The sequence below is a fragment of the Cololabis saira genome, chromosome 9 (assembly GCF_033807715.1).
Source record: "Cololabis saira isolate AMF1-May2022 chromosome 9, fColSai1.1, whole genome shotgun sequence".
Taxonomy (NCBI): Eukaryota; Metazoa; Chordata; class Actinopteri; order Beloniformes; family Belonidae; genus Cololabis; species Cololabis saira.
In genome coordinates, this window is record NC_084595.1 from 7281349 (window position 1) to 7344795 (window position 63447).

Genomic DNA, 63447 nt, shown 5'->3' on the forward strand with positions numbered 1-63447 from the left:
CCCATGTAAATAGGGAAAAATAATCAAAAAGAGACCACCATGAAACGTACCAAGTTGAATATTTAGATCAGTACATAGCATGGTCAGTCCCATCACTGAGGACCCTTTGCCTGAGGTGAATTAACAGCAAAGAGGATGGTAACAGTTTCACACGCTTTGGTACCTATAGCCACCTGCAGCCACCTGCAGCCACCTGCAGCCACCTATAGTCACCTGCAGCCACCTATAGTCACCTGCAGCCACCTATAGCCACCTGCAGCCACTTATAGCCACCTGCAGCCACCTATAGCCACCTGCAGCCACCTGCAGCCACCTATAGCCACCTGCAGCCACCTATAGCCACCAGCAGCCACCTGCAGTCACCTATAGCCACCTGCAGCCACCTATAGTCACCTGCAGCCACCTATAGCCACCTGCAGCCACTTATAGCCACCTGCAGCCACCTATAGCCACCTGCAGCCACCTATAGCCACCTGCAGCCACCTATAGCCACCAGCAGCCACCTGCAGTCACCTATAGCCACCTGCAGCCACCTATAGTCACCTGCAGCCACCTATAGCCACCTGCAGCCACTTATAGCCACCTGCAGCCACCTATAGTCACCTGCAGCCACCTGCAGCCACCTGCAGCCACCTATAGCCACCTGCAGCCACCTATAGCCACCTGCAGCCACCTGCAGCCACCTATAGCCACCTGCAGCCACCTATAGCCACCTGCAGCCACCTATAGCCACCTGCAGCCACCTATAGCCACCTGCAGCCACCTATAGCCACCTATAGCCACCTGCAGCCACTTATAGCCACCTGCAGCCACCTATAGCCACCTGCAGCCACCTATAGCCACCAGCAGCCACCTGCAGTCACCTATAGCCACCTATAGCCACCTGCAGCCACCTATAGCCACCTGCAGCCACCTGCAGCCACCTATAGCCACCAGCAGCCACCTGCAGTCACCTATAGCCACCTATAGCCACCTGCAGCCACCTATAGCCACCTGCAGCCACCTATAGTCACCTGCAGCCACCTATAGCCACCTGCAGCCACTTATAGCCACCTGCAGCCACCTATAGTCACCTGCAGCCACCTATAGCCACCTGCAGCCACTTATAGCCACCTGCAGCCACCTATAGTCACCTGCAGCCACCTATAGTCACCTGCAGCCACCTATAGCCACCTGCAGCCACCTATAGACACCTGCAGCCACCTATAGCCACCTGCAGTCACCTATAGCCACCTGCAGTCACCTATAGCCACCTATAGCCACCTGCAGCCACCTATAGCCACCAGCAGCCACCTGCAGCCACCTATAGTCACCTGCAGCCACCTATAGCCACCTGCAGCCACTTATAGCCACCTGCAGCCACCTATAGCCACCTGCAGCCACCTGCAGCCACCTATAGCCACCTGCAACCACCTATAGTCACCTGCAGCCACCTATAGCCACCTGCAGCCACCTATAGCCACCTGCAGCCACCTATAGCCACCTGCAGCCACCTATAGCCACCTGCAGCCACCTATAGCCACCTGCAGCCACTTATAGCCACCTGCAGCCACCTATAGCCACCTGCAGCCACCTGCAGCCACCTATAGCCACCAGCAGCCACCTGCAGTCACCTATAGCCACCTATAGCCACCTGCAGCCACCTATAGCCACCTGCAGCCACCTATAGCCACCTGCAGCCACCTATAGCCACCTGCAGCCACCTATAGACACCTGCAGTCACCTATAGCCACCTATAGCCACCTATAGCCACCTGCAGCCACCTGCAGCCACCTGCAGTCACCTATAGCCACCTGCAGTCACCTATAGCCACCTATAGCCACCTGCAGCCACCTGCAGCCACCTGCAGCCACCTATAGTCACCTGCAGCCACCTACATCCACCTGCAGCCACCTATAGCCACCTGCAGCCACCTATAGCCACCTGCAGCCACCTACAGCCACCTATAGCCACCTACAACCACCTACAACCACCTACAGCCACCTATAGCCAAATGCCGAAAATCGGGGCTATTATGCACTGCAATGTGTACATTTCAGAGTTATGACCAATGTCCTTGTTTAAATGTGGAGTTGTAGTCCTCAAGCATACCAAGGCAATGGGTAACCAAAGAACTTGGAAAAGGACTGCAGAAAGAAATCCTAATCAAAATGAAATTCCAAAGACAAATGGCACACAAGCAAACTAGAAAGGTATAAAAACAATTTACCAAAACAAATGACCTATGGAACTTACAGAAGAAGAGAGATGAAAGCAAAGCAATTCAGCTAGAAACATGAAAGAAAATATACAGAAACAAGATCTGATCTGTAGAACTGTTCAAGGGAAGTTTCATGTTTTTTTTTCCCTATTCACTTAAATTTTTCGATTTTTGAATTAAGAGCATTATGCTTTGTTTGCATAAAAAAATGAATTCTCAGACAACTTGCAATGGTGTTTTTCTTAATTATTATGTAATATGGAATACATCACATATCATATACACACTGGTAACATTTAAGAGTGATATTGACAGAATATTTATGTCGGCCTTAAAAATGACACAAATAATGTTTAATTTCACCTTAAAAGTTGGTATTTTGCATATATATATACATAAAAAGGCACTGAGCCTCCACTATATCCTTGCTCTGACCCTAGACTATAGATCTAGACACTTAATTCATCATCTTTGAATGCCTACTTACAAAAAAACTTGGGGAAAATGGTCCAACGACTGAGCAAGACAGGCAGTTTGGCGGCCATTTTGATATGCAAATTAGAAGGTCAAAAACTCAAAATTTTGCTCGGGTACCGTTTTTTTTGGATTCAGCACCCTTGAAATATGTAAAGTAGGCCGGTTCCCGACTTGTACCCATAAATGCTCCTTACATTCACTTTTTGGTACATCCCGTCTAGTCTAATAATCCACCTTGGGTTGAATACGTTAGGCAATGTCAATTGATTCCCGTTTCATGATGGAATGTGTGCTGAAATAAATTGACCCTGCTAGACGATGAGTGAAATTGATGGAGCTTTTTATTGCTGGAGGGCTGTTCCACACTCAGCGGTAAAATGGATAGTGCACAGGAAAAAGTTATTGAGTCTTGAGAAAATTTAAGGCTGTACGTATTTGTTATACCCAAAGCTAGTCTGGTAAATAATACTTACAAGGGAAAAAAACACAATAAAAACCTATGTAGTCTCTTTGTATATCAAGTGCAGGGGGTTAAGTGGCTGTTGTTGACTAGATTATTAAGACTACAGGCACACAGTCCTAAAGTAAGGCCGGCCACAGACAGATGCTACCCGCAGAAAAAGAATATGGTTCAATTACCAGGAGCCTAAATTGAAAGTGATAGTGATTTAAGTCTTCCCAATACACCGGCCACATTCTGGCAAACAGTCTTTTCACAGAGCCATTTTAAAAAACCCTGCTGGAGTGTGTGAGACACAGGAGCGCCATTGATTTTCAATAACATCCTCTAATGACCTGGCCGTGGTTTGATCCACGCTATCATTACGGGGCTGCTACCAGGGGGATAGGCTTGGTGAGGCTCGCAGCACACAGCAGCGAGATGAGTAGTTGGCGCATTATCGGGATGAATTGGCCGTCTGTGGACGGGCGGCGAGCAACAGCCGAGGTCTGGTCAATAACAGGATGGTGAACCCCAGGACTCCCTCCGCGGCCCACTCCTGAGTGCCTTCCGGCCTCATTAGAGAAGCAGATGAGTGGTGGTGTGTGCCCGAAGGAGAGGAGCTGTAAAAGAAAAGAGAGTAGCCTCTTCTCCATCATCCGATAGCCACTGCTCCCCCTTAATGAGTCCAGACCGCGGGTCAATATGCCGCTGGGCTGCCCGGTCAATACCGGTTACCTGCAACACAAACACTCAAAACCTGCTTTCATACAAAATCAATCTTCTATTAGTCCGTCCCTGTATTGCCCTGGCCCGATCTCATCGATCCCCCTCTCCAGAGCTCTGCAGGCCCATGTTTGACAGATTAAGGCCAAATGACGGCCGGGGCTACTTGGCCCGCTAAGGCAAGTTGCCTTTTATGATTTCATCGTAATAGCTGGACGTCAGATACTGGACAAATACCGACTCTTAAGGCTGAAAACTGAGGCACAAGCCTTATTGGCAAATCTGTCAACCTCGTATAAAAACATAGCACTCAGTAAGTTTGGCTCACAGACTAGGGATGGGCGGTATGGACTAAAAAATGTATCACGATCATTTCTGGCATTTATCCTGATAACGATAAAAAAAATACCAATTCACCTTTTTAACTATAAATCTATCACCACATTCAGTCTTTGGAGCCAAAACACTGCTCTAAAAGATACTAAATACTAAACTACACCAATTAAATTGAATTAATTATGAAATGAGTTACACCTGTACTGCAAAACTGGAATGACTCAGATCCGCCATGTTTGTTACACAAACACGTCATCAATGGGAATTTATCCTTCCTTCCTTCCTTCCTTCCTTTCCTCCCTTCCTTCCTCCTTTTCTCCCTTCCTTACTTCTTTCTTTCCTTCTTTTCATTCTTCCTTCCTTCTTCCCATCCTCTTTTATTCCTTCCTTCCTCCCTCCCTTCTTTTCTCCCTTCCTTCCTTCTTTTCATTCTTCCTTCCTTCCATCCTCCTTCCTTCCATCCTCCTTCCTTCCATCCTCCTTCCTTCCTTCCTTCCTTCCTTCCTTCCTTCCTTCCTTCCTTCCTTCCTTCCTTCCTCCTTTTCTCCCTTCCTTACTTCTTTCCTTCTTTTCATTCTTCTTTCCTTCTTCCCATCCTCTTTTCTTCCTTCCTTCCTTCCTTCCTTCCTTCCTTCCTTCCTTCTTTTCATTCTTCCTTCCTTCCTTTCCTTCCTTCCTCCTTTTCTCCCTTCCTTCTTTCTTTCTTTCCTTCTTTTCATTCTTCCTTCCTTCCTTCCTTTCCTCCCTTCCTTCCTTCCTCCTTTTCTCCCTTCCTTACTTCTTTCTTTCCTTCTTTTCATTCTTCCTTCCTTCTTCCCATCCTCTTTTATTCCTTCCTTCCTCCCTCCCTTCTTTTCTCCCTTCCTTCCTTCTTTTCATTCTTCCTTCCTTCCATCCTCCTTCCTTCCATCCTCCTTCCTTCCTTCCTTCCTTCCTTCCTTCCTTCCTTCCTTCCTTCCTTCCTTCCTTCCTTCCTTCCTTCCTTCCTTCCTTCCTTCCTTCCTTCCTTCCTTCCTTCCTTCCTTCCTTCCTTCCTTCCTTCCTTCCTTCCTTCCTTCCTTCCTTCCTTCCTTCCTTCCTTCCTTCCTTCCTTCCTTCCTTCCTTCCTTCCTTCCTTCCTTCCATCCATAAATCATCTTTACACAAAAACATCATCAACGGGAATTTATCATTTTTACCGTGAGATACAAATTCTTACCGTGGGGAATTTTTTTGACGGTAAATCGTGAACGGTAAAATATCACCCATTCCTATCACAGACAGAGTTATAGGATGAAAGATAGGCAGGAAAAATTTGACATTAGGTCCAAACTTTATTCCGTACATTTTAAACCATGAATGTTCATTTTCCTTTTTTTTTTTCACGCCTAAAACTCTACTTGTTTTGTATACAAGAGTCTAAGAAAAACAACTGCACAACACCACAAGGTTGACAGAGAAAGTCCTTTTGCCGTCCACTCAAAAGTGTCCTCTTTTTCTGTCTGGGGCTGATCCAGTTCCAGTTTGTGACCTGGAAGTCTTTCATGAATCCAGTCATTAATTCATCGGTACATATAAACATGTGTTAATCCAAGTTTTTCTCTCAGTGCCACCAGTGTCGCCGGCTTCCTCCAGTTGTTTTTTTTTGTTTTTTCAGTAGGGTGCTGTGTGCTGCTTTGCATAGATTGCTGATGATCCATCTAGGCCACCATACAACACCCTCCATTCATCCGTCCCATCCATTGGCCCGACCTGTCCGTTTATCGTGATGCTCAAACAGGCAAGTGTTTCCACGTGTTTCATTTAATTTTGTTTTTCTAAAAATTGTTAAAAAGACTAATAAATTTACATTGTACTCTTGCAGCGAAGAATATCAACAGGTTATTTACATCAGTTTTCTTTATACAGAGACTCAACAAAGACCTCATAATATATATTTATCTGCATATCTCAAAGGCAAAACAAATGAACAGAACGAGTGGGTAATGTAGCAATGTACATTGTCATTGTTGAGGATATCCTGGTACCATGAGGTTAAATCACTGACGGCTGAAACCAAAGTCAAGTCTTTACATTATCATGAGGAAAATGTCTCACAATCAGTTTGGATAAATAGTGTAAAGGCAGGACTAATGCACAAAATACATAAAATCCATAGAAATAATATCTATACATGGAACAAGTATAGGAAATGTACAAACTCATCTCAAGACCTTTTCTTTTCATCACAAAGCAGAAAAAGGCGTTGGATTAATATATTAATAATTATCAAATATTTAAGTCGGGAACAAACATACACATATTTGTAGTTCTCTTTACCGACATTATTAAACCGCCAGTCCACTGAAAATTAAGTCATGGCATGTGCTTAAATCAGCTGTACACACCTTTTAATTTGTACAATCATACCCTTTCCCTTGGGGGAGTTTCACTCTTCTCTGGTGTAGGAGCAGCGCGTTTTATTCACAATGAGATTCCAGGTAAAAGGCGCAGGAAGGGGGTGTGAGGGCTCCCACTAACTAAGACTTTGTGCACTTTTTCCGAGAAGCTACCGAGCTTCTACTTCTTTGGGGTTGCGAGATGGGGAGTAATCCCGTGGGTCCTGGGTGGTGAGGGGGGTAGTCCTCCTTGGGGAGACTGGCCTTATGCCGCCGCCGGCCGGCACTAGAGGCGGGGGCGCGCTTAGCGCGGCGGTGGGCGGCGTTCTGTTCAGGGGGCCGTTGTGTCCCGTGGAAGGGCTGAGTCTCGGGTAGGGCATGCCGCCTAGGTGGGGCATGAAGGGGGGCATGTGAGGTAGATGGCCCTCCATGGGAGACTGGTGCAGGTGATGGAGGCGTGCTCGGTCCAGCTCCTCCCGCAGGTGGAGGCGCTCCCGCTCCTCAGCCTGCTGCCGCATCCGCTCGTGCTCCCGGCGCACCTGTTCAAGCCGAGAGAGTAAAACATGAGCTCAGGGGAACAGCAATGTTTGACACAACAGCAATAAGAACAAACACAAAGGGCAGATGTTAGGGCTGTGCGATTAATCGATTTTAAATCGAAATCGGATTTATTACAGGGTTTATACAGCAATCCTTATGTTAAATTTAATACCAATTTAATACCTTTTTCACTACCTTCAGATTTTTTTAAAAAACTGTCACAACATTAAGTGTTAATCACGGACCTTTTAACATTAATACATATTTTGAACTATAGAACACTATACAGAACAGATTTATAGACTCATTGATGTTGACCAGATGTTTCACATTTATTTCACTTTGTGAATGACAATAAAATAGACTGCTTAAAATGTAAAAGGTAAAAAATAATACCAATTTGAAAAAAAAAACCTCTGACAGTGAATTTAACACTTTTAATGGCCTTAAATTTGGCAATTTTAATTTATCACTTTTTAATACTTTTTAAAACCCCGCGGAAACCCTGTATTAATCAAGACGATTAAAAAAAAAAAAGGAAAATCGGAAAATCGATTTTCCTTTTTTGCAGCTGGCTGCATTACAGACAGAGCTCGTCTAGTCATCTTTGTTTGGTCAAGAAAATTGTAAATGTTGTCACTTTACTAAACTCAAGGAGGATTTACAGTATCTTTCAATTGCACTTCATTCCCAATAGGGAAATTTGTTTGCTATTTTTCTTTAAAAATAAAGATAAAATATTTGAAACAATTTATTCCATTGTATTTTGTAGTTTTACCAAAAAAATTGAAATCGAAATCGAAAATCGGGTTTTCAGAGAAAAAAATTGGGATTTTATTTTTGTCCAAAATCACCCAGCCCTAGCAGATGTATATCCGTTTTAGGACTAAAACTGTAGAACTCATTAGATAACGACCTTAAACTAGCAAACTCAATAAAAGCATACAAGATATTATTCAAAGCAAAGGTAATGGACACATATACCGTATTTTCCGCACTATAAGATGCACTGCATTATAAGGCTCCTTCAATGAATGGCGTATTTTAAAACTTTGCCATATATAAGGCGCACTGCATTATAAGGCGCACTAAATATCTGGTAAAATACTGTACTATAGTGTCTGGGGTTGAGTTACGTATCTACCTGATGGAGCTGCGCTACAGGAAATGCTACAAAATCCTACAGCAAATGCAAATGCAAAAAAAAAAAAAAAACAAGAAGAAAAATACCGTATGTCAAACTTTATTAACAAAATAAAAACCAGCTTTGCTCCGTCTCTTCAAAGTCTCCATGATGTGAGTCAGCGTCACTGCTGTTGTCTTGAACGTCTATGACGATTCCTGACGATTTTAGCGCCGTTACTTCGGCGACAACAACTACATTACCCACAATCCCCCTGACTACAGTAACAGAAATTACCGTAATGATCATATATAAGGCGCACTGCATTATAAGGCGCACTGCTGTTTTTTTTAGAAAATTAAAGGCTTTTAGGTGCGCATTATAGCGCGGAAAATACGGTATTGAAACACAATAAGCAAACAAAGAAGAATGCACACATGCATGAGATAAAATGACAACTTAAATTGGTTTTGTCGGTTTCTTTAGCATCTTTTCACTTTCTGTTTTCAGAGCTATCATTATTATTATTACCATTATTATTACTATTACTATTATTATTACTATTATTATTATCATCATCGTCATTATTGTTATTATTATTATTATTATTATTACTATTATTATTATTTTGTGTAGACTTATGATACTTCATTTGTTCTTCTTGTATATTCTATTCTGTTAAAAGGTGGCCAAGATAAGCTTTATGCTTCAAGCCCAGACCTTTCCGGTCAAAATAATCACAATGTTGACCAAAGAAAACCCTGTGTTATCTTGTTTGTTGATTTTTTGTGATTGACCGAAGTAAATATTAACTAACTAACTAACTAACTAACTAACTAACTAACTAACTAACTAACTAACTAACTAACTAACTAACTAACTAACTAACTAACTAACTAACTAACTAACTAACTAACTAACTAACTAACTAACCTCCAGCAGGTGCTCGTGGTGCGAGTAGTCGTGCGCCTCCCGTTCGCGGTAGGCCCGCTCCTGCTCGTACATGCTGGGGAATCGATGTCCCTGCTCGGCTCGGAGCTGGAAGTCCATGCGGCGCTGCAGGTCCAGGCTCCTATAGGCCTCTCTGAGCGGGTCCCAGGGGAATGCCGTATGGGGCATACGCTCCCTTCCCGCCAGCGGGCTCACTCCCATGAAAGGAGCCATACGAGCCCGGTCCAGCACGTTGAGGTTGCCCATTTGGGGCATGGCACTCATGGAAAGCGGCAGAGAGTGCGCCATGGGGACGCCGTGCATGTTCGGGGTTGGGATGTCGCTACACCGCGGTGATGGAAGAGGAGGCTGCTGGGACAACGGCGGGTGGTGGTGGTGTGGGTTTCCCGGTTGGCTGACCGGTCCAGAAAGGAGTTGGGGCTGCGGTTGGGAGGCCGGCTCTGAGCTCACCACCATCACTTCCTGCTCCTCCTTCCGCTCCTCCTTAATCTTCATGTCATTCTTCACTTTGTGGAGAAGGTCTACAGGGGGGAGGTCTTTCCTCTCGTTGTCCTTGAGCGTTGACGGAGGCCCGCCGCTCATCTTCATGCCTTGATCGTTGATCGCCGCCTTGGAGTAAGGGGAGGGAGAACGCTGGGCGGGTTTGATAGAGTCCTCCGACGGTCTCCGCTCCAGAATCTCCTTGCTCGGCGATCGGCTCTCCTTTACTTTCACGTCCGCTAGCGTGGAAGACTCTCGGTGGCGCTCCAGCAGCTCCTTCTCCGACTCCCGAATCCTGTCCACGCTGCCGCTGTGGTGACGACCCGAGTCGCTGGAGTTCTGGCTGCTGGAGCGGATCAGGCTGCTGATCTGGTAGCTGACGGGGGCCGAGGCCGGGGAGGACCGGTTGGAGTGGCGGTTCCGATCCACAGAATCCCTACAAGGAAATAATAAACATTTCAGTTAGTTCAGCAAAAACTCTAAATATCTTTATTGAAAATCTTAACCCTTGTGCTGTCAACGGGTCAAGGAAGGAGGAAGAGAAGAAGGGAGGAAAGAAGGAAGGAAGAATGAGAAGAAGGAAGGAAGGGAAGAAGGAAGGGAAGAAGGAAGGAAGGAAGGAAGGAAGGAAGGAAGGAAGGAAGGAAAGAAGGAAGAATGAAAAGAAGGAAGGGAGGTAGGAAGGAAGGAAGGAAAGAAGGGAGAAAAGAGGAAGGGAAGAAGGAAGGACGGAAGAAAAGAAGGAAGGGAGGAGGGAAGGAAGGAAGAAAAGAAGGAAGGGAGGAAGGAAGGAAGAAAAGATGAAGGGAAGAAGGAAGGAAGGAAGGAAGAAAAGAGGAAGGGAAGAAGGAAGGAAGGAAAGAAGGAAGGGAGAAAAGAGGAAGGGAAGAAGGAAGGAAGGAAGGAAGGAAAGAAGGAAGAATGAAAAGAAGGAAGGGAGGTAGGAAGGAAGGAAGGAAGGAAGGAAGAAAAGAAGGAAGGGAGGAAGGAAGGAAGAAAAGAGGAAGGGAAGAAGGAAGGAAGGGAGAAAAGAGGAAGGAAGGAAGGAAGGAAGGAAGGAAAGAAGGGAGAAAAGAGGAAAGGAAGAAGGAAGGTAGGAAGGAAGGAAGTAAGGAAGGGAGAAAAGAAGGAAGGGAGGAAAGTATGAAGGAAGGAAGGAAGGAAAGAAGGGAGAAAACAAGGAAAGAAGGAACGAAGGGAGAAAAGAGGAGGGGAAGAATGAAGGAGAGAGGAGGAAAGAAGGAAGGAAGGAAGGAAGGAAGGAAGGAAGGAAGGAAGGAAGGAAGGAAGGAAGGAAGGAAGGAAGGAAGGAAGGAAGGAAGGAAGGAAGGAAGGAAGGAAGGAAGGAAGGAAGGAAGAAGGAAGGAGAGAACAGGAGGAAAGAAGGAAGCAGAATCAGGTCATTTTGACCCAAACACAGTACCAGGTTAAGGATCTAATGCCGGGCTCACCTGTCCTTGTCCTTCTCCTCTTTCCCGATGGAAGAGTCTCTCTTCTCTCGTTCTCTTTCCCGCTCTCTGTCCCGTTCTCGTTCCCGCTCCCTCTCCCGCTCCCTCTCATGGCTGTTGGCGGAGCTGCTTCTCTCCGGGTCTGCGGTCTTGGGCCACTGCGGCGGCGTGGGGAAGGATGGCGGTGTGCGCCGGAGCCTGTTCCAGGTGTCGTGGTGGGGGCTGCCAAACCCGGGCAGCCCCCCCGGCCCCTCCTTGGAGCCGAACATGCTGTTGGACCCTGAGGGAGAGGAGCAGACAAGGCGTGGACCCACTGTAAGTTAATTGGGCACAAAACCTTTTTGTGGACAACGTAAGATGAGAAAGACTCAACAACAAAAGCCACTTTTGTCTTTGTCTCTGGAGGTTCTCTCACTGAAGCTGTTTAAAAGAGTAAGAGGTTAATGGCTCCCCCAACCACAGGAAAAAAATACTCATTTGCTTTTAGACTAAAAGGGCTTTTCTCCCACCTCCCTTTTTTCTGTACCGGATGAACAGGGGGAGAATTGCTTGCCCTCTGGAGCTTGAGAGCTGTGAAAAGCCAAGGGAGACCTTTGCATTCCACAGCACGTCTATTCAAATCACATCCATTTTCACAACAGGGTGACTGATTTGGCACACAAAAAGATAGGAGGGATGAATAAAAAGAGAGGAAGGCATAGAGAGAAGGATGCAGAGGGAAAAGAGAAGACCCTCCATGGTGATGCAGAATGGGCTTGTCAAATAATTAATAGATGAATTGCCACCAAAACAGCAGAGCTAAAAAGCGACTGTTGGCAGCAGCGCAATCAGATTAAAGCCAAACCGTTGGAGACGTCACTGGTGGATGAAGTGGAGGCAGGGAGGAGGCTTGCTGTGGTGCGTGCTGTATTGCTTTGTTGGGCGTCCCTGGACTTAGGGGGCTGTTTTGACACAGAAACTAGAGCTAAGCGTCTTTCGTATTTTTTTTCTCTACCCCTTCTGGCTCTCCCTGTGGTCTAATGCCTGCTCCTGCTCTGTTCTTGTTACTGGCCATAGGGGCCAGATTGAAGAGGGAGAGGGGGCAGTAGAGGAGGAGACAGGGCCAGCGCTTACCAAGCGAGGGGTTGCCTAATCCTCCGAAGGCACTGCTTGAAAGGTTGCCGAGGCCGCCAAAGGAACTGGAGCGACTGAAAGGATCTGCAAAATGCCAAACAGGGATTAGCAAAAAGGGAGGGAGGAGGGGTGTTGGTCAGCGGTGCTTTGCCCCGACACCAACCTGATCCACTCTGCTTTTCTCTTACAAGCGAGCCCTTCTTGTTTTTTTAGTGTTTTTTAGCACCCTAGCCCTGTTGTGCCGGTTAATCTCGTATGTGGCCGGGATGTTGGAGTCGCTGCTCTTGACTGGAGATGGCGGTGTCTCTCCCTGCCAGGGCAAACGTGGGATTTCCTGATGGGGAATACGCCCCGAAGGACCAGGGGGGAATTGAGGGGTTTTCAGATGAGTCTGATTGGACTGGAAACTCGTGGGACTCCACTGTTGCGCATTAAAGCCTCCGAATTTACTGGAACACCTCAACGGTTTTCCAACAACATTCATCAGCCCATTCACTTACTGTATGCCAGTTTGCATTAATATTCCACCAGATAATGCAGAACTCATTAAATGATTAGGGGAAGAGGATTTATTTTATTTATTTAGCTTTGGGGGCATTGTTTTTGGAAAGGGTAATGTTTCAGAAACACCCGCTGCCTCACACACAAATAACCATCCATCCATCCATCCATCGTCCGCCGCTTATCCGTTCCCTCCATCTCTTCCTCCAGCTCTTCCTCCAGCTCCTCCGAGGGGAGTCCGAGACGTTCCCAGGCCAGCCGAGAGACATAGTCTCTCCAGCGTGTCCTGGGTCTTCCCCGGGGTCTCCTCCCGGTGGGACATGCCTGGAACACCTCCCTAGGGAGGAGGGACATGCCTGGAACACCTCCCTAGGGAGGATCCAGGAGGATCCGGTACAGATGCCCAAGCCACCTCAGCTGACTCCTCTCAATGTGAAGGAGCAGCGGCTCGACTCCGAGCTCCTCCCGGGTGACCGAACTCCTCACCCTATCTCTAAGGGAGCGTCCAGCCACCCTGTGGAGGAAACTCATCTCGGCCGCTTGTATCCGCGATCTTGTCCTTTCGGTCACTACCCAAAGTTCATGACCATAGGTAAGGGTAGGTGCGTAGATTGACCGGTAAATCGAGACATAAATACCCAGTTGGGAAATTTTTTAGGCAAAATATTCCTTTCCGGGTTTAACGTGTAGTATTCACAAAGCACAAAAAGATACTTTTTTTTTATTTTGGTCCAAAGATCTCAACATGGACCCAAGCTGGGTCTCGTGACGTACAAGACGTAACAGAGCAGAACAAAAGAGACAAACGCACACTCATAGGAAATGGCATCATGTGCAACGTTTGCACAGTTGGCAGATTTCCCCCACGAACGGGGAACGACGTGTCGCTGTGGAAGCTGCACGTTTTCGTCTTGGATTGAGAAAGTTATGCAACGTTAGGCTATGACTCGTCCCATCTCCATCACCATAAACCTGCAGAGCTGCAGCCGGGCCACCCGGGTTTAACCTTGATATGAGCCTGAGTATGAAACAATTAATTTCTTCTTGTTTAAATTTATGTGACACCCTGGTGGCTTGTAGTGCATTTGAAAACATGGGTGCAAAGTGGAGAGAGGGAGTGTGGAATCCACAGAGAGAAAGAGAAGATAAATGTATTAAAAAAGTTGAAAAACATGGAGTTACTTACACTTACCTGCCAAATGGCTAGGAGGCAGGAAGCTGCTGTGATGCGGGGCGGGGCCGTACGGAGAGGGAGCCGGGTGTCCGGAGCCTATCGGAAATAAGAGGAAATTATAATTATCATAAAGCCAAATGGCAATTATCTCTCTGGGGAATCATGCTAAGGCAAACATAAATTACTCCCCGTTAAAATTAATTAACTACAATTGAAAATATGATCAAATATCAGCGAATATACGCTGACCACAGCGTTACAAACTCGTCCTTTTAATCATTCACGAATGAAGAGACGGGCGAGAAATACCACCGCCACGCCATTCCCGTAATCCTTTCATTGCAGCTCTTTTGTAATTCTGCTAACATTGTTACCATTAAGCATATCACATGGATTGTTAATAAAAGAGCCAATTACAGGAGGGTTCTCTGACAAAGCATGGCATAATTACCGGCTAAAGGCCGCTCTCCTTTCCGCTGCCCTTCGACACGGAGCAGATCAGCCAATTACCTCACGGGGAATCATACATATTCATACACAGACCTGACTCACTTTATAGGCAAAACATTTGTGGCCAAAGCCTTATAATTAAGTCGACATGACATGAAACATTGCTCGGCACCCAGACTCTGGAACTCCCTCCCCCCCACACAGAAAAACAGACAGAATCTATCAAAACATTCAAAACCCACCTGTTCAAACTCGCTCACTGTGCAGTACACTACACCAGTTTGTTCTATTTATTGGTCTATGTACTTTTTTATGCTGTCTGTTGCTGCTTTTTTGTATTAAGTGTATTATAAAATGTGTGTTTTTAACTGTATCTCTTGTAAGGTGACCTTGGGTACGGAAGAGTATTGGGGCCAGGCATGAGAAAAATAAAAATAATATTTTAGAGGAGGAAGATTTTCTTTTTTCATCATGCACTTTCGAGAAAAAAGTCGAAATGTTGAGAAAAAAGTCGAAATGTTGAGAATAAAGTCGAAATGTCGAGAAAAAAGTAGAAATGTTGAGAAAAAAGTCAAAATTTCGTGAATAAAGTCGAAATGTTGAGAAAAAAGTAGAAATGTCGAGAAAAAAGTCGAAATGTTGAGAAAAAAGTCGAAATTTTAAGAAAAAAGTAGAAATGTTGAGAAAAAAGTCAAAATTTCGTGAATAAAGTCGAAATGTTGAGAATAAAGTCGAAATGTCGAGAAAAAAGTAGAAATGTCGAGAAAAAAGTCGAAATGATGAGAAAAAAGTCAAAAGTTTAAGAAAAAAATCGAAATGTTGAGAAAAAAGGCGAAATTTCGACTTTATTCACGAAATTTCGACTTTTTTCTCGAAATTGTATTTCAACATTAATCTCGACATTCCGACTTTTTTCTCAACATTTCGTCTTTTTTCTCGAAGTGCACAATAAAAAAAAATCTTCCACTCTCAAATTTTTTTTCTCTTGCCTGGCCCTAATACTCCTCCGTACTTGGGTGACCTGAAAGGTGCCTCTAAATAAAATTAATTATTAGGGCCCGAGCACTTACAGTACAATTTTATCTGTAGTTTTTGTTTTTATCCTCCTTTTCTCGTTTTTCACCAAATTTTGCACGCAAGCCAGCCGAAACCTAACAGGAAGTCGGCCATTTTGAATTAATTGTGTAATTTTGGCGCAATTTATGCCATTCCTTCAGCCGTTTCTTCGCCCGAACCGTAACGTGCACCCAGGTGTGTTATACATCAAAATATGCATCTCGATCCTGCTGACGACGTGCATTACTTTTCTCAGTCAAAAGCGTTACCGTGGCGACAATACACGCCAAAAATCGTCCCCCCCCTTCATCTGATTGGTCCATATTTGATAGTTCCTACTTTCTGCTATAACTTTTGAATGGTTTGACATAAACAGTCGTGGGTGGTGTCATCGGACTCTGTATTGAGTAGTTGACCTTTATTGGTGAAAATTGCACGCGCGAGGGCCCGTTCATCGCTGCTTGCAGCTTTCATTATTTATTATTATTATGATAGGAGGAAAAAAAATGATGCTCTTTCATTTGTGTTTTTATGGCACGTGCTCAGAAATGTTCATTTGCATAAATGCAAACACTACAGTGTTTTTTATTTTTCTCTGAACATGACAGATGTGTGCAGGGTGTAACCGCGGGATCTGACTCACCTGTGGAGGAGAAGAGGGGCCGCGCGAGGTCGTGAGGATACGGGAACCCTGGGAAGACTCCTGGCGCCGGGGGGCGGCTGAACAGATCCAGCTTCCCGTTCATGTCTATTTTGTGGGGGTCAAGCTGCATTTGCTGTAGCCAAGAAAGATGTAGATGAGAAGAGGCAAACAATAACAAATTAACTCAGCACGTGACAGCTTTCAGGAGCGCTGAGCCTCGGCTACACTGAGTCAGTAATTGACAGCGACTCCCCGTTTTCACTTTTGCTCAGCTGTGTCATAAATCCATGGGTTTGAGAAGGACTGACACCACTGGTGTAACCAGAGACGTCTATAGACTCTACGGTACAGTCTATGTCAGGGGTCGGCAACCCAAAATGTTGAAAGAGCCATAGTGGACCAAAAACACAAAAAACAAAAATGTCTGGAGCCGCAAAAAATTAAGTCTTGTATAAACCTTAGAATGAAGGCAAATGGCGAAATGTCGAGAAAAAAGTCCAAAGTTCGAGAAAAAAGTCGAAATGTCGAGGAAAAAGTCGAAATGTCGAGAAAAAAGTCGAAATGTCGAGAGAAAAAAAGTCGAAATGTCGAGAGAAAAAAGTCGAAATGTCGAGGAAAAAGTCAAAATTTCGAGAAAAAAGTCAAAATTTCGAGATTAATGTTGAAGTACAATTTCAAGAAAAAAGTCGAAATGTCGAGAAAAAAGTCAAAATTTCGAGAAAAAAGTCGAAATGTCGAGGAAAAAGTCGAAATGTTGAGAAAAAGTCAAAATTTCAAGAAAAAAGTCAACATGTCGAGAATAAAGTCGAAATGGCGAGAAAAAAGTCAAAATTTCGAGATTAATGTTGAAGTACAATTTCAAGAAAAAAGTCGAAATGTCGAGAAAAAAGTCGAAATGCAAAGGAAAAAGAGAGAAAAAAAGAGAAAAAAGGAAGAAAAAAAAAAAAAAGAGAAAATGAATAGAAAAAAAAGAGGGAAGAAAAAACGAAAAAAAGGTCAAACATTTCTGAAAAAGCTCCAGGAGCCACTAGGGCGGCGCTAAAGAGCCGCATGCGGCTCTAGAGCCGCGGGTTGCCGACCCCTGGTCTATGTTCACATGCTGCATTTTGATCAGCGCCACTGTTAAATTAATAACCTTGTGATTGGCACGTACATATTTGATTTTGCTTGTTATCAAGTGAAGAGAGCCATGCAAACAGCCTGTGTTCATGCTTGGAAAGTTACATTCTTTCAAATTTGTGTTACTCAAACAAAATGCATCCATTTCAACCGTTTACCCAACAACGTGACTTTCTTTCATTATTAAAATCAGTAGCAAAATTGCAGATAAAGCACCAGTCAAAGATCCAACTATGACATGATGACAAGTCCTGCTGTGAATGGAGTTATTATTCCATAATGAACAGAATGCGTCTGGTGTTACATGACAACAAGATTGCTAGAAGACCCAGCTCACACACCTTCATTTTCTGCTGGTGGTGGTAGATCTGCCATGCGATCTGGACATGTACTGCGCACCACTTGCCAGGTTTCTAAAAATTTAGAGAGAAACTGACGTTAGCCTGCTGGCTTTAATATGGAGGAACTAAAAATTTATTTCTTGCACTGATATTTTCTGGCCAGACTACAAAGCGAGAACTTGTCAGAATGTTCAAAGAAGGCGACAGATTATGAACATGACTAACCCAAATACAGACCTGAAAGCATGATGGGTATGATTGGGAATTTTTGAGGATTTTTTCTTATTATTAATTTATTATTCTTTTAGGCTTTGTGGCCTGACCAGAGAGATGAAGTGCTTCATAAAAGAAGGAGAAAAAACAAAGACAATATCTGCTTACCCTAACGGAGGTCCTGAATGGATCACTTATCTGCAAGGAGAAACGGATGATCGTTAATATCAACATCATATTCAAACAGAAAAATAATTGTACGCTCTTATTTAGATTCCCACCGGGCACATGAGGACAAATGTCGGTCAGAATCTTGCATATACTTCACTCCGACACACATGTGCAAGGCAAGAGAGTGTGTGTGTAAGGCGAGAGAGTGTGTGTAACACCGTGTCCTAACTGCATGCGACGCGAGCGAGCGTCAGCGACAAAATCAATTCCATTGCTTTATTTTCTATTGGACTGTCCTAACTGGCTGCGAGCGACGCAGCGCGACGCAGCACGACGCAGCGCGCCGTTTTGAGCTGGACATTTATCGGACGCCCTGCTTCTATTTTCTTCCTGTCGCTCGCGTTGAAAGCCGGTTGAAAGCGCTGTAATATATAATAATAATAGGATAATATTTCTTTCTGCCACTTTATTGAGGTTTTTGTAGTGAAATGAGGAGGAATCATAGAGATAACTTCTCATTTCAACTAAATGGATCAGCCGTTCCTCATCCATGACTGTTTCCTATGCGCTTTCAACCGGCTTTCAACGCGAGCGATGGGAAGAAAATAGAAGAACATTTAAATATCACAATATCAAGCTTGTTTTCTGTTTAGAAACTGCAAACGTAGGAACATTACAAGTACTCACCCATCTTTTACTTGTCTCTTTACTCTTTCAGGAGCGCACGGGCAGGTAGTGCGGTGAATAAAGGCTGATTTATGGTTCCGCGTAAAATCGACGGTGTAGTCTACGGCGTAGGGTTCACGGCGACGCGCACTGTTCGGTGCATGCGCCGCGTAGCCTACGCCGCGTAGCCTACGTCGCGTAGCCTACGCCTCGTAGCCTACGCTGCGTAACCTACACCGCGTAGCCTTCGCCGCGTAGCCTACGCCGCGTAGCCTACGCCGCGTAGCCTACGCCTCGTAGCCTACGCCGCGTAGCCTACGCCTCGTAGCCTACGCCTCGTAGCCTACGCCTCGTAGCCTACGCCGCGTAGCCTACGCCTCGTAGCCTACGCCGCGTAGCCTACGCCTCGTAGCCTACGCCGCGTAGCCTACGCCGCGTAGCCTACGCCGTAGCGGAACCATAAATCAGCCTTTTAAAAAAGCGAGTTTCAGCTGTCAATCAAAATAACGTGGGGGCCCATAACGCGTTCAGTGTGGACAGAGAGCGTCCGATGCCACGCAGTGCGACGCGACAGTCGGACGCTTGCGTGCAGTTAGGACAGGCTGTAAGGTGGGAGAGTGTGTGTTAAGTGAGAGTGTGTGTTCAGGAGGAGCAGACGGGCAGAGAAGCTGTCGGCCCGATTCTTACCCGCGGATCCTTCTGCAGGAGTGTGTGAGGAACGGCTCCGGGACGAGCTGCCACATCGATGGGATTAGAAGCCTGACGGACACAACGAGAAAAAGAATAGCCATCAAACAACTATTTCTAGACTTCATAAAGACAAACAAAACAGACAAAAAACACATAACACCAATACACAGGAAGAAAGACGATTAACATCTTATTTGCACCAATGCGTCCTACGCGGCATGTACAGGACTGTCTCAGAAAATTAGAATATTGTGATAAAGTCCTTTATTTTCTGTAATGCAAAAATGTCACACATTCTGGATTCATTACAAATCAACTGAAATATTGCAAGCCTTTTATTATTTTAATATTGCTGATCATGGCTTCAGCTTAAGAAAACTCAAATATCCTATCTCAAAAAATTAGAATCTTAATCTTAAACTGTAAACCATAATCAGCAATATTAAAATAATAAAAGGCTTGCAATATTTCAGTTGATTTGTAATGAATCCAGAATGTACGACATTTTTTGTTTTTTTAATTGCATTACAGAAAATAAAGAACTTTATCACAATATTCTAATTTTCTGAGACAGTCCTGTATAAGATTTAAATGAATATTCACATATCTTTAAACATATCAAGTTACCAGACTGAATGAGAATGACTATTGTACTGCACTTTTTTTCTTTTCCAACTATAAAGTACTGATGAAAATGGTCCCAGACACACAATTAGATGGGAATAAATCTTATGACCTATGTGAGTGTTTTCAATGGACGGATATAGCATGGAAGCATGGGGGGAAAATAAAAAAAAGAAGTATTTATTTTTAAAACCACTAGAAGAATGGTTTTACCCTCCAGCCAGTGATCCTGGCATCAAATTCAAACGTTATCCTTCCTCAGTAGCATCACAGCTGACTAATCCCTGACTGCTGTCAGTATATAGCCGAGGTAGATAAAATGTAAACCCCCAGAGCCCCATCTCCAGGAATACTTAGCAGGGGCGATGGATGCATAAGAGTGTTCCTTCAACCATCTGGAGGGAACTTTGACAAAGGGGCCCCTGTGCGAGCGAGCCCGTTGGGAATAGGGCCAGCGGATTTAGGCCAGCTTTGATTGGTGGCTTACTGCAGGTCACAGCCCCGGAGCATCTGCCAGACAGTCTCTCCTCCCGCCACGTCCCTCGCGTCTTTTAAACATACACGCACACGCCGGGTTTATTTTTATTCAATATGCGTCACGGCTCGGTTCAGCACACGTCTCTTGTAGCTGGTTCAGGTCAGGGGGAGTATTGTAAAGGCTTTCAGAAGATACTGACAAATGGAACGACCTTTATTCATAAATGTACTCTGGTGTTTTAAGTTTAGAGACGTTTTTAACTCATCATTTCCTGTATGGAGATACTATTATGTTGGAAGGCTGTATTTATATGGTATGCTCTGTTTAGCAGGGATGTAGCTTTAACCTTTGTGCTGTCTTCAGGTCAAGGAAGGAGGAAGAGAAGAAGGAAGGAAGGAAGGAAGGAAGGAAGGAAGGGAGAAAAGAAGGAAGGGAGGAAGGAAGGAAGGGAGAAAAGAAGGAAGGGAGGAAGGAAGGATGGAAGGAAGGAAGGAAGGAAGGGAGAAAAGAAGGAAGGAAGGAAGGAAGGAAGGGAGAAAAGAAGGAAGGGAGGAACAAAAGAAGGAAAGAAAGAAGGGAGGAAGGGAGAAAAGAAGGAAGGAAGGAAGGGAGAAAAGAAGGAAGGGAGGAAGGAAGGAAGGAAGGAAGGAAGGAAGGGAGAAAAGAAGGAAGGGAGGAAGGAAGGAAGGGAGGAAGGAAGGAAGGGAGAAAAGAAGGAAGGAAGGAAGGAAGGAAGGAAGGAAGGAAGGAAGGGAGAAAAGAAGGAAGGAAGGAAGGAAGGAAGGAAGGAAGGAAGGAAGGAAGGGAGAAAAGAAGGAAGGGAGAAAAGAAGGAAGGGAGGAAGGAAGGAAGGAAGGAAGGAAGGAAGGAAGGAAGGAAGGAAGGAAGGAAGGAAGGAAGGAAGGAAGGAAGGAAGGAAGGAAGGAAGGGAGAAAAGAAGGAAGGGAGAAAAGAAGGAAGGGAGGAAGGAAGGAAGGAAGGAAGGAAGGAAGGAAGGAAGGAAGGAAGGAAGGAAGGAAGGAAGGAAGGAAGGAAGGAAGGAAGGAAGGAAGGAAGGAAGGAAGGGAGGGAGGGAGGGAGAAGGAAGGAGAATTAGGTTATTTTGACCCAAAGACAGTACAAGGGTTAAGACCAGAGATGATGTTTTTCTTCTTTTTGTTTTCTCAACTTAAATGAACCACATGGTTTGGAGGCGTCAACGCTCTCCCCAGCAGCTTTATTAGCTACACCAGCTGGGGCTGGACTGGTCTGGACCTCCTTCTGCCTTAACAACCGCCATCATTCCTTGTTGCACCTGTTCAAGGTGCTGGAAATATTCTCAGAAATCCTGGAAATCCAGGATCTCATGATCAGCAATATTAAAATAATAAAAGGCTTGCAATATTTCAGTTGATTTGTAATGAATCCAGAATGTATGACATTTTTGCATTACAGAAAATATCACAATATTCTAATTTTCTGAGACAGTCCTGTATATCCGGAGAACAAGATATTTTTCTTTTTTTTGCGAGAGATGGTGATCTATGCACAACCTGGTAGATCTGCGTTTTTTTTTTACGCTCAGACCAGCCTTTCAGGCACCAACGATGACGCCTCGTTCATTTAAAATCACTTTTCTGCTCCATTCTGATACTGGGTTTGAACCTCAGCCTTTCATCTTGAGCAGGTCTACGTGCCTGAATACACCGAACATGTCATGTAACTGGCTGATTTAAATCATTGAGCATCTGAACCTAATAAAGTGATTCTTCAATGTTCCTGTAGTTTAAAACAGCCATGTTGATTCAGGTAAAGCTGGGCATAGATTGTGCAATATTTTAAATCGTTTGATTCAGCCCCATCTCACACTGCACGACTAGATCGCAGAGTTCAAAAGTTCATAGCCCACGATGTATGGTCTCACACTGTACGACCTGATGCTCTGATGCTCCGTCTGCTCACACTATACGATCATAATCGTTGGACTTCTGTTACTGGAACTCGAGGCCGGTTTTAGGGGGGGGCAGGGGTGGGCTGTGTCCACCCAAACGTGCGTCCTGCCCACCCGATCAAAGTTATGGGGATCCTTTATTTTTTCATAATTTAATTTTTTTATATATATATTTTAAAAAAAAATCACAAAATATCTGTACTGTTTCTGATTGGGTCGGCACTGCGCATCATTTTTAGACACAACAATGAATGCATACCGCAAAAGTTGTGTCTCGGCGGAGGGAGGTGTTCAGAACACACACAGAGCACACACTAAAGATTGATTTTTGGTTCCGCGTTACACCAACGCAGAGCCTACGGCGTAGGGTACGCGGTGACGCGCCCCGTACGGTGCGTTGGTGTAACGCCGAACCATAAATCAGCCTTTAGCAATTTGTGCCGTTCTGTGTGGCGATAAATGAAAAAAGATTAGACAACGCCGTGATTGGACGAGGAATTGGCTGGGCAGACGTGGGAAATGCTGTCTTTTTTTCTGCTATTGAGACATGATTTGTAATGTGAATTTGCAACACTTTAAACTACAAATTAGGGCTGTGCGATTAATCGATTTTACATCGAAATCGGATTTATTAATCAAGACTCCAAGACAATGTTAAAAAAAGGAAAATGGATTTTCCTTTTTTGCAGCTGCATTACAGACAGAGCTCGTCTAGTCATCTTTGTTTGGTCAAGAAAATTGTAAATGTTGTCACTTTACTAAACTCAAGGAGGATTTACAGTATCTTTCAATTGCACTTCATTCCCAATAGGGAAATTTGTTTGCTATTTTTCTTTAAAAATAAAGATAAAATATTTGAAACTATTTATTCCATTGTCTTTTGTAGTTTTACCAAAAAAATCGAAATCGAAATTGAAAATCGGGTTTTCAGAGAAAAAAATCTGGATTTTATTTTTGTCCAAAATCGCCCAGCCCTACTACAAATAATAGTTTTTGACGTGACATCAGAGATTGCGCATGCTCTCTGCGAAAGGATGAGGCAAATCGGGTCGTAGCACGACCAGGATTTCAAAGGATTTTCTTGCGAGCACAAGATTTGTGATCGGGAGCTCGTCGTGAGGTGTTAATCTCTCGTCGTTACCCCACGTTTACTGCACGAGGACGACCAACGATTGGGTCGAAATCCGGCCCGATCCAAAAAATAGTCACACGACTGGAAAATCGTCTCAAAACGAGCCGACAATCGCTGCCCGGCTTAAGGCCACAGTTCTCTATACGCCGTATCACCCTGGAAATGTCCTTCTGTCTCAATGAAACTGGGTGTGAGGAGCAACAAACATTCTGGGTTTACTGTGTGCTGTCCTTTTTTTTTCTTCTTTTAAATAAATTCCCGTGTGTCTCCTGTCGCACACATGCTCCCTGATATTCCCGTGGTTGGAGGGTTAGGAATGTGGCTCTGACCTTGGGCTGGAAGGCTCCTTGCAGAGAGCTGAAGGGTCCTGAGTGTGGGAGCAGCGGGGGCATGCCTGGCATGGCTGGGGGATAGGAGGGGAAGAACTGGGGAGAGAAGAGGAAGATGGGAGACACAGAAAGACACGAAACAAAGTCATACAGGACTCAAGCGTGTGCACGAACAAAAGCCACAGCAACAGAAAAAAAAAAAAAAAAAGCTGTCACGGCAAACATTCAAATATGTGAAATATTTGATTTGCCAAATGCAAAAAAAAACATATTCACGTCAGAGAGAGAAATGAGACTCACATTTGAATGTCTGATGAATGGATTGTCCAGTTTGGGGGTGTATTTGTCGAACTGGGGGAGAAAAAGAGAGAGAAGGATTAGAAAAGAAAACCCCTTCATGTCCAAGCTTTCAATCAAATGTGTCATTACGTTTGCATTTTGGAAAAGTAAAACAATGATCAACATCTGTAAGTGGTCACGAGCAGAGAGAGCCAGGATAATGAGCTCTGGGCTAAGGCAGCTAGCTTGCACCGGTCACGGTTTTGGTTAGACAGCATGGTGAGACCGGCACGTATATAAATTACTCAGGACACGACGGTCCCGGCGGACCGCCGGGGTGAAGATAGCACACATGATTCTCCAATTGAGCGTGCATTCGTTGGGCGTGGGTGCCCCGGCTCAGGCACAACATCTTAAAACCAGACCAGTTGGTTCTGTTCATTGGCAAATTTGCAGAAAACTTGATTCTAATTACTTCTGACTTTTTTCTAAAACAAAACAAAACAAAAGAATAACAAAAAAACACCAAGCTGCAATTGTACAGACGGGGAGGGAAAACACGGAGGCACACAGCTCGTTTTCATAGTTAGAAAAACAGACTTTAAAATGAGATTTAAAAGCGTGGACAGAATATATGAACAGTGTGAGCGTGGCCTGTTTTATTGGACTGAAGCTGAAACCGAGGGCCTTTTTCACCAGGTTTGGGGGCTAATTTAGTACAGATCAGCGTGAAACTGACACCGCCTTCCCGCGGCGAGCCCGAGCTCTGTGGCAGGAGCTTTGTGCCTATCGGAGTGGCTCAAACTGGAATTTGTTATAAAAACTGTGTGGTTATATTAAAAATGTTTCCGATCCCGAGCCCCGAACGCATGTGAATTCAGTCGGCGAAGCAGAAGCAGAAGAGGGAGAGACGGAGCAGAAAAAAGTTGGCGAGCGCATGAATGGGGACTTTGTACGCATGTTTGCAAGCCAACACCGGCTCTCCCTTTTGGAAAAGTGCTAATTAAAAGTGACACCAGCTTATTGCTAGTCCACAAATACACAAACCATTTGCAGGTACTTTTTACAAGTGTTTTCACAAAGCTTTCTTGGCAGGCACAGATGTTTTGGGTTTACTTAAAAAATGGGAGAAGAGAAAAAAATGGATGTGTGTGAATCAGAATCTGTGTGCGAGCCGTGCGGCGTAGCGGGTGCAGGGCGGCGTAGCGGGTGCAGGGCGGCGTAGCGGGTGCGGCGCGGCGTAGCGGCCGGGCTCCTGCTGGAGCTCCTGCTGGAGCGGCATCGTTGGCGCTGGGGTCACGGGCCCCTCTCACATCCCCGCACAAAAAAACAGCCCCAGCAACAGCGGCGGCCCCGTCGGCCCCGTCGGTGGGCGATAATGGGCTCGTATAAAAGACAGACGGCCTGTTGAGAGGAAACGCCAAGCTGGCTTCCGAACTCATTAAACAGCTCTTCTGCATTTCTGAAGGCGCAGCCTGTTTAATGTCTGACACTGGGAAAAGGATTCCGGCTGCTTTACGACATTGTAAAAAGGTTTTTTTTTTTTTAAAAAAGGGGGAAAAAACACAAAGTCTTGCCTTCATAGTTTATAGTAGCTGTCACGGTTTTTATTGTGAACAGCTTTGACTAATTAAAGTTTAATATTTCATCTTATAACCGTTAAAAGATAGCCCCCTTGTCCAAAGACACGGCGAGGGGGCAAAGGTGCCGTCATTCACTGCTGCCATTTGGCGAGCCAGCTGCTTTGAGGGTGTAGAGCCATAAACAAATGTAGAGGCTTCATAATTTCATTAATTACAGCCATTAGCCGAGGGCTGTTACATAGCTGAAAATGACACAAGGTATCAAGAGAGCGGGAGAAAATAAAAAGTTAGAGAGAGCGGGAGAGAGAGGTAACACAGCGGGGAAATACTAGATCTGCCTTTTCATGTCAAAACAGTAAAAAAAACAACAACAACCACAGCATCATCATCATTATTACTCGTGTTTTTTAAGCAAAAGAAAGGCAGGATTGTCACTGAAGGGCAGGAGGGAGAGGATAAGGTGCAGGTTAAGTCAACAACAACAGAAACGACAGAGGAGGAAATTCACATTGGTCTCAAATCCGAACTGAAACAGCTGAACAAAAGACGGGGAGGGAGGGGGGTTTGGGAACATCACAGGCCAAAATCCTAATATGCCAGATTTGGAAGGAAAAAAAAACGTGGAAAATCGCTTTTTCATCTTCAAAGAGATGTCTATGTACTGTACATAATTCCTACCATGCCAGGAATGAACGGCAGAGCCGATAACGGCATATGTGTTGGCTCGCGAGCCGTTTCCATTCTCATCTGAGACCGTTTCATAAATACCACAGCTTTGATTTCTAATGTACAGGATGGGGGTAATCTTGGAGACGGGCCTTAATGGTACCACGGGCTCTTAAACAGAGGTCACGACATGATGGATTAGATCTATTAGACTAATGCCAAAAAGCTACAAATGGGGACCCCGTCTGAAACAACTGCCACAGATTGCTGTGCAATTGAAATGATGGATGAACGGTCATAATCTTTTTTTTTTTTTTTTTTCCTTACTGTGCTAATCTGAGAACTGTCGATCTCGGACAAACCCCTCACCCATTTGGACGGCAGTCAAAGCCCCGGAATGAATTAGAAACATTATGAAAACAGTTTTACAGTGATGTCATCCCCCACTTTTATCTGCAGTGAAGTCATTTTAAACGACTGCAAAAGCTTTGAATTTGTCATTGTAAAGGATGGTTGCAGTTAGGCCGTGTGCACGCACACACTCACACACAAAAGACACAAATATGTAATCTGCAGGAATGCACACACACACACTTGCACACAAAGATCTGTGTGATGGCTCCTTTGTTGTTTTCTTTTTTTGAATAGGCAAATAAAAAAAATATTAAACACATCCATATGCAAACAACTGCAAAAACGCCTTCAGGCAATTCCACTTTTTGATCATCAGAAAACAATGAACAGCAGAAAAACTATGTGAAAGTTAAGGGGAATATTTTGCAAGAAATTTAGAAAACTGGCCTATTGACATGCAGAAATGAATTGGAAAAATAGCTTTTATACAAATGTTTCCATATGCATGAAGCGATCCCACTGTGGATGGAAGACGTTACACTGCATGCAAGCACAGAAACAGTATATATTTGGTTAGGTCAGAAACAAACCTGACCAGCAAACTAACATGTATCTCTACAGAGTTATGGACACACTAGTGTGAGTTTTTGGGAAAGGGGAGGTGACAGGAAGTGGGGCCATATTTCCTAAGGTGTAACAAAAGTAATTCTCCTTGAAGAATAGTATGAAAACCAAACAAAAACAAAAGACAAATTCTAGTGATGCACCGATTGTTCGGTAACCGAAATTGTTCGGCCGAAAATGGCAAAAAAAACACTTTCGGTGTTCGGTGGAATGAGTGGGAAAAAAACTGAACAATTAATAACGGCGTTGTAACGGCGGGAATTTATCCTTCTTTCTTTCTTTCTTTCTTTCTTTCTTTCTTTCTTTCTTTCTTTCTTTCTTTCTTTCTTTCTTTCTTTCTTTCTTTCTTTCTTTCTTTCTTTCAGGCTCATTTCCTTCCTTCCTTCCTTCCTTCCTTCCTTCCTTCCTTCCTTCCTTCCTTCCTTCCTTCCTTCCTTCCTTCCTTCCTTCCTTCCTTCCTTCCTTCCTTCCTTCCTTCCTTCCTTCCTTCCTTCCTTCCTTCCTTCCTTCCTTCCTTCCTTCCTTCCTTCCTTCACATACGTTGTGCGTGGATTTAACGCAGGACCATAAATCAGCTTTACACAAAAACGTCATCAACGGGAATTTATCGTTTTTACCGCGAGATGACAAATTCTTACCGTGAGGAATTTTTTTGACGGTACATCGTGAACGGTAAAATATCGCCCATTCCTAGTTGTAATATAAGGAAATAGACTGGCCGCTTCCGTAAAAGCTGCGCACCACAAACATAAATCGTTGGCCAACCAAAAAGTAACCACATAAGAATTTTACCTAACATTCACCAGGAGGTGGAACCAAAACAACATAATGCTGGGAAATTAAAAAATGTTCAGTTTTTTATGTTCAATAAATATTTTCTACCTTGTAATTTTGTAAAAGATTTTTTTCTTTGAAAAGCATGCCCAAATCAAATTTATTTGATTTATGCAATGGTGAAAAAATTGGCAAAATTGGCAAAAACTGCGAAGAACCATGTTCGGTATTGTTCGGTATTTGGCCAAGTGTTTATTATTATTTTCGGTTTCGGTGGCCGATACCTGCCATTGCTGAAAATTAAAGATACGCTGCAAATAAAAAAAACGCTTTGCAAATAAAAAAAACGCTTTGCAAATAAAATAAACGCTGCAAATAAAAAAAAACGACGCAAATAAAAAAGCCACAACGGAAGTGAATTACCGGGGACTATTTTTGCTGATGCACCAGTGTTTTTTTCGTGAGAGGAAAAGAAGAAGAAGAGGACGTAAGTGAAAAGGAAGAAATAAGAAGCGCGAGGAATAAGAAGAACGAATGAGAAAATAAGTGAAAAGGTTAGTGTTCAACGTCGCTACGTGTCATTTTTAATGTGCAGCACCGGTGCATCGGCAAAAATAGTCCCCGGTAATTCACTTCCGTTGTGGCTTTTTTATTTGCGTCATTTTTTTATTTTATTTGCAGCTGGGTTTCTTTTATTTGCAGCTTTTATTTTATTTGCTAAGCGTTTTATTTTATTTGCAGCGGCGTTTGTTTCTGTTTGCAGCGTTACTTTTATTTTCAGCAATGGCGGGTCTCGGCCACTGTAGTTTCGGCCACAAATTTTCATTTCGGTGCATCACTAACAAATTCCAACTTAATAAGTCATTGTCTTGAAATCGCTGGGGTTTCTGCTGCTACGGGACATACTGTATTTGGTGCATTTGGGGGATAAAGAAAAAACAAGGGAGGAGTTGACTGAAGAGAAGATCGGAGGGGGCGGCAGGTGAGTTGGTGGGAAGTCACGGGAGCTGGTGGTTTTTTACTTATCCTCACATTTCTGGCTTGGGTACGCACCATGGGGGGTGCGGTGGGCGGGGTGAGGATGGCGGCCGGGGGCAGACTGGCGGGGAAGGGCGTGAAGGTGTGCTGGTGGGTGTGTTGGTGCTGGTGCATGTGCTGGTGTTGGTGAAACTCGGCCCTCAGGAGAGACACGGGGGCCAGCGGCGAGGCGGAGGACGGCCCCCGGCCGCCGCGCTCTGAGCTCTGAACCAGGAAGCGGTTGTTCAGCTCCTGCCTCAGGAGGTCATGCTCTGCAAGAAAGGAGAGCGAGGGGAAAAACCAAAAAAAAAACAAAACAAAAAAAAAAAAGAAAGAAAAAAGGGGTTGGGGGAGGGAAGGGGGAGGAGGATACAAGAAAAAAAAAAAGGCACGGGCGCCCAGTCAGTCTTCACAACAAGGGTAGAAGAAAGAAATATTCACCTGGCATTCTCTGTTTCTCCAGCTCATGCTGTGAGGGTTTTCTACGTGGGGACTCATTGGTGGCGGTAAGAGAGTTGCCTGTGACAATGTGCCAATCAGAATCCCCGAATGAGGCTGGCAATACATGATTGGTTGGTTGAATGATATCAACAGGCTGGTATCTAAAGACAAGAGAGAACCAAGAGTCATCCCAGAAGAAAACACACACACACACTCTCGCCCTCTATATGAAAGTCAGTACTTATTACATATATTGGAGAAACCATCACCACTGGAGACATTGCTTTTATTTTCTGCTTTTTACAATAGAGTATAACATTGAAATTACATTGTTGCACCTGTCATTGAACTGGTTAACATTGAATATGTTGTTGGTATGTGAGAACCAGTACTGGAGTTGAGGAGGGATGAGGGGGGACGGCATCCCCCCCTGAAATAAAAACGGTCCAAATCCTTCCCCCTGTAAAACTGCCATCCCCCCTTTCCATCCCTTATGTCATTTCATCAATGAATGTGGTTTTACTGCTATTTCAACATTTAGAGTCATCACCAGAAAAATAACACCAGAAAAATAACTTTTTTGACAATTTTCACCTGTTTCAAGCAAATTTTCACTTGAAATAAGTAGAAAAATCTGCCAGTGGAACAAGATTTATCTTCTTATTACAAGCAAAAAAATCTTGTTCCACTGGCAGATTTTTCTACTTATTTCAAGTGAAAATCTACTTGAAACAGGTGAAAATTGTTGTTTTTTCCAGTGATGAGTCTTGTTTTAAGTGTAATGAGATTTTTTTACTGAAATGAGACATTTTAACTAGAAATAAGACAAATATTCTTGTTAAGATTTTGAGTTTTTGCAGTGATCCATTTTACTTATCCTGTGAAGGACAGAGTCATATTGATAAGTTCAGAAAAGTGTTTTTTATTGTTGTGTTTTGATGTATTTGATGTAAGCCCAGTGGATATTTAAAGCTTACAGAAGGCTGCATTTAACTGCTGCTATGTCATTCCTGCAGTATTTCTGCAGGTGTTTTGGTCAGTGCTATTATTTGTAATATATTATATTATTTGTAATCAGCACAAATTATCTGTCCCCATATGATAAAATCCACCATCCCCCCTGATTTTTTTTGACAACTCGAGTACTGGTGAGAACACACCTCTGGCCGTGGGAGCCTAACATGTTTAAATGGCAAAAGTTTCTGCTCTCCGTGTCTGAAAACGTCTCCAGCTGGGACGGCTGTCCACTAAGTTAGCTGACATTTCCCAACGACTCATTCCAGCCTCTTACACGCACCTCAGGGCCCTTTTAGCATTTTAATAAATGCACTCCATTGATTTACGGAGCCCTCTACCAGCTGCCCAAAGGTTACTATTGGCATTAGATAACAATGTCTTTGTTATTAGTCCTTCAACTGCTCACTGGTGTTTACTTGAGATCATTCAAAAGAATTCTTCAAACTACAGATGACGTCCTTTGAGAGTTATTTTATATTCATGTCCCTCATTTGGTTATGGGCTGTAAAATATTAAGTTTATAATGCTTCCGTGATGGACACGAACATGTTGATCTCAAGTTCACCGTGCAAAGTGGAAAACTATGGAGAACTGATTTAACGTAATGAGAGAATACTGGAAGCAAATCTTTTCAATGTGACGCAAAGCTAAAACCAAATGTGGCTTTGGTTCATAACAAAGGGATCTTGTACTTCATACTGAAGTAAAAATAAATAGATAAATGAAAAAAGAAGAAAAGAAAGTCTGTCATGGAGAGACCAAGAGTAAATCTAAGATGATTTGGATACTTGTAATAAAAATGTAATAAACAAGCACTTACCAGAGAAGCAAAGCCACACATGAACATTTGACTAGTCCATATAGTGCATTTATAAGGATTTTAAGTTGCTGTCCAGTTTCAATACACTGGTTTGGCACATGTGAACATAGTAACATGATTACTAGGGGTGTAACGATACACTAATCTCACGATACGGTACGATACACGATTTTGAGGTCACGATAACGATACGATATTATAGCAGTATTTTTTTAACAACCTTGAACGAGGAACATATGACTAGAAAAAAATGTCTTTTATTTGAAAGACACAAAATACAAAACAATGCTGTGCGTTTGCCCTATTGTTACGGTTTGTAATGCTTTATAACTGTTTAAGTTTTAAAGAGAAAGCCAGGCCAACCATTTTCCACAAACTGAACTAAAAGTAAATGTCAGGTTTGCATTATGCATCTTCAGTTTCATACAAGTAACAATATTTTGCCACAACTAAAATTAAATAAATAAATAAAAGTAAATAAATACATACAATTTTACATCATAAAACAGATTGATTCATGCTCACCTTATAAGTGTAAGAGGAGATTTATTTTTGTTAAGAAGGTTATTTTGGTAATTCAGGGTTCATTATTTTATAAATATATTCTTTATATTCTGATGTAAATCAGGGACTATAATGACACTAGTCAGTTTATCTGTAGTGATTAGTCTGTTTTAGATTGGGCGGAGTGATACGCCACAGTACGGCACTAGGTGCTGTGTTGATGTTCTAAAATCCTACACTGTTGAGGGACATTAAAGTACACTGGAACTCAGCAGAAGTTGTCCCCGTGTTTATCCTACTCACCACCCCAAAAAGGTTTAATTTAATAAGGTAAGGCTTAACTCTACACCAGACTTACATAAGTAAAAGTTCAGAGCTCAAAACGTGACCGCAAAACAGTACTAGTTTCTTCTGAGCGGAGGAAGATTTTGGTCCGCGGGTCGAGGCGCGGTCGTTACTAGTCAACACAATAGATTAATATTAATAACCCAATATCACGATACAGTTTGTCACCTCCACGACACGTATCGTGACGTTTTTGTATCGCGAAATTTCGTGGCACGATATATTGTTACACCCCTAATGTCTTGTAATCATCTTGCAAGTTGAGTGGAGCTCAACATGAAACACATTGCAGAGTATGAGGTAGGGCTGGGCGATATATCGAGATTTTAATATATATCGATATATTTTCAAACGCGATATGGTACGAGACAATATCGTTTATATCGATTATTAAAAAAAATAAAAAATAAAATAAAAATGTAATACATTTTTTTTTTTTTTATGATTTTGATATAGCTTATTTTGTGACAAATTGACTTGAATGTTTTATTTGAGATTTGCACAAATGTTTTGTTATTTGCACAACTATCAACCTCAGTTGAAAAGTCTGCCTGTTACTGTCTACATTGTATTAATTGCACAGTGTATTTTAATGTAATTGTTATGCAGGAAAGGGATATTTGTTTTATTTTATTCAAGAAGCATTTTTATTCTATATATGCAGGCAGTTTATTTTTACTTCATTTGTTTTATACATTTTGATATTGTGCAGACCTCTGTTAATAAAGGAACCTGTGTGACATTTGGCACGAAGCTTTGTATTAAAACTGACTGTTTTTTTAAGGGTTTGCCTCAGAAAAAATGAAGCTAACAGAGATGCTAACAGAGATGCTAACAGAGATGCTATGCTATAATGCTTTGGGGGAAACCCCAATTATGTCACAGAAAAAATATCGATATATATATCGAGTATCGCCGTTCAGCTAGAACGGGGGTCGGCAACCCGCGGCTCTAGAGCCGCATGCGGCTCTTTAGCGCCGCCCTAGTGGCTCCTGGAGCATTTAAAAAAAAACGTTTGACCTTTTTTCCCTTTTTTTCTTCTTTATTTCCTTTTTTTCTTTTTCTTCTTTTTCCTTTTTTTCTTCCTTTTTCCCTTCCTTTTTAATCTCGACATTTAGATTTTTTTCTCAACATTTCGACTTTTTTCTCGAGATTGAACTTCAACATTAATCTCGACATTTCGACTTTTTTCTCCAAATTTAGATTTTTTTTCTCGACCTTTCGACTTTTTTCTCAACATTTCCACTTTTTTCTCGAAGTGCATAATGAAAAAAAAAATCTTCCCCCAGTTATAACTAATATAGCTACATGCAACATGTGTTGCCTTCATTCTAAGGCTGATACAAGACTTTTCATTTTTTGCGGCTCCAGACATATTTGTTTTTTGTGTTTTTGGTCCAATATGGCTCTTTCGACATTTTGGTTTTGGTCCATATCGCCCAGCCCTAGTATGAGGTGGCCAGTAAAGTGCAAAAACTACAGAAAAGGAGCAGCGTCTGATCGGGTGCGTCTGAGGTCGGTGTCTGCGGTGGCGAGGCGTTACCTGGGTAGGGGGTGCCGCCAGGATGTCCTGGCACCACTAAGCTGTTGGTCGGTAAGGTCGGTGGTGGCGGGAGTGTGGCCGGGGTTGCAAACATGGCCGAATGGCGTTGAGCCGGGCTCCGTAGGGAGGAATAGTGCGAGGTAGAAATATTGGCTATCGACAGAGGCAACGCAGAAGCCGGGGACGGGAGCCCGCTGAGGTGCAGGTGAGGGGACGGGGGCAAGTGCTGCTTGGAGAAACCCACGGGACTGCTGCGGTGGCTGCAGAGTTAAGGGGAGACAAAGAAGAGGAGAACTGTAAATCGTGTATTCTTTGGTATGCTGATGTGTTTTACTCTGGTTTCAATCAATCAATCAATCATTTATTTTAACTCACGACCATGATCACATGGTAACAGACTTCAACTTGATTTCAAACATACTTTTGCAAGGCTAAACATTAGTGATGCACAGATTGTTCGGTAACCGAAATTGTTCCACCGAAAATGGCAAAAAAACACTTTCGGTGTTCGGTGGAATAAGTGGGAAAAAAAACGAACAATTAATAACGGCGTAAAATAAGGAAATAGACTGACCGCTCCGTCCCGTAACGTTGCACACCACATAAATCGTTGGCCAACCAAAAACTAACCCCATAAGAATCTTACCTAACATTCACCAGGAGGTGGAACCAAAACAACATAATCCTGGGAAATTAAAATTTTTTCATTTTTTTTATGTTCAATAAATATTTTCTACCTTGTAATTTAGTAAAAGATTTTTTTCTTTGAAAAGCATGCCTAAATCAAATGTATTTCATTTATGCAATGGTGAAAAAAGTGGCAAAATAAATGAAAAACTGCTGAAGAACCATGTTCGGTATTGTTCGGTATTCGGCCAAGTGTTTATTATTATTTTCGGTTTCGGTTTCGGCCACAAATTTTCATTTCGGTGCATCACTACTAAACATAAAACAAATGTGTATTTCTGTTACAGGTGTAAAATTATGGCATGGACAAAGCAAGGAACTGAAAAGTTGCACAAGTTTATATCAGCTTAAGAAAATGTTTAAAAAAGAAAAGATAAGTGCCTGCAAAAAAGAAGGAGGAGAAAGAGAAAAAAATAGATAGAAGAGTGGTATTTTTGTTTGTTTTCTTGTTATAAATATGTGTATACATAGATTGGTGTTCAGTAAGTCAACTTAATTGTATTAACAGAGAAGGGCAGGCATCATAAGTTTTCTTCTTCCTGCTCCTTTTCTTTCATGGTGATAATATGAACTTCATGGAAATTTGTACAACATTATTAAGAATATATACCATGAATGGAATGAATGAAATGAAATGAAAAAAAAAATGGTATGGAGCAAAGAACACAAACATTTGTACATTTGTAGCAAGTGGTGGGCTGTACATGTTCAACTAAAATACTCAATTTGGCAAAATAAAAATAAAAATCATTTAAACAGAGGAAGGACATTTTTCAAAAAGGCGCTTAATTTATAAATAACATTTAACTTATAAGATTGAAGTAACAAAATCAATTTAAACATACTGTAGATGGTCGGTTTGTATAATACTTTGGTAAGTATTTTTGTCTGAGATTCATTATATTTACATTTTTACATTCAAACAAAATGTGAAACTACACATACAGAGTTATAGAACTGTGTTTATGTATTTTAGCTTTAGTTTTAACCTCTTAATCTCTATTCTGATATAGCCTTTTTATTCGGAAATGTTTTATTGATTGTATCTAATAATTCTTTCTTTTAGGTTGACTATTTTTACACCAGTCCAGGGACAGCGGATGCAAAATAGCCTTTTTTGGCTAATTCCGGCACATTTTACATTGGTTTAAATGTGTTATTAATGTGCATTGTCCCTGTAATCTAAACCTTTTAATAATAAAATAGAATCTCTGACTTCTATCCAGACCTTTATAATAATAATAATAATATAATAATACCTTCCAGTGACTTTTGGTATTATGCTGTTATTCATCCTAAAATTACAAATGGCCTGTCTTGCTTAATCTCTACATAAATATCACACGATGTTCATCCTATAGAGTTCACTCTGCCATTTTTGCAGAAATTCATCTTTCAACCTTTGCTCAACAGTTAGTTTCAACCAGTGAATGTTGTTTGACACCTCTCGTATCTCCTGGGCCGGACTAAAAACAGCTGAGGTTAAAACACGAGGACGAGGTGAACTAGTCCAGTAGAGTAGGTCTGTATATGTTCCAGCTTTGCTCAGTGAGGACGAGTTCATCTGGCAGCTTGTTATTGGAAGTTTGTGCGGTGGAAAATCAATATCCTCATGAGGACAGTCAATATCCTGTAGAATACAGAGCAGTCCGTCCAACTGCATTATATTAAATTTGGAGATTGTTGGAGGTTATTTTATCAGCGACTCCGGTAGACTAGTAGCAGTACCGGTACATTACAGAAACATCACGGCCTCAGCGAGTTCATTTCCCCCCGACCCCTCAGTGATGGACCCGTTATCTTTCCTTTATTATTACTCAAACATAGGGCTGGCGATCTATATCGAATATGTTCGATGTATCTCGGCTTCTACTCTGTGCGATGTGCAAAATGACTCTATCGTGAATATTTGAGTATACATTGTCATGCATTTGCTTTTAGCCGCGGGCATTAAATTACAGACTTTTCTCACTCTCTCGTCTCGTCTCTCCTTCTCTGGGACGTAAAACAAGCGTACCCTGTTAGATACGTCAGTCACGAGCTGTCGTGTGTGCATCACCATAGGGACCGCTCACTTCCACCCCGCTTTAACTTCAACTTTCCCAAACTCGGCCTGTTTGCGCCATGAGCTCATCCCCGCGGTTGCTACGCGCGACCGACTCTTTTCAAAGCAAACCGGTTTACTAAAGACGGGAGGGGATGTTTTCTCCTCGCACGACGCGCACGGCTCTGTGGAGAGCCGAGTGCGACACGCGCAGCCGAGCCTTTAGGCTGATTTATGGTCCTGCGTTACACCAACGCAGACCTACGGCGTAAGTGTGTGTCGCCGCGTAGCCTACGCTGTACCCTACGCCGTACCGTACGGCGTAGGTTCTGCGTGGATTTAACTTGGAACCATAATTCAGGCTTTTCTCTTCCAGAGCTGAGAAACGTCACCTAGTGTTGCTTAAACGTGGCCACATGAAATCAATCACTATCATTGAAACAAAGTCAATCAAGACTATATGACGTCATATTTCTAAAAGTAAGTGAAAGTGATGCAAAGTAAAGGAGGAGAAGATGAAACATTGCAGTCCCTGCACCTACAATTAGTCTGAATATAAAGGTGCTCTAAGGGCCCTCCTGCTCAGAGCAGCTCATCCTGGTAAAACCGGGTAAAACCAGATAAAATCAGGTAAAACCAGATAAAACCAGGTAAAACCAGGTAAAACCAGGAAAAACCAGGTAAAATCAGGTAAAACCAGGACCAGAACATGTTCTTAGCAGATGTTCTTCAGACGGGGAGTCAGAGATGCAACGTGCACTTTCTGTTTTGAAATGACACTTTTTATATTTGTGCCACTCACTGCTTAGTAACTGTTTAATAAATACAGTTTTGGTAAATTTGACTTATTCCCCCTTTTTGCATGAAAGTTTAAAATGAGCATGTAGGAGAGTGTAGTCTCAGAAAATTAGAGTCCTTTATTTTCTGTAATGCAAAAATGTCATACATTCTGGATTAATTACAAATCAACTGAAATATTGCAAGCCTTTTATTATTTTAATATTGCTGATCATGGCTTACAGCTTAAGAAAACTAGATTTTAGAATATTCTAATATATTAGAATTAGAATATTCTGGGAATCTTAATCTTAAACTGTAAGCCATAATCAGCAATATTAAAATAATAAAAGGCTTGCAATATTTCAGTTGATTTGTAATGAATCCAGAATGTATGACATTTTAGTTTTTTTTAATTGCATTACAGAAAATAAAGAACTTTATCACAATATTCTAATGTTCTGAGACAGTCCTGTATATTAATGCAGTATCAACAATAATGTTTTAATGTAGATGTATAGAATCATCATACTGGTGTGATTGTAGCATCAAAGTGTTAATTCAAGGCTAAGGCAAAATATTGAGATATATATTGTGTATCGTGACATGGCCTAAAAATACTGAGATATTAATAAAAGGCCGTATCGCCCAGCGCTAACTCAAACATGCTCTTTGACGCGTTACCTGATGTCGTGGAGACTGCTGTACTGCAGCGGGTGGTGCAGCGGGTGTCTGAGCACCGGGCGTGTGTGGTGCGGCGAGGGCGGGAGGACGCAGGGCTCGGGGTGCAGGTGTGGGTGGGGGAGGTGGGGTTGGGGGTGGGGATGGGCCTTCAGCAGGGGCGGGGTGGGGACGGGGGGCGGAGGTGGCTGCTCCTTCTTAACGCTGAGAGGAGGAGGGCTGGGGAGGCGTGACCTCGGCGGCTCTGGTGGCGCTGCTGCCGCCGCTGGCGCCGGAGAGCCCGTGGGGGCCGAAGCCGGCGTGGGGCTGGGCGCGGGAGGTGCAAACGGCACCTCGCTGTGGCTCTGCTCCTGGCTACGCTGGAGGCCTGAAACTTTAGCCGAGGTACAAAGCTTGGACTCGGGACTTTCATTCGTTGGCACACCTGAGAAGAAAAACAAAGAGCACATTTTATACTTGGCTGAAACAAAAATGAATATTTCAAAGTCAAAAACCAGAAAATCAAGTCATTTCAAGGGTGTTTTTTTGGTGCTTTTTAATCAAAAAGGTTCCGTTGTGCAACTTAGAGCCAGTTCTTTGTTTTTCAACACGCACTTACAAAGAAAACAGTTCAGAGACAGAGATGCTGATGCTACTCTGGCTCTGAAATACCGCTGGACAACATGCAAGAACTGACTATGTTCTAGGAGGGACCAGAACAGCAACATGAACACCAAAATAATGCAATAGCGGTTTACAGAGGAACCCAATGTCACCGGCTTGAGAATAATACGAATTTGAAAATGTAATAACATACAAAATTAGTCTGAAAGCAAAATTAAAGAAAATATTAAAGCTGCAAGCAGCGATGAACGGGCCCTCCACCCTTGTGCACGTTCAGGCTGCAGTGGAAGCTTGTATGACTTGATGTAGATTCTTCAGGCCTGGACATTTAGCGGATGAAACCACCCATGACTCTCTATATCAAACCATTCAAAAGTTATGGCAGAAAGTAGGAACTACCAGATATGGACCAATCAGATGCTTTTTGGTGTCTTATCGTCGCCACGGTAACGTTTTTGACTGAAAAAAGTAATGCACTTCATCGCAGGATCTAGACGCACATTTTGATGTATAACACACTTGGTGCACGTTATGGTTCGGGCCGTATTAACGCTCATTAATGCAAACCATTAAATATCACATTTTTATAAATATAAAAAAGAAAGAAAGAAAGAAAGAAAGAATAACGACAATAAAGATTCCTACAGATACAATAGGGCCTTCGCACTAGGGCTGCGATTCGTCGACGTTGTCGACAAAAATAGATAATCAAAAATTGTCAACAATGAATTCCATTGTGAGAGACGATGAGAGACGCGGGATTTGGGACGCAGTCGGTCAGCAGCATTTATTAGTATTATTTGAGCCACTCACAGCCTACTCGTTTATATAACTTCAATCATAATTGCGCGAGAAGCGAAAAAAGGCTTGTGCGAACATCACAATGATGAATTTGCATCTAACTTTCAGTCAGGAGCCTATGAACTGTCAATTATCCATCAAAATCCACAATGGTCATGTTAACATTAGATCAGATATATTTGTCTGGACATTTCTCTTGCGGGACGGGAGAAGACACTAAAACAATGTGTAACAATGTGTTTATTATCATTTGCCACGTAATTAAAGCAACCTCATACTAAATTTAAAAAAAAATTACTAATTATCCGATTAGTCGACTAATCTTTCAATAGTCGGTGACTAGTCGACTATTAAAATAGTCATTAGTTGCAGCCCTACTTCGCACTGTAAGTGCTCGGGCCCTAATTAGTCTGAAAGCAAAATTAAAGAAAGTATTAAGCTACTGGAGCCTCTAGTGTCCGTAATCTAAATGAGTTTAATAAAATATGTGGTTAATCAGGGAAGTAGAGGACACCAGTAGAAGAACATCTTGTAACGATTCAAAAGTTGTCAGTCATTGACCACGGGACCAAGGACCAACATGTCGGTCCAAAATCAGACATTCCCTTAAACAGGAAGGTTCAAACCCCAGAGGAATTAATGCAGTATGGTGCTTGTGTGGATAATGCACAAGAAAACCAGTTCATAGACTGTTCCACGGTTGAACCCGCTCCCTAGCTCCCTCGCTCCCTTCCCTCCTTCGTGATGTTGTCCCAGTGTCCTCTGTTCCTTTTGTTTCCTCTCCCTAGGTTCCATTAAGTGTTTAATCAGGTCATTTTCATGCTCTACTATAATCAGATGATCCAATTTCTTCTCGTGATCCAGTCAGTATGAATAAATCACAGCTAATTAAAGTTAAATGTCTGCGCCCATTCATGGCTTTGCTGAGCACACAATCTGGCATGAAATAATTATGTTTCAATTGTGCTGTGAAGAGAGATGGAGGCCCTTTATCCCGGCCCCGATGCCACTGAGTCATCCTATCCTTCCTTCCTCTCCTTTCAGCAGGATCAGGAATGCACTGCAAAGGCTCTGAACCTGGGCCACTTTGTGTTCTCCATTGATCAGGGGTCTTTTCAACAGAGAAGAAGCTTTTATAAATCAGCGTGCCTCTGAATGACTTTCTCTTCTTTTGCCGCCGAGGTGTAATTACTGTAATTATGTGCCTGTTGTAGCCGGAGAAAAAAAAGGGCGTCAGAAAATGCGGCGTCTTGACGCATCTCACACACAAAAGACTCTCAAAAGCTTGTGGTGGAATCTTAATGTCAAAAAGACAAGACGTTCGGAGATCATCCCGGAGTTAACTGAAAAGCAAAAAAAACGGGCCAAAAAAAGAAGGAAAAAGCAATTGAGTTGGAGGAAATGGTGGTGCTAGCTTAGTGAATTTAGCATCATGGCTGTATAGCTAATCAAAGAATTCATGCTAAGCACAGAAATCTCACATGAATATGACATGGAAAGAAAAAAAAGTAAAAGAAAGAGCGTATTCATGCATGCATAGTAGGAATGGGTGATATTTTACCGTTCACGATAAACCGTCAAAAAAATTCCCCACGGTAAGAATTTGTATCTCACGGTAAAAACGATAAATTCCCGTTGATGACGTTTTTGTGTAAAACTGATTTATGGTTCTGTGTTAAATCCACGCACAACATACGTGAAGGAAGGAAGGAAGGAAGGAAGGAAGGAAGGAAGGAAGGAAGGAAGGAAGGACGGAAGGAAGGAAGGAAGGAAGGAAGGAAGGAAGGAAGGAAGGAAGGGAGGAATGAAGGAAGGACGGAAGGAAGGAAGGAAGGAGGGAAGGAATGAAGGAAGGAAGGGAGGGAGGGAGGAAGGACGGACGGAAGGAAGGACGGAAGGAAGGAAGGAAGGAAGGAAGGAGGGAAGGAATGAAGGAAGGAAGGACGGAGGGAAGGAATGAAGGAAGGAAGGACGGAAGGAAGGAAGGACGGAAGGAAGGAAGGAATGAAGGAAGGAAGGAAGGAGGGAAGGAATGAAGGAAGGATGGACGGACGGAAGGAAGGATGGAAGGAAGGAAGGGAGGAAGGAAGGAATGAAGGAAGGACGGAAGGAAGGATGGAAGGAAGGACGGAAGGAAGGAAGGATGGAAGGAAGGACGGAAGGAAGGGCGGAAAGAAGAAAGGAAGGACGGAAGGAAGGGCGGAAGGACGGAAGGAAGGAAGGACGGAAGGAAGGGCGGAAGGACGGAAGGAAGGAAGGAAGGAAGGAAGGAAGGAAGGAATGAAGGAAGGAAGGAAGGAAGGAAGGAATGAAGGAAGGACGGACGGAAGGAAGGAAGGAAGGAAGGAAGGAAGGAAGGAAGGAAGGAAGGAATGAAGGAAGGAAGGAAGGAATGAAGGAAGGACGGAAGGAAGGAAGGAAGGAAGGAAGGAAGGAAGGAAGGACGGAAGGAATGAAGGAAGGAAGGAAGGAAGGAAGGAAGGAATGAAGGAAGGAAGGAAGGAATGAAGGAAGGACGGAAGGAAGGAAGGAAGGAAGGAAGGAAGGAAGGACGGAAGGAATGAAGGAAGGAAGGAAGGACGGACGGAAGGAAGGAAGGAAGGAAGGAAGGAAGGAAGGAATGAAGGAAGGAAGGAAGGAATGAAGGAAGGACGGAAGGAAGGAAGGAAGGAAGGAAGGAAGGAAGGACGGAAGGACGGAAGGAAGGACGGACGGAAGGAAGGACGGAAGGAAGGAAAGAAGGAAGGAATGAAGGAAGGACGGAAGGAAGGAAGGAAGGAAGGAAGGAAGGACGGAAGGAAGGACGGAAGGAATGAAGGAAGGACGGACGGAAGGACGGAAGGAAATGAGCAAGAAAGAAAGAAAGAAAGAAAGAAGGATAAATTCCCGTTGATACGTTTTTGTGTAACAAACATGGCGGATCAGAGAGTGAGATAGATTTATAGTTAAAAAGGTGGAGTTGAATTGGTATTTTTTTTGTCGTCATTTTTATCGTTATTGGGAAAATGCCAGAAATTATCATGATACATTTTTTAGTCCATCCCTAGTATTCATGCATGCATAGACAGCCAGAAAGAGGAAAAGAGAGGAGACAGCCCGGTGGTGACGACGGTCCCTCTAATCTACAGCTAAAACGCAGCCGTGCTTCAGTCAAAAGGCTTACTAGCGTTTCAATTAAAAAAAAAAGCTCCACAGGCATTCTTGATGGTAACAAAAAAAAGAAAAAAGAGAAGAGCTGGGAGCTGCTGTCAAGCTAGTGAGGACTCAACATGCAGCTCGCTAATGGAATATCCAGTCCCCCATTAACAGCCTGCTTAATCTTTCAAGGATCCTAACACCCATAAAAAAGACCAATAAAAAGGCAGGGCAGGGCTTTTATTATTTTATTTGGTGAGCTCCCCCTCCCTTTTTTCCTTGCACTTATGGGAGAACTGGGGCCGGCTAAAGGTGTCACGACTTTCAAATGAAAGCCGGGGTCCAGGCAATATATAGACCTCCCCGTTTATAGAGGTCTGGGACTCGGATTAAAGTGTCAGGCGGTTGTGGCTGCGAGAGAGGAAAAAAGAGAGAGAAGGAGGAAAAAAGTAAAGACTCAAGGCAAAGGCAGAGAGAGAGAGAGATGGGCACGACACAAACAGAGGCGAAGAAGCAAATATCCACCGTCGAAATGTCGCCGGTGGGTGATGTTGCCATGGTAACCGGCTCTCAGACACAATGCGAGGCAAATGATACCGAAGAAAAAGTCTTGCTGCAACCGCTAGGAGAAGCAAAGACGGTTGTGTAGGGGGAGGTGGAGGCTTTTTTTTGTGTGTGTTGTTGCTGCTGCTACACATAGCGTTATCTTCTTACAGGTTATCGTAATGATGATTTTAATGGGCTCTAATGGAGGCGGGGAGGCATCGGCCCAGACCCTTCATTAAAATCCAAGAGCAAAGATGCACGCACTCACACATGCTCGCAAACACAACAAAAAAGACGGACACCAAAGTTTCCAAATACAACAGAAATGCCACGGCACAAAGTGAGGGGAAAAAAGAAAAATCATTTGTTTGAGAAAGCAGAACCTTAAATAGGGGCAATAACATCATAAAAGATAGTGTTTGTGTTCTACAAGCATAAACATAGCGACTAGTCACTCGCATTTGACGCTCTTAAAACTGCAGGCGCTTCAGAAGATTTAAAAGAAAATAGCCTTTCGGCTGCAATAATGGCATCCTGAATACTTTTATGTCCTTGCTTTTACATATTTATTTATATATTAATGTAATCAGCGTTTTCTCAGCAGCCATGTTGAGTGGAAATGCACATGTAGTGATGATGTCTCTGTGACAGATGCCACCTAAGGCTTATTTGTAACAAAATCACAGCTATTTTTCTAACAAACAGCCCCCGTTTTGCTTCAAACCCGCAGAACTGTCAAGTTAAAAGCATCTCAGCGAACTGCCACAGTCAGCATTGTTTCTTATTGTTTTTGTCAGGACACAGAACACGCTTTGCCTACTATTACTTACGGTGGCCGAAATACCAAAACTGTATTTATTAAACAGTTACTAAGCAGTGAGCGGCACAAACATAAAAAGTGTCATTTCAAAACAGAAAGTGCACGTTGCATATCCGACTCCCCGTCTGAAGAACATCTGATAAGAACATGTTCTGGTCCTGGTTTTACCTGATTTTACCTGATTTTATCTGATTTTATCTGGTTTTACCTGGTTTTACCTGGTTTTACCTGGTTTTATCTGGTTTTACCTGGTGCAAATGAAAAAACGTGCTGCAAAAAACAAAGACAAATGCAGCATCATCAAACGTGCAGCAAAAAGAAAAACGCTTCATAACCGGTCACTACAACCGGAAGTGCTCCAAACCTGCAGGGGGCGCTCTCGGCGTAACAGCTCAATGGACAGACACGCAGGATGTAGAGAGACCGAACAGCTGACTGTAACGTTAAAATATAATAAAGAAACGTCTCGTAATGTACAGCGTTGTAGTGACCGGTTATGAAGCGTTTTTCTTTTGAAGATGGTTTGTTGTTTTATATCGTTTTGTGCTTTGCATCGTTTCTCTATTTGCAGCGTTTGATGATGCTGCATTTGTCTTTGTTTTTTGCAGCACGTTTTTTCATTTGCACCACGTTCCTCTTTTTGTACCTCGTTTTGAGTTTGTGAATTTGAATAGTTTCTGTACTTGAAGCCGTTTTCCTTAACTGAGACGCATTAGGCCGTTGCAGCAGAGGTGTCAAAAGTATTCACATTCATTACTCAGGTAAAGTATAGATACTAGAGTTTAAAAATACTCCTGTAGAAGTTGAAGTATCAACTCAAGTTTTTTACTCAAGTAAAAGTATAAAAGTACTGGTTTCAAAACTACTTAAAGTATAAAAGTAAAAGTAATGTAAGGGGGAAAAAATCCATTAAGGACAAAAGCCATTGAAAATGAATGTATCTTAGTATAATGTAAATATATTAAAGAACCATATATGTGTACTATTGAGCATTAACATGTGTTTCAGAGAGCAGCAGATATGAGGACTAGTTGCCTATAAGTATTGTAATGGTGCAAAAAGTCAAACTTCAGAGGCATGTTATCATTTATCCTAACCTTTATTGGAATGTACATCCAAGTTTAGTTGCAGGAATCTGAGGGAACGGATGTAAGAACAAAACTGGACAAGAACATCTGAAACAACCACAACCAAATTCACTCTATCCGGATGGAGCAATTTAACTGGATAGTTTTTATTAAAGGCCGAAATGAAATAGAGTAATGAAGCTGTTTTTAAAATGTAAGGAGTAAAAAGTACAGATAATTGACTGAAAATGTAAGGAGTAAAAGTAAAAAGTCGTCTGAAAAATAATTACTCCAGTGAAGTATAGATAACCAAAATTTCTACTTAAGTAAGGTAACGAAGTATTTGTACTTTGTTACTTGACACCTCTGCGTTGCAGTGCGTTTGGCCCTTGTTGGCCACCGTAATTACTTGCTGGGGGGGGGGGGAGTAAAAAAAGCCAAAGGAAATCATGTGAAACAAATGCCATACATGCGTATTTACAAAAAAAAAAAAGGAAAGGTTTGATCCTGCAGCCCTCCGGCTAACCTGAGCAGATGGTGTGAATGAGTCAGGCAGGTTGGAGGGCAGCCCAGTGGTGACGGGGGGGGGGGGGGGGCTCTCCTCTCCTCTCCTCTCCCATTAGGGTTAGTGCACTGGGAGGAACAGGGACATTCCCCAGGGGGGTGTTGGCAGGTCTGCTCACCAGATGACATCTCGTCTCAGTATTGATCTTTTTATAGTTGTTCCCGTGGCCCTGCTTACTCTGGGGGATTGAGCCTCGCCCTGGGTGCACGGGCCGTGGTTTGCAGCGATACGAGTGCGGGTTAGGGGGGGTGGGGGATGAGGAAGGACAGCAGACGGACAACAAGCCACTGGGATTTGCTGGTTATGACTGATGTGTCCGAGCGGGGAATGTGGGATCAACAGTGTCGCTGCACAGCTGTTCCTGCCGTCGATACCCTTCACATGTGACCCTGTGTGTCCCCGTGGAACATCTGGAGAGCTGGCACTAACTAGTCTGCTCCGCTGTGGCTCTTTATGCCAGATGGTTCCAGCTCGGAACGGCCTGGACCAGTCTGGGATTGTTTGGCACCGAGCTGATCCAAGGATCGGTTAGCCGTCATCCTCCAAGAAAAGCATTACCACTAGGAATGGGAATTGATAAGATTTTTCCGATTCCGATTCCATTTTCGATTCTGCTTAACGATTTGATTCTTTATCGATTCTCTTATCGATTCTCATTTGGAAAAAAGGAGAACAAACAATTTTAGTATCAACTTTGTTTTATATCTTTGATTAAAAAAATATAAGTGAGGTCTTAAGACGCCCCCAGCCTTGGGCTCCTCGATGGTGCCAGGGGGTCCCCACAAAATTATTGGTAATATAAAATATGTATTTAATATAAAGTAATAATAATAACTAGGGCTGGGTGATTTTGGACAAAAATAAAATCCAGATTTTTTACTCGGAAAACCCGATTTTTGATTTCTATTTTTTTGGTAAAACTACAAAAGACAATTAACTAAATTGTTTCAAATATTTTATCTTTATTTTTAAAGAAAAGTAGCAAACAAATTTCCCTATTGGGAATGAAGTGCAATTGAAAGATACTGTAAATCCTGCTTGAGTTTAGTAAAGTGACAACATTTACAATTTTCTTGACCAAACAAAGATGACTAGACGAGCTCTGTCTGTAATGCAGCCAGCTGCAAAAAAGGAAAATCGATTTTCCGATTTTCATTTTTTTAACATCGTCTTGATTAATAAATCCGATTTAGATTTAAAATCGATTAATCGCACAGCCCTAATAATAACATAAATATTCTTCTGTAGAAATTAACTAAATACAACAAATTATTCTGTGGCAATTACACAAAAATGTCCAGTAACATGTTCAACACCACAAACTTAGTCACTGCTGGTAACATTCATCTATTCTGGCCTGATTCTCTTCTCTGCCTTGATGAAAGGAGAATCTAGCGGTAGAAGCTCTTTAACTTCTCCATAGATGAGCTGACGAGCTGCAGCTGTGTCAGGAGCTCCGCTGTCCGCCGGAGCGCCCGACTCGTCCACGTGGCCGAGCGCGCAGCTCTTCTAAAGCATGAATTATGGTCCCGCGTTAAATCGACGCAGAGCCTACGGCGTAGGGTACGCCGTACGGTGCGCGTCGCCGCGTGACCCACGCCGTAGGCTCTGCGTTGGTGTAACGCGGAACCATAAATAAGCCTTACCGAACGCCGGCTGACTCCGCGCTCCCAGCGCATCAGCCGGCCGAGTCCTAACAGTTTCCCCCCTTTGTTAAAATGTCCACATTGCAAGTATTGTCGCCGTGTTGTCATCCTTTTTGGTAAAATGTAACCAAACTTTCGAGTGTTTCTGCCGCTTTGTCTCCGTGTTTTCCTGCTGGGCAGGAATGCGCACGTTGTGCAACGTGCTTAGTGACGTAATTCGCGCCCACTGGAATCGATAAGGGAATCGTTTGAGAAAAAGGCAAACGATTCCAAGGAATTGAAACACTGGGAACCGGTTCTCAACAAGACCCGGTTCTCGATTCCCATCCCTAATCACCAGTCCTCCTCCTCGTGACGGAGACGTCCCTGTTCTGCTGCAACACGGAAACCCAGAGGCCCAGAATTTGTACACACCTGCACTGAAATGGTTTGAGCTGCAAAACCAGCCACTTTGAAGCTTTTCTTTAAACCACTTTACTTTAAACACACACCTGGGTACCTGCAAATGGACCCAACGGCCTCATGAATGAAACAAGGGCTCGGGAGAATCTTTGGCCTTCAACTGAAACCCTCAGTAAACTAATGCTGTGCACGCAAATAGGGGTGTTACATAAATTACCCGCTCACTGCTGACACAAATGCCAGTGTATACACAAACCAGGGGAACAGAACCTGTATGCAAAAAACCTTTGCAGAATAGATACGAGAATATGCAAATTCTCCTCCTGACAAGGGGATGTCATGGGATAAAAGAAGTTTAAGGCCAATGGGTGTTCTCATTTACTAGGCAAACACTGTGGTTCGCTCCCTTGCACGGCTTTCGCCAAAGAATAAACAGTCAGGGCCCTGCGAAAATGACATGAACAGACAGATATTTAAATAAAGCCACCTATTTGCAGAAAGATGTTGGAAGATGCACAAGGTATGCGAGAATGCAGCTGCCTTGATCCGTCTCCGGTTGGCTCCGGTTGACAGAATATCCTCTTGACGGTTGAGCTCACAATGATTTGGTTTTTTTGTACCTCTCTAGACAAGCAATCTGAGCTGAGCCAAGGCTTAGCTCACAAGCGAGCGACTGTGGAAGACGGCTATAACAGATACTGGCAAACGGCGGGAAACCGCAGTCTTGCCAATCAACACTTCATTGCCGTGAGGTATTCAGTCATGAAAAAGGAAGGAAAATAAAAAAGCAAAAGGGTTGATTTGCACAAAATGATTTTGCATGAGAGGAACAGAAGGGCTGAGCGGTACTGAATCACTGTGCTAATAATAAAATCATAGGAGATATTTGAAAACCCCTTGCTTTTCCCTCACGCGGTTTAATCTGCCTCGAGCGTCTCCAAGCTGGTAAAAAAGGGGAGCCAAGGCGACATTTTTACAAATCGCTCTGAGATGTTAATGGCAAGTGGACAGGGTGTGGGTTTGAAGGGGCAGCTGGCCAAGGTAGCTAAATAGTGGGGGACAGCTGGCATGTTTCACTTGTTTCTCTTTGGTCCTTTTCCTGCGGCTCACAAAAGAGCTGATGGCAAAAAGAATGGTGACGGGCGTTAAGCTATTACACATCTACAGTCGGAGCCCAAACCATAAATCGAGAAGCTAATGTTCAATTCAAGAGAGCTGGCAGCTCAAGCTGTGGGATGAATCAGTTTTTCCTTTTGTATATCAGATTCCCAGTTCAAACCGCAGCCCATATGGTGCGAGACGCACATGCCCGCCACCTCTCGCGGCACATACGCCTCGTTATCCACGGCAGGTGTAGCTACGGCGGGAAGAGCAGTTTTAGGCTTGGAAGAGGAAAAAGAGAGGGAAGATGTAAGTGTTGATCCTTTTATTGTGTCATATATGCTCCCAAAGCAAATGTCAAACTGTAATTAACCCCTGACTAGGAATGGGTGATATTTTACCGTTCACGATAAACCGTCAAAAAAATTCCCAACGGTAAGAATTTGTCATCTCGCGGTAAAAACGATAAATTCCCGTTGATGATGTTTTTGTGTAAAGATGATTTATGATTCTGTGTTAAGAAGAAAGAAAGAAAAAAAGAAAGAAAGAAAGAACGAAAGAAAGAAAGAAAGAAAGAAAGAAAGAAATGAGAAAGAAAGAAAGACAGAGAGAAAGAAAGAAATGAGCAAGAAAGAAAGAAAGGAAGAAAGAAAGAAAGAAATGAGAAAGAAAGAAAGAAAGAAAGAAAAGAAAGAAATGACCAAGAAAGAAAGAAAGAAAAGAAAGAAAAGAAAGAAATGAGCAAGAAAGAAAGAAAGAAAGAAAGAAATGAGAAAGAAAGAAAAGAAAGAAAGAAAAGAAAGAAAAGAAAGAAATAAGCAAGAAAGAAAGAAAGAAAAGAAAGAAATGAGCAAGAAAGAAAGAAAGAAAGAAAAGAAAAGAAAAGAAAGAAATGAGCAAGAAAGAAAGAAAGAAAGAAAGAAAGAAAGAAAGAAAAGAAAGAAATGAGCAAGAAAGAAAGAAAGAAAGAAAGAAAGAAAGAAAGAAAGAAAGAAAGAAAGAAAGAAAGAAAGAAAGAAAGAAAGAAAGAAAGAAAGAATAGATAAATTCCCGTTGATACGTGTTTGTGTAACAAACATGGCAGATCTGAGTCATTACAGTTTTGCAGTACAGGTGTAACTCATTTAATTGGTTTTTATTAATTCAATTTAATTGGTGTAGTTTAGTAGTATTTAGTATCTTTTAAAGCAGTGATTTGGCTCCAAAGACTGAATGTGGTGATAGATTTATAGTTAAAAAGGTGGCGTTGAATTGGTATTTTTTCCATCGTCATTTTAATCGTTATCGGGATAAATGCCAGAAATTAATACATTTTTTAGTCCATACCCCTCCATCCATCCCTACCCCTGACAATGATGTGCAGCAGACAAACAAAACCCCTACAAACTTACACTTCCTTATTGTCCCTGGCGGGCCCATCCCCGATGCTTAACCGTCCGCGTCCGAGCGCTGGGTAAGCCATCAGTCTCGGCTTCGCATAACCACACTCGGGTCGTCAGAGGTCAGTGCCATTGGCCTCGCGAAATAAAAGCCTTGGACATCTTGGAACTTTCCACAGAAAAGCTCAAGTCTAATGGCTCATCCTGACGCGGCCCACCCTGCCAGCCTGGAATTTGACCCCTTTTCACCGTCGCTGACCCTTCCCGAGCCCCCGTGACCTCTTCTCAAGTCCGAGGCGGCCGCAGACTTTATGGATGAACGTTGTGTTGAAAGGAAGACGAGCCTTCAGGAGCTATTTGTTCAATACCGCGAGCACTAGCCTTATCATTTCATTAATTAGCATGACACGCCTGCCTGATGGACTTGAACGCCGCAGCGGCAGCTGTCTCAATTGATTATTGCCGTGGACGTGGCTGCTGCAATTATGGAGGTGACTGGAGACAACGCCTGCCACTTCTAATAAAGGACTTAACTCCGGCTTCCCCACATCACGGCACAGCGGAGAGAGGGAGGACAGCGGCAAGCCTCCCCGTGTCTCTCAACGTACCTTTAAGACCTTTTCAGCATCTCTCCACGGGCCGCCGTGGAGCTCGGTGTGGGCTGCAGCTCTCGAGCAGCGTGTCAGCTTTACTTAAGCTCGTAGAAAGCCTGAACAGTATCACTTTGGTGCCCCACAGGAAAGCATCCTCTATTAGCCCACCAGCTGGCTCACAATCCACTGAGAGTGGAAGGGAAGACGATACGAACCAGGGAGAAAGAATGTAAGAGGCAACAAAGACATGGCGCTTTTTTTTTGCCAGGAAGCTTCAAAATCTGAGCTAAAATGGAGGGAGTGAGTGTTTAGAAATGCAAACAGAAACACTGCTTTTCCAGCCTCAATTCATGTATGGACATGCATGGAGCCCACATGCCTCTAAGTGGATATAATATTATCTTTCAGTGCCGTACTGATTACTTCTCAATGGGATGGAAATGGTTGGGTGAAAATCTTTCAACAAATCTTAAGTGGCACGACAGTAGGCTGAAAGAGCCTGCATGTTTTTTTTACCCCTCCTCCTCCATCTCAATTTACACACTCCCGAGCTCAAAGCGGAGCAACAATTGGAAGTTGACAGCTCTGAACCATTCACCATACCTCATTGACTGTTTTGACATTTGCAGCCGTTACAGTTGAGTGCAATGAAAGGGGTAGGACAAACAACTTGGCCGAACGTATCGCGTTTCGTGGAGTGTTTTGCAGACGCGGAGGCTTGTTGGTATGCTGTGGGTTATAAAGATGCTGCTCACCTGCTGCATGCAAATACAGCAGACATTTTCACCAGATCAAACTAGGCCTGTGTTGAAAAAATCGATTTCCCAATTCTAAATCGATTCTCATATTAATTCCAAAAAATCGATTCATATGTCTATGTCTAAGATCGATTTTTTTAAATTTTTAAATTTTATTTATTTATTTATTTATTTATTTTCATCATTACATTACGTTTGGTTATAGAATAACTGGTGCCATGTTTTTGCCTTTAAATATGTTTAAAGGTATGAAAACATTAAAGTGTTAGGTTATAATTGCATAAATTGTCTATATTTCATTACTTTATATACTGTCTTGGGGTTAGATTTGCAAAAAATGTTAAAAACCAAATGCTCAAAAATTAAAAACCAAAATAGACCGAAAATGGAACAAATAAAAACGGAATGTGGGAAAAAATAAAACTGATTTAATCCGTCTGTTTCCTCCGTGGATCTGTTTGATAATTCTGACCCACATGATGTTTCTGAAAGCAGTTCTATCAGCATTCTGGGAGCTGATTGGTCCTATAGTCATATAATTCATGCAACAGTTCAAAAAAACAGTTTTAATAACACTAACCCAAATCAATATCAGAATCGAATCAAATCAAATCTTGATAATCGATTCTGAATCTTAAGAATCGGAATCAAATCGATTCTTGTCATTTGAATCGATCCCCAGCCCTAGATCAAACCCTTGCGAGCCCATCCCTCCCCAGCTCGTCAGGTGGACTTGTTGGGGAGCTAAAATATCAATCAGAGGCAACACATCTGTGTTTTGTTCTGCGTCATTACAGGCCAGGGCTTCTGGTCTTTACTATGTTGATTAAAGCTCACATCTGTATCTCTGATCATTTAAGAGGTTATCTGTGACTGCGTTTACATGCATCAATAACCCTTTTTTTATTTGCACGGCCATGTAAACACCAATAACCCCTTTGAATAACCCGAATTTGCTCATATTCGGGTTTTTAAAAACCCGAATATGACCCCTGGGTTACTGCTTTTAAAACCCGAATATTGGGTCATGTAAACTCCAAACGGAATATCCCCATCAAACGGAACAGGAATTTGTTTTCTTCATGCTCTGTTCACAAGGAATCCTGGTCTTTTGAGTCCAGGAAGTTCTTCTAAACACGGAGAAACACAAGACCAGGAGGACACTAATCACTTCATAAATGTAATGAAGGATATGAACATTTCTGCATTTGTAGACGGTAGAAAGTACCGGGATAGAAGATTTACAAGAAGGTGAGCGAAAAGTTGCGTGAAGCAGCATTTGTTTTGAATTTGGATACAGGAAGAAGAAGCAGAAATGACGGGAATTGCGTCATGACGTTCTCCGTGCGTCGCTGGTTTGATCCAGATATCCAGAATGATTAATCACCATGTAAACGGAATATTCCCAATGTTTCAGTAACCGGAATATTAGCAATAACCCGAATTCTGACTGCATGTAAACGTAGTCATTGTTTAAACCCAACCCTAGAACAAATAAAAAAGAACTTAGCCAAGGCTTAGAATAAAAAATCTATTTCTGACCTCTGGTTGCTGATAAAAAATAGCATGTACCTTGATAACAACGCAGCTCTTTTAGCACGTTAGCGGGTAAAAACATGAGCTGTAGTCTGGTCTTCGGTCTCTATCTCAGACCGACTACAGCAGAACCCTCGGCCTGTAGAGGCGGCATTGATTACATTATTGGCTCTAGACTGGACGGGCTGTTTCCCTCGGGCCTTTTTGATATGTGAAACCAGAGTGCAAGTGCTTTAATACAAAGTGGGCTGCTATCTTTAGAGAAACACTCCACCAGGATACGAAGACCAAACAGCATCCAAAGCTGAACTTCTATTCAGGGTGCACTTAGGTCGGCTTAGTTCACGTTAGATGCAGTTTCTTCTACTACAATGATCAATTCAGTGTAGTTTTACAGATAAAAGTACGATGAAATTTAAAAGGAAAACAGTAAAAGTAAAAAAAAAAAAAACGTCTTACATCTAAGATTGCAAAAACTGGGGATATTCCGTTTGGTGTTTACATGACCCAATATTCAGGTTTTAAAAGGAGTATCCCAGGGCTCATATTCAGGTTTTTAAAAACCCGAATATGAGCAAATTCGGGTTATTTAAAGGGGTTATTGGTGTTTACATGGCCGTGCAAATTCGGGTTATTGCCAATATTCGGGTTTTAAAAGGGTTATTGATGCATGGAAACGCAGTAACTGACAGGTAAAAGCTGACTACACATATAAACATATAAAAGGACTGAGTGGTTTGCAACGGCTCTCAAGACAGAACAGATTCAGACTCCCTTCCCACTCTCAATCACCGTGTTCCTCACCACCGCAGGAAGAGTGTCAAGTGGTGGGCGTATCACATTTGCAAACATACGTCGTCCCTCCTTGCACCTCATTCATCATTCTTGATTAGAGAGCATGACTGAGAGAGAGGGATAGAGTGACCCTGGCTTGGGGAGGAAGAGGTAGAGGGAGGTTACTTAATAAGGCCAGGGAGAGCAGAGGGTCAGCTGCAGATCTGTGTCAAGTAAACTAATGAAGACAAGGCCCTGGATCGTGACCCGCGGGGGCCGCCGCTAACCCAATCCCACCGCCGGCTGCTACCGTCTCTGCTAAGCCCCGGCCACACAAGTGAAACGCACACGTGGACGTAAGAGAGTCGGGTTTCCTCGTTGCCCTGGCGTGCGACGGACATTTACAGCAGCCTGCTTGTCTTCGGCGGCCGCTATGAGCTGCCTGCATTTCACTCTGGTGTTCCACAAGCGGCGAGAGAAACAATTGATTTGTTTGGAGTGTGAAGGCAGCGCGCCAGCTGGAGGAAATGTGTGAATGTGAGTGAGTGTGTAAGAAGGAGTTGGGGGGACACAAACACACGGCACACGGAGAACGCACTTGGACTCTGAAATGAGCCAAATCACTTGCAAGATGAAACAGACTACAACACAGAAAAAACACCAAACAAACTGACGCAGAACTCCAGGAAAATATCAAGCAAGGCTGGTTGGAACAAAAATAAGGAGAAAAAAAATAAATGCAACAAAACAAATATGTTTTTTTTCCTCTCTAAATATTTCAAACAGCATGACTAAAATGGCAACGAATTAGTTAGAACAGGCGTCGGCAACCTGCGGCTCTAGAGCCGCATGCGGCTCTTTACCGCCGCCCTAGTGGCTCCTGGAGCTTTTTCAAAAATGTTTGACCTTTTTTTTCTTCTATTTTTTTCCTTTTTTTAATAATCTTTTCCTCTTTTTCTCTTTTCTCTTCTTTTTTTCCTTTTTTCTTCCTTTTTCCTTTTGACTTTTTTCTCAACGTTTACATTTTTTTCTCGACATTTTTACTTTTTTCACGACATTTTGACTTTTTTCTAAAAATTGTACTTCAACATTAATCTCGACATTTCGACTTTTTTCTCGACATTTCGACTTTTTTCTCGACATTTCAATTTTTCTCTCGACATTTTTACTTTTTTCACGACATTTCGAATTTTTTCTCAACATTTTGACTTTTTTCTCGAAGTGCATAATGAAAAAAAAATCTTCCTCCTCTAAAATGTTATTTAGATTTTTCTCCTGCCTGGCCCTAATACTCTTCCATAGATTTGCGTAACAAAAACAGTCATGTGGAAAGACATTAGCAGCTACATTTGCAGCCGAGGACCCAGTTCTAACTCATATAGAAACATGCAGCATGCGTTGCCTTCATTCTTAAGGTTTATACAAGACTTTTCATTTTTTGCGGCTCCAGACATATTAGTTTTTTGTGTTTTTGGTTCAATATGGCTCTAAAACATTTTGGGTTGCCGACCCCTGAGTTAGAAGAATCAAAAATCCAACCACTAAGTGTTTGGGACTGAAGCTTAGCACTACATGAAACCCCGTAAAGTCTCTCGCTCTCTTTCTGGCAGTCAGCGCTCGGATTATCGTGTGCAGCTAAAAGGTAAGTGTCACACTTGGGAGAGGGTTTTGGAACATGGAGACCCAGATGGCTCATCCTCCCAGAAAAACAGCTCCGGTGCAGCTCGGCTCCTGCAGGCACCTGCTACCAGGGCGAGGTCAGCGCCGCTACGCCTACCCGGCACGCTAATACGCTGAACCGGCGCCGCGGGAACTCCAGCACTCGCCCCGGACACAACGGCTGATGAGTCAATACCTGCACATTTAGAATATCAAACAAACATTGAACTGGTTTTTCTTCCCTCCAAAAATAAAAGCCATTTGTCGCAGTTTCATTGTAACGGATGGATGGGCTCTTTCTTTTTTTTGAACATTTATTAACCCTTGTGTTGTCTTCGGGTCAAGGAAGGAGGAAGGGAAGAAGGGAGAAAAGAAAGAAGGAAGGGAGAAAATAAGGAAGGAAGGAAAGATGGAAGAATGAAAAGAAGGAAAGAAAGAAGGAAGGAAGGGAGAAAAGAAAGGAGGAAGGAAGGAAGGAAGGAAGGAAGGAAGGAAGAAGGAAGGGAAAAAACAAGGAAAGAAGGAAGGAAGGGAGAAAAGAGGAAGAAAGGAAGGAAGGAAGGAAGGAAGGATGGAAGGAAGGGAGAAAAGAAGGAAGGAAGGAAGGATGGAAGAATGAAAAGAAGGAAAGAAAGAAGGAAGGAAGGAAGGAAGGAAGGAGGGAGGGAAGAAAGGAAGGAAGGAAAGAAGGAAGGAAGGAAAGAACGAAGGGAGAAGGAAGGGAAAAACAAGGAAAGAAGGAAGGAAGGGAGAAAAGAGGAAGAAAGGAAGGATGGAAGGAAGGAAGGAAGGAAGGAAGGAAATAACGAAGGGAGAAGGAAGGGGAAAAAACAAGGAAAGAAGGAAGGAAGGGAGAAAAGAGGAGAGAGCAGGAGGAAAGAAGGAACAGGAGAATTAGGTAATTTTGACCCAAAGACAGTACGAGGGTTAAAAGAAGTTCCTGGACAGAGAATTTCACACAGTGTGTCAAACATTTACAACGACCAAGTAAATGAAATAAAGCAAAAATAAGTCGACACAGGATGAGGTGAAGGGGTATTTTCCAAGTGTTAGGACTATCACATTAATTGAGTCAGGTACTTTATGACTGGCTCTTTAGGGAGCAAGGTCAGTTTCAAAAAACAAGTGAAGAAACACATAGCTCACAAAAGGTAGTGTAACCATAAATGATTTATTTACGGTGTGTCTTGCTGTATCTGAGTGTGTTTTTTGACACTGTATATGTGATGATCCCCCACAAAATCATAATCACTATATCTGATTGGATGTTAAGCTTTGCTGCTATTTGCTTGCTAAATTATTTGCTAAATTTGCTGATTTGCTAATGGCTGGTACTTTTATTACGGAAGAGTATTAGGGCCAGGCAGGAGAAATATTTTACAGGAGGAAGATTTTTTTTTCATTGTGCACTTTGAGAAAAAAGTCGAAATGTCGAGAAAAAAGTCGAAAAGTCGAGATTAATGTTGAAGTAGAATTTCGAGAAAAAAGTCGAAATGTCAAGAAAAAAGTCAAAATTTGGTGAATAAAGTCGAAATGTTGAGAAAAAAGTCAAAATTTCGAGAAAAAAGTCCAAATGTTGAGAAAAAAGGAGAAATTTCGACTTTTTTATTTTTTTCTCGAAATTGTATTTCAACATTAATCTCAACATTTCGACTTTTTTCTCGAAGTGCACAATAAAAAAAAATCTTCCACTCTCAAATGTTTTTTCCCCTGCCTGGCCCTAATACTCTTCCGCACTTTTATAGACTGTACGTTGTCTATGTAAATCTTTTTGTGATGTTTGTTAAATTTGCTGATTTGTTAAATGTTGTTACTTTTATAGACTGTAGACTTTATAGACTGTCTATGTAAATCTTTTTGTGATGTTTGTTAGTGTATTTCTGAACTGTATTTTTATTTTATCATATTATTTTTATTGTTTTATTGATCGGACCCCAGGAAGAGTAGTTGATGTAAACTACATCAGCTAATGAGGATCCAAATAAAATCAAATAAAATCTTTCAAAAGTGAGCTCAACAATATAATGAGCACTGACATTCACAGATTTATGGTTGACCATACAACCAAATATTTATATAGAATATTTTTGTTCCAATAATTTAAAAGCAGGAGAAGATTTAAATAAATATATTAATAATAATAACAGTGTGCTACTACCAGACGAATCTCTTCCCAAAGCAGAACACAGTGATATCCCAGTCCTGCAGCCTAACCCAACAGCCCAGGGATCTGGAGCCCACGCTCAGCTGAATGTGGTATTGCAGTCAGTCAGGGGCCATTAGGGGCCCCACCGCCGGAGCCCAGTGCAGGGAGTTCACCGCTAGCCAAAAACAACAGCCAAACATCTGACCGCGTGCATTTTGGAGAAGACCACGCTGTACATGCTCCTTTTTTCCCCCTAAGTAAGTGAATTACCGCCTGTGTGTCAAAGGCCGGGGCGATTAATGGGGCTCACGCCGGCCAAACGCACGAACAAGCGCGAGCCGTTTCTGCAGCCGTTTCTGTAGCCGTTCTGTAGCCGTTTCTGTAGCCGTCCACGCTGCCTTTCACCATGTGTTGAGTTCAAGACTCCCCCAAAACCACCGCTCTGTTAAACCTACTGTGCTGGTTCAAGTATTGTAAGGTACTGTGGTATCAGGGATAGGGCTGGGCGGTATGGACTCAAATTTATCCCCATAACGATAAAAAAAATACCAATTCAACTCCACCTTTGTAACTATAAATCTATCACCACATTCAGTCTTTGGAGCCAAAACACTGCTCTAAAAAATACTAAATACTACTAAACGTCATCAATGGGAATTTATTGTTGTTTCCTTCCTTCCTTCCTTCCTTCCTTCCTTCCTTCCTTCCTTCCTTCCTTCCTTCCTTCCTTCCTTCCTTCCTTCCTTCCTTCCTTCCTTCCTTCCTTCCTTCCTTCCTTCCTTCCTTCCTTCCTTCCTTTATTTCTTTCTGGCTCATATATTTCCTTCCTTCCTTCTTTCTTTTTTCCTTTCCTTCTTTCCTTCCTTCTTTTCTCCCTTTCTTCCTTCCTTCTTTCCTTCCTTCCTTCTTTCCTTCCTTCCTTCCTACTTTTCTTCCTTCCTTTCTTCCTTCCTTCCTTCTTTTCTCCCTTCTTTCCTTCCTTCCTTCCTTCCTTCCTTCCTTCCTTCCTTCCTTCCTTCCTTCCTTCCTTCCTTCCTTCCTTTCTCCCTTTCTTCCTTTCCTTCTTTTCATTCTTCCTTCCTTCCTTCCTTCCTTCCTTCCTTCCTTCCTTCCTTCCTTCCTTCCTTTCTTCCCCCTTCCTTCCTTCCTTCCTTCCTTCCTTCCTTCCTTCCTTCCTTCCTTCCTTCCTTCCTTCCTTCTTCCCTTTCCTCCCTTCCTTCCTTCTTTTCTACCTTCCTTCCTTCCTTCCTTCCTTCCTTCCTTCCTTCCTTCCTTCCTTCCTTCCTTCCTTCCTTCCTTCCTTCCTTCCTTCCTTCCTTCCTTCCTTCCTTCCTTCCTTCCTTCCTTCCTTCCTTCCTTCCTTCCTTCCTTCCTTCCATAAATCATCTTTACACAAAAACGTCATCAACGGGAATTTATCGTTTTTACCGTGAGATACAAATTCTTACCGTGGGGAATTTTTTTGACGGTTTATCGTGAACGGTAAAATATCACCCATTCCTACTGGGGTATCAGGGATACTGAACAAACACCGGAGGGAAGACCACCCACGTGCAAACGCCTGGAGACTTTACAGGTCAAGTTGATCCCTCTGTTTCACTGGAAATCTTGTTTCCTGAGTTTCTTTCTCCTCTAAATTCTCTGGCACACCCGTCCTGATACTTGGATGTCCTTCTCTGTCAAAGAATCTGAAGCATTTTACATCCGTTCTGCTCTGGCAGCAGCTTTTTCCATCTTTATAAGCCCCTGTAAAACTGCCTCTCAAAACTTCCAATCCATTACGAGCACGTTTGTAATATCCATCTACGCTGACGACTGTCCCCTCGCCAGCGATTGTACATTATCCAAACACCGTGTTTGGCCACAATCACCTGCCATCTGGCTTTGTCAATGAGTGTTACAGCCTCATCCGCAAACAACGGCGGCTCGGAAAAAAATCTGCACAGAAATGAGCTTAAATCGCACATAGCAAGGAACTGAGAAAAAAAAAAAAAAAATATGCAGGTTGGGAGAAAAAAGAGAGACAAGAACAGTGTTTCTGGCAGAATGGCTGGGGCTGGGAATAAAGGATTAAAAACAAGAAAACCTGCAAGCGATCACAGGCGTCACGCTTTACATTTCAGGCCTGACAGAAGCGATAAGAGGCTTGTCATGTATTCTCATAAGTAAACAATGAAAATGCCTTCCACAGTGTATTTGGCTGAGTTTCCACTGGATGAGGATTAAGATTAGAGAGAAGATGTGACGAGAGCTGCTGCTCTCTAGTTATCCGCTCTATTCTTCTCTTCCGCCTCCAAAAAAAAGAAACAGAAACAAAAAGACAAGCTCGTACATCATTTTATCCAGGGTTTCCTCCGTTTTGAGAAGAAAAGTCACCACAAGCAGAGGTGTCTTCAGTATTCACATTCATTACTCAGGTAGAAGTATAGATACTAGAGTTTAAAAATACTCCTGTACAAGTTCAAGTATCAACTCAAGTTTTTTACTCAAGTAAAAGTATAAAAGTACTGGTTTCAAAACTACTTAAAGTATAAAAGTAAAAGTAATGTAAGGGGGAAAAAAGCCATTGAAAATGAATTCCTTCCTTCCTTCCTTCCTTCCTTCCTTCCTTCCTTCCTTCCTTCCTTCCTTCCTTCCTTATTTTCAGTCTTCCTTCCTTCCTCCCTTCCTTCCTTCCTTCCTTCATTAATTCCTTCCTTCCTTCCTTCCTTCCTTCCTTCTTTCCTCCCTTTCTTCTCTCCCATCCTCCCTGCCTTCTTTTCATTCTTCCTTCCTTCCTTCCTTCCTTCCTTCCTTCCTTCCTTCCTTCCTTCCCATCCTCCCTGCCTTCTTTTCATTCTTCCTTCCTTCCTTCCTTCCTTCCTTCCTTCCTTCCTTCCTTCCTTCCTTCCTTCCTTCCTTCCTTCCTTCTCTCCCATCCTCCCTGCCTTCTTTTCATTCTTCCTTCCTTCCTTCCTTCCTTCCTTCCTTCCTTCCTTCCTTCCTTCCTTCCTTCCTTCCTTCCTTCCTTCCTTCCTTCCTCCCTGCCTTATTTTCTTCCTTCCTTCCTTCTTTTCATTCTTCCTTCCTTCCTTCCCATCCTCCCTGCCTTCTTTTTCATTCTTCCTTCCTTCCTTCCTTCCTTCCTTCCTTCCTTCCTTCCTTCCTTCCCATCCTCCCTGCCTTCTTTTCATTCTTCCTTCCTTCCTTCCTTCCTTCCTTCCTTCCTTCCTTCCTTCCTTCCTTCCTTCCTTCCCCATCCTCCCTGCCTTCTTTTCATTCTTCCTTCCTTCCTTCCTTCCTTCCTTCCTTCCTTCCTTCCTTCCTTCCTTCTCTCCCATCCTCCCTGCCTTCTTTTCATTCTTCCTTCCTTCCTTCCTTCCTTCCTTCCTTCCTTCCTTCCTTCCTTCCTTCCTTCCTTCCTTCCTTCCTTCCTCCCTGCCTTATTTTCTTCCTTCCTTCCTTCCTTCCTTCCTTCCTTCCTTCCCATCCTCCCTGCCTTCTTTTCATTCTTCCTTCCTTCCTTCCTTCCTTCCTTCCTTCCTTCCTTCCTTCCTTCCTTCCTTCCTTCCTTCCTTCCTTCCTTCCTTCCTTCCTTCCTTCCTTCCTTCTCTCCCATCCTCCCTGCCTTCTTTTCATTCTTCCTTCCTTCCTTCCTTCCTTCCTTCCTTCCTTCCTTCCTTCCTTCCTTCCTTCCTTCCTTCCTTCCTTCCTTCCTTCCTTCCTTCCTTCCTTCCTTCCTTCCTTCTCTCCCATCCTCCCTGCCTTCTTTTCATTCTTCCTTCCTTCCTTCCTTCCTTCCTTCCTTCCTTCCTTCCTTCCTTCCTTCCTTCCTTCCTTCCTTCCTTCCTTCCTTCCTTCCTTCCTTCCTTCCTTCCTTCCTTCCTTCCTTCCTTCCTTCCTTCCTTCCTTCCTTCCTTCCTTCCTTCCTTCCATCCTTCCTTCCTTCCTTCCTTCCTTCCTTCCTTCCTATCAACTTTTACAGAGAGAAAGCATGTTATGTTTCAAATACAGAGGTGTCTTCAGTATTCACATTCATTACTCAGGTAGAAGTATAGATACTAGAGTTTAAAAATACTCCTGTAGAAGTTGAAGTATCAACTCAAGTTTTTTACTCAAGTAAAAGTATAAAAGTACTGGTTTCAAAACTACTTAAAGTATAAAAGTAAATGTAATGTAAGGGGGAAAAAGCCATTAAGGACAAAAGCCATTGAAAATGAATGCATCTTAGTATAATGCAAATATATTAAAGAACCATATATGTGTACTATTGAGCATTAACATGTGTTTAAGAGAGCAGGAGATATGATGACTAGTTGCCTATAAGTATTGTAATGGTGCAAAAAGTCAAACTTCATGTTCATGTTATCATTTATCCTAACCTTTATTGGAATGTACATCCAAGTTTAGTTGCAGGAATCTGAGGGAACGGATGTAAGAACAAAACTGGACAAGAACATCTGAAACAACCACAACCAAATTCACTCTATCCGGATGGAGCAATTTAACTGGATAGTTTTTATTAAAGGCCAAAATGAAATAGAGTAACGAGGCTGTTTTTAAAATGTAAGGAGTAAAAAGTACAGATAATTGTGTGAAAATGTAAGGAGTAAAAGTAAAAAGTCGTCTGAAAAATAATTACTCCCCCCATTATTATCAGCCCAGACAGTTCATGATATCACATGACGTCTCAACCCCGTGCAAATAACACTCTGAGACATCGGTTACACTAATTAAATCATTCAGGGTGTCTGGGCTGATCCGGCTGTCATCAGGGGCAGGACGGACCACGGACAGGTCAACGACAGGCCCAAATTAAATCAATTAAAGAAATAAACAGAGTGATGAGCCCCACGCTCACGGCACGGCAGATAAGTGCAGCAGGAGAGAAGACGTACGTGTGTGAGAAGCTTTTTTACATGAAACCTTAAGTCCATAATTCAGGGAACACTTTCTGTGGAAACTGACGGAAACATATGGGAATAGGTGGGAATGCAGGACGATCAATGTGAATAAACGGGGAATTTCCTGAACTGAAGGTTAGGGCCTGGAAGAGGGAACTTAATTGTAGCTGGAAAGAAATTCAATTCAATTCAATTTTATTTTATTTTATTTACATAGCATCTATTACAATACGAGTTGTCTTCAGGCGCTTTCCAGAGAGCCGGAGCAAATCGTTAAAGCTTTAACTTGATTGTCTTATAATCAATTTCTTCCCTTGTGCGTTCTTCCAGAAAATACACAGATCCTTTCTGGAACCCTGCACTCGACACCAGTACCGATGTCTGAGCCGAAGGACTTTACAGACCAGTAAACGTATTTGATCTATAGATAACATTTTAACTAAGAAATGATTTTACACAGTAACTAATGGGCCTGTCTACTGTAAATGCTGATGTCAGCTGGTTAACTTATGTCTTTTCTGCTCGCTACGACCATTTTCTGTCAAACTGCAAGAATGTAGTCATAGTTTTGAGTTGGTCCGCTGACAAAACTTTCAAGATTTAAACTCCCTCCTCAGGGAGTTTAAATCTTGAAAGTTTGTGTTTCTAATCTTATTCTACAAACACCATTTGATTCCAAACAGGAATCAAAATCCTTTAGCCTTGCAAACTTAAAGCAGCACATTGTAACTTTCAGCTTTTGTTGAGTTTGGCGGCTCCTTTGGACAAAAGCGGTAGTGCTTTTACCAGAAATAACTACATTTCCATGAGCACCAGCGCGTTACTGCCGGAAAACTCCTGTCCCCGTCGCTGCATTTGTTTTGATAGTGAATGAAATAAGACGGGACGGACTTTCAAAACTACTTTTCTGTTTTCAGCGGTCGTTTGCAGGATGGATAGCGAAGAGGTAATGTATCTATTTTTGGCTAAACAATATAATATGACGATGTTGAAAATCACTAAGTTCAACTTGGTTTTATTAGTGAAGTCCCCCTGTCCTGTTTCAGCCAGATAATGCGCCTCAAATTACAAACGTTTTATAGAGGGACTTCGTCATAAATTAGTAGTCCAACATACTTACTGACAAAATAAAAAAATACTTTATAACCTGTGAATAACTGAATGCCCATT

General features: G+C 42.7%; 1 protein-coding gene across 1 annotated transcript; it reads right to left on the reverse strand.

Moving 5' to 3' along the window:
• Positions 1-5471: 5471 nt before the first annotated feature.
• fbrsl1 (fibrosin-like 1) lies at positions 5472-38283 on the reverse strand. Its single transcript, XM_061730370.1, has 14 exons — positions 37867-38283; positions 33675-33934; positions 29020-29276; positions 24008-24058; positions 23708-23803; positions 19212-19283; positions 17856-17885; positions 17475-17546; positions 16015-16147; positions 13878-13961; positions 12191-12274; positions 11081-11357; positions 9132-10065; positions 5472-7074 (listed from the first exon to the last, which is right to left on the reverse strand). Exons 2-14 carry the CDS (start codon positions 33766-33768, stop codon positions 6706-6708), a joined length of 2553 nt encoding a protein of 850 aa, XP_061586354.1. The 5' UTR covers positions 33769-33934; positions 37867-38283; the 3' UTR covers positions 5472-6705.
• Positions 38284-63447: the final 25164 nt, after the last annotated feature.

Bases quoted from the DNA above. Each gene is read 5' to 3' on its own strand.
- fbrsl1 (XM_061730370.1), bottom strand. From the start codon at position 33,768: ATGTTTGCAACCCCGGCCACACTCCCGCCACCACCGACCTTACCGACC. The intron at 17,547-17,855 runs GTAAGCAGATAT...CTAAATTTTTAG, and splicing joins CATTCAGGACCTCCGTTAGG to AAACCTGGCAAGTGGTGCGC. The intron at 11,358-12,190 runs GTAAGCGCTGGC...CCTCTCCCTCAG, and splicing joins ATTAGGCAACCCCTCGCTTG to GGTCCAACAGCATGTTCGGC.